The 60,948-nt window shown below is 44.4% G+C and overlaps 2 protein-coding genes and 1 long non-coding RNA gene across 8 annotated transcripts; 2 read left to right on the forward strand and 1 right to left on the reverse strand.

Annotated features, from left to right (window-relative positions):
* Positions 1-32,244: 32,244 nt before the first annotated feature.
* On the forward strand, positions 32,245-36,521 carry GTF3A (general transcription factor IIIA). 2 transcript variants are annotated; one of them, XR_010080016.1, is made up of 9 exons: positions 32,245-32,415; positions 32,638-32,738; positions 33,107-33,203; positions 33,385-33,473; positions 33,837-33,910; positions 35,139-35,222; positions 35,608-35,837; positions 35,924-35,988; positions 36,243-36,331. XR_010080016.1 is itself a non-coding variant. In XM_063394716.1 (9 exons), the coding sequence occupies exons 1-9, from the start codon at positions 32,269-32,271 to the stop codon at positions 36,399-36,401; spliced, it is 1,041 nt and encodes a 346-aa protein (XP_063250786.1). In that variant the 5' UTR covers positions 32,245-32,268; the 3' UTR covers positions 36,402-36,521. The 2 variants fall into 2 exon arrangements, 1 of the variants encoding a protein (XP_063250786.1); XM_063394716.1 differs by having other exon boundaries at positions 35,929-35,988; positions 36,243-36,521.
* MTIF3 (mitochondrial translational initiation factor 3) lies at positions 36,461-41,926 on the reverse strand. 3 transcript variants are annotated; one of them, XM_063394717.1, is made up of 4 exons: positions 41,795-41,926; positions 39,391-39,854; positions 37,984-38,144; positions 36,461-36,744 (listed from the first exon to the last, which is right to left on the reverse strand). In XM_063394717.1, exons 2-4 carry the CDS (start codon positions 39,851-39,853, stop codon positions 36,532-36,534), a joined length of 837 nt encoding a protein of 278 aa, XP_063250787.1. In that variant the 5' UTR covers position 39,854; positions 41,795-41,926; the 3' UTR covers positions 36,461-36,531. The 3 variants fall into 3 exon arrangements, with proteins under 3 accessions (XP_063250787.1, XP_063250788.1, XP_063250789.1); XM_063394718.1 differs by lacking the exon at positions 41,795-41,926 and adding an exon at positions 40,236-40,387; XM_063394719.1 differs by lacking the exon at positions 41,795-41,926 and adding an exon at positions 40,236-40,384 and having other exon boundaries at positions 37,984-38,129.
* Positions 41,927-41,948: 22 nt separating this feature from the next.
* Positions 41,949-47,340, forward strand: LOC134549184 (uncharacterized). 3 transcript variants are annotated; one of them, XR_010080017.1, is made up of 4 exons: positions 41,949-42,011; positions 42,903-42,976; positions 43,150-43,298; positions 43,633-47,340. It is a non-coding gene; the product is annotated as an uncharacterized LOC134549184 (long non-coding RNA). The 3 variants fall into 3 exon arrangements; XR_010080019.1 differs by having other exon boundaries at positions 41,962-42,040; positions 42,903-43,298; XR_010080018.1 differs by lacking the exon at positions 41,949-42,011 and having other exon boundaries at positions 42,289-43,298.
* Positions 47,341-60,948: the final 13,608 nt, after the last annotated feature.

Here is a 60,948-nt window from a genome sequence, read left to right on the forward strand (position 1 = left end):
ATATGTCTCGATGACCTCTGCGGAATTCTCCCCATCATCCCCATCATCCCCATCATACGGAATACAAAACTGGATGCAGTATGTAGATGTGGAATAATGAAGGGTGATTAGAGGAGATAATCCCTTCTCTTGATGCACTACAATGTTCTTTTTACTTCCACCTGCATTAGCAAAGGCTGAGAAACCGTCCACGCACCCCATCCCTTTGCCCATCTTGTGTGAAATGATGGGGCTATAGGGTATTTCCCTGGCCCTATCACCACCCTATGGCAAGAGCCACCCTATAGCTCCACTCTCTATGGACCTCTGGGCTTCCTCACAAAACTGCTCATGAGATCTGGTGTTTAAATTCAAGCAGGACCTAATTTTACATCCAGATTCAAAGATGGGAAATATTCTGACAACAGATTAACAGGATGTGAGCAACATCAGCTCAGAAGAAAGAGTCTGGTATGCAAGTTAGGATGACTGATTTCTTAAAAGAAACACTGGGATTTGCTTTGATTTTTGCAGTGACTAAGTAACAAAAATAGTAATAGTCAAATATTAATCCAGAAGAAATGAGGCATGAAGGATTAAGACATAGAAATCACTAGATTTTCCATGCCATTTGATTTTCAACTGTTGTTAGGAACCAGGAAAAACAACAGAAGTGCTTGTCTTTTTATAAAAAGGACATTTTTGAGGCCATGCCAACTGCCCTGCAGCACCCTGAGCTGAATCTTAAAATAGGCTTCTGAAGTGTGGCGCAAAACCATGAAAAGTATTTTAAGAGCAGCGGGAAGGGATTGGGACTGAAGTCCCTGGCTAGAAACAGAAAGAAGAGGTTCTGGGAGCCGTCCCGTCCTCAATCCAGGCTGATTTCCCTAAATTCGTCCTGCTCGTGTTTCCCCGACTTGCTGGCACCACCTGGTGGCATCCTAAACACTGTGGTTTATCGAGAAGCTGCCAGAGCAATTTCTCTCTCTGCAAGAATGGATAAACCTAAACCACAGCAAGCTCTATTCCAACACTCAGAGCATGATTATTAGGAACTATCAATCAAAAAAAAATTGCCCTAGTCTCCTTTGAATCCAAACCAGTCATGTTGCACTTATATCCAAATTCCTGGCAGTATCATAGCTGGGCAGGTTTCCAAGATTTTCACATAACTGATATTTTTACAGAACAGCACTGACATTTATACAGCTGTAAATTCCAAAGGACTTCAAAAGCAGTAATTGTGAGGTACCATTAAAGGGTTGGAAGATGGGGTAGGTGAGCAGAACATCTAATAGGAAAAGAGAGAATTTTGCCAAAGGACATCTGTGCTAAATCATGTTCTTAAAAAACAAAAGTGCATAATGTTAACATGCAGAAGGTTTCCTTATAGGAACTTTCTTTACAGATTTATCCAGAAGAGCACCACAAGATGAACTGCATTAAATTTCATCCAGTCTACTATTGGAGATCAGACATTAAAGCTGCTAAACACTCTTCTTTCACATGATTGACAATCTGAACAAATACTTTTCTGCATGATTTCTATTCTTGTATATCCAGAAGGAGTTTATTTTATAATTCACAAAATGAAACATAATATTAGTCGTTTGCATCACATGTGAAATATACTGTGCTTGCTTACAGTGTTCTAATCTTTAGGGCTGACTGCTATGGAAGCAGTGATTGACGGATGAACTAACACCCTGCATTGGAGCATGGGAAAGTTTTTTTAGTGATCAAATGGAGCTAATCAGGAGAGATTTAGATTAGAAAATATATACATGAAGTAATAAAGGTAATTAACTAACAACAGGAGGTGATATCTATTGATCTGCAGAAGATATATCATCAAGAAGGACTGAGATGAGGTTACTCAGGAGTATGGAAGACAGGAAAAACACACTATGGGCCCACTAGTTTGACAGGCTGAATAACGAAATTCAAATAAGTGGACATAAAACAGGAATAAAAAAAAAATAGGAAGAATATTGATCTAGAAAAGGTAGGTAATACCAAATATACCTGACACCTTTCTTCACAGGGCAAAAAAAGTATTTAGTTTCTGTGGGTATCTGAAAAGCACCTCATTGGCTGCTCTCAGAGAAGTTATCAAGCAGCTTTAAGAAGATGGGATTCAACACAGCACACTTGTAAGGCTGAGCTTTCAGGTCACAGCAGATTCTTCAGGAACTGGTCATGGACAGAATTTCCTTGGTGGTCAAAGCAGAGAGCAGAACCCCCAAATGGTACATGGAGATGTTCAGTCAGTGCATAGGAGGATTGGGACACTGCAGGGGAAGAACTGGTGGCCTTGGGGACTGGACCAGGTTCCCAGCTGTATTGAATGGAAACTCACAGTCCCTGGAAGGGATGCTAAGAAACTCACAGTAATTCAGCACTTGTCCTTTGAGAATGGCTAATAGGGGAAAAGAGAATTTTATGTTAAGGGCTGATCTTGAAGCTGCCTCCTCCCAGTCTGAACCAGTTTCCCATCACAGAAAGAGAATTAGAATAGTTTGGTTTGGATTGGAAGGCACCTTAAAGATCATCTAGCTCCAACACCCCATGGATGTCATGGGCAGGGATGCCATTCGACTAGAACAGGTTGCTCAGAACTCCACCCAACCTAGCCTTGAACAGTGCCAGGGGTGGGGCATCCACAACTTCTCTGAGCAACCCGTTCCAGTGCCTCACCACCCTTACAGTAAAGAATTTCTCCCTAATATCTAATTTAAACCTGCCCTCTTTCTGTTTTAAACCATTGTCTCTTGTCCTGTCATCTGCCCATATAAAAAGATCCTCTCCTTCCTTTTCAGAGGCCCCCTTCAGGTACTGGAAAGTGCTGTAAGGTCTGCCTGGATCCTTCTTTTCTCCAAGCTGAACAACCCTAGCTCTCTCAACTTGTCTTCAGGGGAGAGGTGCTCCAGCTCTCTGATCATCCTTGGGGCCCTCCTCTGGACTAACTCCAACAGCTCCATGTCTTTCCTGTGCTGAGGACCCCAGAGCTGGACACAACACCTCAAGTTAGGTCTCACAAAGGCAGAGTGGAGGTGCAGAATCCTCCCCTGCTGGCCACGCTGCTTTGGATGCATTCCAGGAGTTGTTTGCCTTCTGGGCTACAAGCCCTGTTGGCTGGTGTCCAGCCTTTCATTCTCAAGAACACCCAAGGCCTCTGCAGGGCTGCTCTCAACAGGGCTCATTGCTTTTGCTGGTGCCCCTGTCCTGATCTTGTGCTTTGGGAGCTGGCTAAAGGTGTGAAGAGATAACATGAGGAAAGGGGACAAGCTGGATTAACGTTTATGGCGCTGCAGATACTGCAGTGGCTGCGGGTGCTATTATACTGTGGGAATGCCAAGGTACTGCTTGTACAGTCTCTACCACTGCCTCACCTTACCTAAACACTCACAAATTACATGCCAGATGCCAAAGTAATAAAAAAGCTTAAAAATCACTGCATTTGAAAGTACGAGTGCTGCTTATTCACCTTTGAATTTGACCCTTTGAATAGTATATTTACAACTTTTTTCTTTATGGCTTCATTGATAAGAATTTGCAAGGTTCAGCCTCATGCAAGAACCAGGATGTGGAGCAATACTGCTCCAGCTTCAGCTTTCTGGCTGGTCTGTGCCCACAGCCAGGCACTTGGTGAGTTGTATCCAGCCAGGACACTTTGCTGAGCATGGATCCAAGTGTTACAACCTGGAGTTTAACTATAATGTCATCCAATACCAATATTTCTTTGAAAAATGAAACAAGTATCTAATTTTTGAAAATATGTGTTGGATTGGTTATTGTTCTGGTTTTTGGTCACAGCTAGGCAGGTTCTTTTTCCTAATTTTACCTTCTACTCTTTAAAAGGTAAAAATATTACAGAAATGATCATTATTCTGCCATTCTCAAATAAATCCTCGAATAAGTGGCAGCAATTTTCTGTAAAGAAAACTTCACTAATATTACTTCATTTTTAGTTGTGCTCTGGACTGGTTATGAATTCTCAATGAAAGAAACAGATCCAAAATCTAATCTTAATTGCAGGGGAATAAACTACAGGGGAATAACTTCCATTCATGTTTCAAGATTTCCTACAGCTTTGCACTGCTTCATTTGAAGTCTCAGCTTTTTGTCCAACCCCAGAGAAGATCCATGGCATGGGACACACAGCCTTCACCGAGTTATAAAAATAATGCATTGGCTTTGACCCTGGCACTGTTACAGGAGCAGCTGAAACAGCTCACAGCCTTCAGTATACTTTTCTTGGCACGGTTTTTTTAGAGTAGTAAAAGCATAGACGGAAGCTGAAGGCACTGCCGGTAGATGTCACCCATGCACCAGGCACCAAGTGTGCGAGCCTCTCCCCGAAGCCACCCAAAGAGCCACCCTCCCACTGCCGCCGGCAGCCGAGGCATGCAAGGAGGCATGAGAGGAAGGTTTATCCTAAATGCAGCCCACGGACGGTGCAGGGATGTTCAGAGGGCATCACGGACATCCTGAGTGGGGAAACTCCTGTGACCCATGCTGGACATGGGGAGAGCACCCAAGCTTCCGCCTCCACGGCTGGCATCTGTGCAAGGGGTGAGCCCCAAAGGGAGGAGGTGTTACTGTCAGCTCTGCTGGGCACAGGGACACCTGCCCCAAGCAGAGTGCCGGCAGCCTGGAGACTTGATCTCCACCTCGTCTTCATCACCATCTTCATCCTCTTCTGCTGTCACCATTTCTGGACTGGGGATGCCCCTGACAGTGTCCCCCTCTGCAGTCCTCTCTGCTGAGGGTCTTGTGCTCCCCAGCGTGGTAGGTCGAGACTGCCAGCCCCTGTCATTCCTCTTTACACCTGTGTGTCATGGAAATGAAGATTCCAGCTTGCTTTTTCCCCTCTAAAAATCAACTGGAAGCAGCTTTGTGCGATCCAGCTTAATCATTAATGAGCACTGAGCTGACTAGTGGTGATTGTTCAGGCTTTCTATAAAACATTTAAAACCAAAACCCTGCAATCCTCCCCAAACCCTGTACCCAAGAGTCTCATTAATCCCTGACATACTGAAGCTGCACAGTCCCTGCATTTTTACTGCAAAAGGTTAAGAAATAGTCAAACTTACACCCTGATCTGCTTATCAGTAGGGCATTTGGGCACAGCCCAGGGTTTTGTTGCTGCTTCTCTGCTCTGGCAGAAGGCAACTGCTTTGGCTGAGCACCTCCTGCCTCACACCAGTGTCTGGTGCTGGTGGGCAACTTGGCTGTCTATCCAACTCTCACACCTTACCAATTAATGATTCCTGAGCAAAACATTGGGAACTCCCAGCCTGGAGAACTGGGAACAACATCAGATATACTAGTAGCTCTGACATTTTGTGTGCTGAGGAGCTCTGTGCTCTGGTGAGCCAAGTCATGGGCTTTTTAAAGTCACTTCTGTGGTTTACAGGAATTATTGAAACATCGGATAGAAAAATAGGAATTTAGCCAAGAAGTGAAAGACGTGATCATCTCTCATTATAGCAAATGGATCAAAGAACATCACTGATGTTTCTAGGAGTTTTTGTGTGCCAACGAAATGAAAAGAAGACTTTTTTAACCTTGCTGATTCTGGACAAATAATCCCTCCAGGATCTCTAATCACATATACTGAGGGCAGCAGCCAGTTACATGTTGGCTGCAACAGATAGCTAAATATATTTTTTCTAGAGAGAATAACAGGTCTTGGGCAAAAAAGGAGAAATATCACTCTTCTGACCTGTCTGGCATAGCTAGACTTCATTTCCCAAATCAGAATCTTTGGAAGGGAGCAAGTTCACTTAGTTTTCTTGACAGGAACAAAAAACTGTCAACAGAAATCAAATTATTCTGATGGAGCAGCTTCAATCCTGCACCTCTTCGCATGGGTGCAGGAGTTCCTGACTGGTTTTGTTTCCTGTGGGTGGCACTGGATAATTCATTCAAAGCATGGTACCCTTTGGTTCAGTGCCACAGGACTTTCCTGAGGGGCTTCCAGGAGGTGAAAGGAAATGAACTGTTGTTACTATCCCACTTTATGTATGAAAAACATCAGTAGAGACCCATCTGAGTACAGGTGGGAAAATAAGGAGAGGGCCATTTCTGTATCCTAAACCCCAGCAAACACAGGGTTCAAGGAGCTGCTGACTTGCAGCCTTTCCTGGGCTATACCATCCTTGCTTGCTGAGCAGCTCCCCCAGCCAGTGCTCTCCTGGCAGCTGACTTGGCTGTAGGCAACGCCTTGGTCCTCGGGCTCTTCTGCCTGGTGCTTTCCCATGGCTGCCTGGTTGGACCACTTAAAAGGCCATTTAATTTCTTTGCTTCAATGGAAGATGATGGGCCTGGCCTTCAACCAGGTCTCTCACTGTCTGTAAATCAGAAACCTGCTATAATGAATAAAACCTTTTTTCTTTCAGTAGTAACACTAATATCATCACCATCACCACGTGGTCTGCACAGAATATCTTGATCTATGGGAGAGGAAGACCCAAGCACCACCCCATGCCTGTGCTGTGTGTGGTGTGACTGTGACTGTGACTGACACTGAGATAAAACCTCTTATTAGACTAATTAATGTAGCAGCAGGCAGGATGTGAGGCATGAGGTCATGCTGGGGCTCACAAGCCAACCCAAAAAAGCCTCTGGTAAGCAGGGCCTGAGGTCGTTTCCACAAGGTGGGGCTCTGTCCCCAAATTTTGCAGCTTTCCCTGCTTTCCTGAAAGCATGTGCAGCTTTTCCCACTGAGGTGCTGAGGGTGGTGGCTGTGGTCCTGGAGATGGGAAGGGATGAAATTTTGATGGAAGAGTGATTGGAGGTGCTCAGCATGTGGATGCTCAGTGCCAGCCCCCTGACAGAAGCTGATTCCTGGGAAGTGTTCAGCTTCCCTTGCCTCTGGAGAGCAGCACTGGGAGTAGCTCAAACCTGCACCCAAAACGTGAAGCAATAATATTTTTGCAAATAACCACTGAGCTGGTGCTTGGAGGGGGTTGTGAAGGCTGAATCCTGCAACATGCAGGTGAGAAACACCTTTTCTCCCCAGGTATTGAGAATGGTTAGTCAAGGCAAGATGCTTTTGTGAAAGGGTTTTCCTAGCAGGAATTATTTGCTTGAGGTGGCAGTTTCACAGACACAGGCATTTTCCCCATTTCCCTGCACTTGATTTGAGTCATGTTAACATCCCAGTAAACGTGTTTTCCTTTCAGCTACATAGCTAGTAACAGTATTTGCCTGAATTAGAGCAAGTTTGCTCTGCAAACGGCATTCACCTTTCCCAGATACAGCACAGCTGTTCCCTGGACGTTCTCGCAAGGTCCTTGTTTGCACAGACTTTTGTCAGCAAATACACCCCCCTGAATAGGCCACTCACTCTGACTGCCCAGCGCTGATAGGGGAGTTGTAGGTCCTGCAAGACACCTTCATCCTTGTCTTCTCCTTTCATTGATAGGCACCCGCCTTCGAGACGGCGCCAACGAGGCTTTGCTCACACCATCAATCACGGCGCTGGGGTTGACCGAGTCCTGCAGAAGTGTGAAGGAAAGAAGCAGACATTATTAATTCTTCCTGCAGTGAAAGCTCTTCGATAACACAGTGCTGACACTCACTATGTATCCCCACCAGCTCAAACACAAAGGTCACCACCTCCCGTCAATACTCAACAGAAAACATGTCCCACATGCCTCCCTCATGCACAACAGTATTGATGGCCACTCAGGTGGAATCATGGTCTGTGGAAAACACAGGGAGCTATGAAGGGGCTGTCCTGATGCCAGAAAGCAGAATTGAGGGCTGAGTCAGGGCAGCCTGCAAGCTCCGCAGTGACCAGGGTTTTCAGGCTTGAACACCAACCTGCAGGAGCCAGAACATTCAAGAAATGCACCCATTTCAGTGATCTGTGGGCACATGTTCATCAGATCTGACTGCAAGATGCTGCCAACTTGTCTAGCAGGCTGTGAAGCAGCCTGGACTCCTGGGCTCTGGTGAGCCAAAGCTGTCTGTGACACACTGGGGAACTGGTGACTTCCAGGGCTTGTGGACCTCTGTTGCGGAGCTGTAAGATGGAGCCAAGGCTCTGGGTGAGACAGAGCTCTGGTGTCCAGGAGAAGTCAGCTTGAGCATGGATCTTTCATGTGGAAGGGTCAGTGTAACCATGGGAGGTATGGGAATGTTAACATGTTGGTGTGTGCTGGGCTCCTCACTGCTCCCATGGCTCTTGCTGCACATACAGGAGCCTGTGCTCCTGGTTCTCAAACTGGCTTTTCAGTCCCATAGTCTCATCCATGTCTGCTTGGGCTTCAGCCTGAGATACAATCTTTGATACAATGTATTGATCACTTGGATCTAATGGAAGGAGATGAGTCACCAGAGAGTGTTGCTGTTTCCAGATGAGTGTTGTCGTCATACAGCTCCTGAAGGGAAAAAAAATTCATGGATATACATGAGTGTAGGAAGGAATATAAAAAAAAGTGAAGAGGGCAGACAACTACCAGGGGCTTTTCACCATCTGACATGTCTGGGATACACACTGGGGCTCCCAGAGAAGCCCTTCTCCTCCCTTCCACCAAGGTCAAGGACTGCTGCTCTGGACACCTCTGGGAAGAATCACTCTATCGTTGATGTCAAGTAAATTATGCAGCCACTGATTTCAAACTGCCACTCAATTCTTACACAGAATATTTCTGATCTGAGGTGGACAAAAGCTGGAATACAAAGCAGGGCTTCATATCATGTACTGTGAGCATCCCAAACTGAAACTCAAAGTATCTATTTCTTACACAGTCTGAGATATAGGTAGCCAGCTGAGGATCTGGCTCTCATCTTCCTAGTCCTAAAGAGGTCCCACGGACTGTTTCTGCTTTCAGGGTCAGGTACACCTACAAACTTACACACCTGTGCTACTCTGACCCCAACCTGATCTTCCAGATGCTCAGGCCAGGTCACAGTGTTTCTTTAAACTGTATTTAAAAACTTAGTCTTCATCAGAGTCAAGGTATTGCCTAAAATAAGAATGCAGTTTATTAAAGAATCCACATTTTCACGCCTATTGCAACTAATTTAGTTGGTTTCTCAGAATGAAAGCAGGTGTCCTGGGAGATGAGTGCTTGGGGGAGATCTTCAAGCACAGATCCAGCTTTTAGGCAGATGCAGGAGATCTGCATCAAGCCTGATGAAACTCAGGAAGCATTTGGACAATGCTCTCAGACATATGGTGTGATTCTTGGGGTGTCCTGTGCAGGGCCAGGAGTTGGGCTTAATGGTTCTGATGGGTCCATTCCAACTCAGCATATCCTGTGATTCTACAATTGTAGGTCTGCCATTCCACAAAGTCAGTACCCAAGCAACCTTCCCTGAATGCATTGTTTTCCTTGCTCTGAGTTTCGTGTCACAAGAGATCTCCACTGCCTTTTAGCTGCCTCCAAACTTCAGAGGGGATGAAGGCAAGACATGGCTCTCTTCCCGTAAAGTGCCTGCAGCAACTCCACCCTCCGAGCAGGCTTGATACTATCTGCAGTCATTTAAGCAGATATTGAATGAGTAAAGGCTCTTACACATCAACCATGCACTAAGAGAGTCTGAGAAACAGTATTTTACTTCACTGCAAATATCTTGAACTGCTGTTCTTAGCTTATCCTGGTCTGTGTACCCATCCCTCTCTCCTTGAAAGCAATCAGGCACAAAGCTGTTACATTAGTGATTCATGCCCTCAGCTAGCTCCACAGTCATGTCCAGGTCCAAAGGGATTAATCTGGACATAAATGGCCATCAAAAACATATAAATATGTTTTTATTTGGCTAAGGCTATCTGAGACACCTCCTCTGACCAGGATTCATTGAGAGATGAGGATATGGTTCTCATTACAGGTCTGGATGCAGACAGTTTGCAGGTAAGGGCTGTGGTCTGTGATGCTGTGCTAAGAGTTGGGCTGTTGTGTTAAGAGTTGGACTGAGCTCAAAAGTGCAACTGCTGAGGGCAGAATGACAAAGGCTTTCTGTCTGCACTGATCATCCAATGTTGGGAGGAAACCAGTGGCAACTTTGCCCCTGTTCAATGAGCTTGAGGTGGTATCCAGAGCCATTTCTCACTGGGCACTCATGGCTCAAAACACTTGGGGTCAATAAAGAAATACAGTTTTTGCTATCTGATGAAAGCTGAGTAACTTCAGTCCAGTTCCCTGTGGGCAAGTGTATACTACCACCACTAACATCTGCAGGTGATCCAGCTGGCTTTCCACACAGGTCAATTACTTGTGGAGGCTTGCAGCTTGCAGCTGAAACTTACCTGGGACCCCCTCAGGGCTGGAGTGTTTTAGCAAGGACTCACTCTGGTTCACGTACCTAAATCTGTTAAAGGATGTTTTTGAAGCAGCACAGTGAGATTGCATAAAAGTTGTGTGACATCTCTTGCTGTACTGAAAGGTTATCTCAGCTGGAAAACTCTGACTTGGTGCATTTCCAATTAATATATTTCTGTGCAAGAGATCTAACAGTCCACTAGATGAAGTCTAATTTACTACACATCTTGGTACTTTTTCAAGGAAGTTTTAGTTCAACATCAAGAGAGATTCTGTCTGTTGCTATGATCACTGCATTCTGACTATGCAGACTGAGCACCAGAGAGACATTAAAACCAAATGACCATGACAGGGAAATGGAGCCAATTGTCGTTTAAGGCTGTATCAGTTGAATCAAGCAATCTGTGAAAGAAGCATGAAACCTGTTTTACATGCTATCACTTCTTATCAGACTGGGATTTGCTTTGATGCAGTAACTCAGTTCATCATGATAGTCAATGGTGGAGAAAGCTGGGAGAATGTGAGGACAGTAACATTAGCCTAGAAAGATATTAAGATAAACCAATGAAACTAGAAAAGGAGAATGTGCAAAGGGAAGTGCAACGTGGAAACATGAACTGTTTGCATGGTCTTTAGGAGAATCATATTTACCAAGTAATCTTGGTTATCTAATGCACACAGGCAGGGCACGTCTCTTATTATGTGACTGTACAGCAACTGGCTAAATGACACATAAATATCATTGATGGTAATGTTATATTAATAATGGCAAGAATAAAACAATGGAAGATGAGGTCTTCATGCAAGAAATCCTTCACAAGAGCAACAGGCAAAATTCAAAGCCTGTTGTTCACAAAGATTGTAGGCAGCATTCAAAAGAATATATGGAAGCCGTGCACTGGTGTTCGCTTCCAGCATAGCTACAAAAAACTTAAAATATGTACCACAAGGTTTCAATTTAAAAAGAAATGGGATACCCATCTAGAATGGAAAGAAAATTAATCTTTTTTCACTCATTTTTGGGAAAAAAAATACATTTTTCCCAGTAAAGGGAAATTGCAGTTCTGAATTGTGAATGTTAACACAGAATCATTTTAATCTAGTAAAGGACTTCAATGACCAGATGAATGCATTTTTTTTTCATGTAAGTGTAAAGACAGAAAGTATCAGAATATGAATAATTTTTATTATTTTCTTGGGTTTTTATGACATCATTTGTAGAGAGTGACTAGCTATCAAAGGATGTTTCAGAAACATCACAAGGGCAATATTCAAGCTCATCTGTGGATAGCAGTAAACAATTTACCATGTAGCTTTCTGAAACTGGGAAAAGCTTTCCTGGGTTTTCAGTAGGTAAAGAATTGCCTATGCATAAATTTTTCCAATCTAACTTGACAGAGTTTTTAAACTTCTAAAGTAATTCCTCCCTAAAAACTTATAGTTGGTGCCACAAAGAAACAAAGACATGACTGAGGGGTTTGAGTCTTTAGGACTGAGGTTAAAAATTGAGAACCTTAACATTTATCACCCCCCTCCTTCCAAAATCTGACATATCCACACAACAACTTACATAATTCTCAGATCTGCTGGTTTAAAGAGGAAAAACACCAATCTTTTCTAAATACAGCACTGTGTCTATTTGCTTTCTTGTGCAACAGGAAAAATAAAGTAGTGCTTGGATGATCCTCTGAAGAAGTCTAGGAAGATGCCTTGTAAGAAAGGGAGCCAGATAATGGAATATCAGACTGCTACCAAGCAGACAGAGATATGATGTTTATGGCCAGAAATAGCCTGATTTCTTTTATAGAAGAGCTTGAAATATGTAGATCCTGGATATGGTCATGTGAAAGGTGAATGAAATGGTGGCAGCCTTCAGTGACTGTCACATAATCACTTAGATTGGAAAAGATTTCTAAGAACATTGAGTCCAACCCAGCACAGCTAACTCCATCACTAAACCATGTCCCCAAGTGCCACATCTACATGGCTTTTAAATACCTCCAGGGATGGTGACTCCACGACTTCCCTGGGCAGCCTGTTCCAGTGCTTGACAACTCTTTAAGGGAAGAATTTTTTCCTAATATCCAATCTAGATCTCCCCTGGCGCAACTTGAGGCCATTTCCTCCTATCCTATCTCTTCTTATGTGGAAAAGGGACCAACACCCACCTTGCTAGAATCTCCTTTCAGGAAACTGTAGAGAGTTTTTTTACTAGTTAATAAGTATTAGCCCATAGATTTACACTTTGGTTTGAAATTAGGCTCCCAACTTTTAGATACTGCGGAGACGGGACCTCCTGACATGGTCTGAGTGTCCTTCACAGGCCACCAAACCACTTCTCTGGAAGCGAAGGCATGTGGCAGTTCAAGGAGCCAGGTCCATGGCAAGCTTTGCCTCTGAGATGCAATGGCTTCATTCCCTGTGTGCTGTCAGATGCTTGATGCATGCAGGGATCATAAAAGAGATAAGTGACTTGCCCAAGCACATTAGACTGAAAGGCAACATGACTTTTATACAATTAATTTGCCTCCAAACAACTAATAAACACTGGTAAATATTGGCCCAAAGACAACAACAAAATAAACACTATGGGTCTGGGTCCCCTCCTAAAGCCCTGGAAGTTTGTTCCCAGAAGTTTCTTTAGTTCTATCAGCACAGAATGAAGCCTTTATGTTGCAGGGCAATTGTGCTCATGGGCCTGGAGGTTTGACCTTTACCATAAGCTGTTTTCTCCCACTAACTTTCTGACCTGGAATACATCATGGCATCTATGATGTCTTACAGTGTCTAGCCCATCTTTGGCCCTTTGGTCCATCCAAACTGCCCTAGCTCTCACTGGCCTTCGTTATAAGGGCTCTAAACTTAAACCTTCTTTTCCAGCAATTCAGCCATTGAAGCAGTTTAGCAGTAAATTCAGCAGACACCTGTAAGGTCAGACTTCTGGTCTAGAGAGCTGAGCCCAGCACACTGCCCACCACCCTCTCTGGCCATGGAGCAGAGCATGCAGACCCACACTGTCATCCCAGAACAGCTGCTCTCAGCAGAACAGGGGTAAATACAGTAGCCTCAAAGAAGCACCCAGTCCTTCTCAATTTGTTTTCCTATGAGCCCCAAACATTTCAGAGCCATTCAAGTCCAAATGCCAGCAGTGTTTCAGACTGGAACAGGACGCTTAGAGTACATTGTGAGACACTTGGAGTACATTGATCTGCTCAGGAAGGCAAGATAAAATGGAGACTTGTTGAAGCTGGTCAATGTGGCAGCTGCCTTCTCTCAGCACATGGCTAATATGTTAAAGCTTCTGTTTGAGCATGAGAGAGATGAGAAATAGGAACAAAGTCTGAAAACATGTAAATTGAGACGCTGTTGGGGAACCAAACTATGCAAACAGAGGATTTTTATTAGCTCTGATTGCAAATGCAAAGTAGAAATTGTTTTTTTAATAGAGGTGGATGTACAAATACAACCAGAAAGACCAAATAAGCAGAGAGAAATTTTGGAAGTGTTAGAAAAGCATGAACTAGGAAGAAAAGTATAGCCTGTATGTTGCAGAACAGCGTAGGAAACACCAACAGAGGTCACATTCCCTCAGGCACTCCAGTCCCTGTGTTGATCATTGGGTTTTGTTTGGTGTTTGGACTTTTTTTTTTTTTTTTTTTTTTTTTTAACTTCAATTAGTCAAGAGAATTGTATTGCAGAATTACATGACTATTTCTTGTCCAAGTGACTGGATGAATATGCCCTGCTGGGGCCAGAAATAGCAGCTTGTTTTGGGTTGCATTTGACATGTTCACCTGAGAAGTTGTGGAAAGCAAATTCTGTTAAGTTAGGTAAGATCAGGGACATCGTTTTATTAGGGACCATAAAGTTTTGGAGTTGGGGTACTTACATATTAGGGTCCCCATGTCAATCAGGACAGCACCCTTACCAGTCCCCACTGCCCCCCAGGAATGGTGCTCCTGCAGTTTTCATTACCAGGGCTCCAAAAGTACTCAAAAGCTGGAGATGGTTGTGTGTTGCATCAAGTCAGCTTGGGCTCACCAAGACATTTTTTAAGTTGCTTTGGACTTTCCCTGTGATTTCCCTGGGAGAAATCGCAACCACCTTTCACAGACTTTTCCACCAAGGGCAACACCTTAGAAAACAGGTTTCCTCTGATACAAATGACAGTAGGAAAGAACTGTACATATAAGCAGACATATAAAAACTCACATAGAACTAGGCTGAAGGGAAAACTCCTACACATCCAGCTTCATTAGATGAATTTTAGTTTTTGCAGAACTGAAGGTCAATTGGATGAGCTTGCCTAGAACAACCAGCAAACAAACAGCCCTTGAGCTGCTCCAGCAGATCTCAACCCAGTCAGCAGCTTTCCTGCCAGCCTACCTGTGGCAGCAGCATGCTGCTCAAGTGCCCCTGAGGATTGACACCTGGAGAGTAAATAGCTGTCCACAACTGCTGAGAATGGAGCCCTCACCTAAATGTACTTGAAGCTACCCTCACCTACAGTGGCCAAAACATGATTTTTGGACATGTGGAATTGTTCATGCATATTTTTTTTCTAGTGTTTGTCAATTTGCAGGTTTATACTGTTCTGGCAGGTTCATATGTTTGCACAGGGATTGAGACCACTGCCTGTGATTTGTGGGGTGCACTGTGGGTCCTTCCCCCACCAACACTTCCCACTACTTCCTCTAAGCACAGCCAGCTGCAATTATGATCCCACACACCTCAGCAAGCAAAGGCAAGCAAAGGGGTCATGCAAGGAATTGGGTACTGCCACGCTGCTATGCCTGAAGATTAAGCATTCCCCTTCCTTTGAGAGGGATGTCATGTGCCACCACCTCACCCCTGTGGCAGAGTTTAGGCCACTCTGCAGGAGAAACCATAAGATTTCAGGAGGACAAAAAGGGCACCTACATAGGAGCTTGACAATGTAGCCCAAGGTGAAGTCATTTCCATGAGGGAGGTGATGGGTTTCCAGCATGACTTGTATCGACCTGCAACCATCTGAACATGGTCTACAGGACCAGGGAACAATGAGAGTGACTAGACCTGAAAGCAGTTACTTTAATATATCCTTTTTGTACCCTATCTATGGTTACAAGATAGAAAAGATATAGCATGTCCCCAGGAAGAGTTCTATTCCACTTCTGAAAGTAGAACTTGTGCACTTGCACAAAACTAGGGGGCTGAAGCTGAAACGAAGGGTAAGAGGCTCTGAGCTGTGCAATGCAGGTCAGGCTGGGTGGTCTGAATCATTTGTCTAGCCTTCAAAACCTGTGAACATGTGTCAGGAGAAAGGTGGGATTAGGGTTTGTCCAGTTCATTGCACAAAAGCAATCATGCTAATTGTACTGACACCCCAGTTTGCACTGGGAGAGTCGCCCAGTACTGCTTTTTATGAGAACCCACCTCAGGAGCCAGTTAATGCTGAACTGACCCACAGCAGGCTTATGTGATGACAGAGAGGCCACAAATGGCCTCCTGCCCCAGTTTCCTTCATGATATGTTTCCTTGCATCCACTGGATCAATTTTATCTGAAATGTTTGCTGCCCCTGAGCAGTGAGGAAGAGGCAGGAATGCTAAAGATAACTCTGTAAACAGAGAAGGCATAGAGGGGTCAGAGGTGGATCAATATGTTGCCTTAGCCAAGGGGATGAATGAATTGTAACTGAGGACAGACCACCAAAACAAAATTTCGTTCTTAAAGACAAATCACAGATGATTTTCTTGCCTGCATGAGACAAAAGTCCAGATTCCTGGGAAAATCAGGAAACAAGAATAATAGTAATATTATTAATAGAAATACTACTATTACAACCAGTAATAATTATTATAATAGTAATAGTAATCCAGACATGCCTCTACAGAAGAGCTGAGTAGGTGTGGGTTCAGCTGCCCCTTGCCTTTGCAGGTGAAATGCAGTGAGCATCTGGGTACTTGCACACCCGGGATGCCCCCTGCAGCCTGCAAGAGACTTGCACAGGAATAAATGCTGACTTTCTGCAGTACCCAAACAAGCGTCCCAGCAGCTCTTTCTGGGTGTGATTTCTCCTTCTTTCAGGCACCTCTTTGTTCTGTTTCCTGACATCTGTAGCCCCATCTCCATTATTCCTTTTGCTGCCTTTTCTTCCCCACACTGCTCCTGGTTCCCTGTCCTGTGTGGGTCCCAGGCTCTCTGCCAGCCATGTCAATGTCAAGATCATGTGCGGTAGGAGAGGCTGCAGGGGCTAGGGAAGATACCCCTGATGCCACCCAGTTTGGAGAGCAGGATTGTTCCTGCAGGGAGAGAAGGATGCAGCAAAAAGAGTGGAGAATCAGGGTGGGAAGGTCCTGGTTTCACTGATCCACTCTTAGGACTGAGAAACAAACAAAACTTCCATCTCTTGGGAGAGCAAGGATTTCAGGTTCCCCTTAGTTAACTAGGTACCAAGAGGTGCTGCTGTCTGATGCTCAGAAATGTTGTGTCTGCCTGGGCTCCTCTTCATTGCAGGGGTCTCTGCATTGCACAAATCCTGCTCCCCAGAACTGTGTCCCCAGTCCAACCACTTTTCCCAAACCTTGTTGAAAGCATTCTGAAAGCTTTTCTTTCATAGCTTCTCCTCTTCCAGCAGCCCACCCATCATTTCTCCAGGGACTCCATTCCCACCCAGTGCTTCTGCCCCTCCTGAAAGGCTCAGCTCTGATGGCAAGGGGAGCTCAAATACCCCAGGACACTTAGAACAGCCCCTTCCCAGCTCATTTAGCCACCATGAATCCATAGTGAAATCCTTGCTTTAAATGCCAAAAGGGTCCCTGTTTTGCATTTGGTATTTAAGGACTTGATGAAATATCAAGGCAATAAGCGGCTGATCTCCACCTGACTGGGCATGAACCCTCAGCTATGAAGCCATCATCACGGTCCTTGCATCTTAATTTCCACTTGTTTCTTCATTTTTTGCTCCCTCCTGCCACTGCCACCCCATGCAACAACAAGTCACATTTTCCATCAAGGATTTCCCCTGCTCATCTGTCATGTCTCCTTCCCCTGCTCCATTTGATTAATTGGCAAGGCACCAGCACTTGTAGCAGCAGACATCACAACCACTGACGCAAGAACTTTGTTTATCCACCCTCGGCTCTGTAGTATGATACTGAATAAACAGACTGGGAAAAAAAACGGGTTAAGTCTCCATTCAGATATCAAAGTGCTGTTTTCCCTTCTAACATTAAACTCTGTGGGAGGGGGTCCACTAACACAATTCTGCTAGGTACTCAGTCATGGGTAGTGGGAGGAGAGTCTTGCTGGAAAAGTACTCAGAAATGCTGTACCCATCAGCTCTCCAGCACTGGCTTGGAGACTTATCCTGACGTGCTTCTGACAGGTGCTGCTTCTCCAGGTTCTGGTTCCCCAAAAGACAAAAATCTTTCCCCAAAGCCTTATCTTGCTTAGTTGAATTGGAAGCTCACTGGCTTCGGTGCTGTGGGCTCTGGGCTCCCAGCTGGCAGAAGAGCCTCAACACATTGTCCCTGCATCCTGCTCACTGAGCTGTGTGGAGGTTAATGCACATTCTGGTGCCTATGCTTCTGTCTGTGTCTGGTCAGGAGCACCTCTCCTCCTGCACCCCTTTCCCTCACCCCTTCTCCACCACATATGGGAGGATGGAGTGGGCAGAGAGCATCTCAGCCCTGAGACAACGTATCTGCATTATGGCTCACAGCATGAAAAGGCTGTGTGCCAGAACACAGGCATGAAAGGATGAAACCCTGCTGGGGGGTTTGCCAGAGGCCATTTAGTGACTGCTTGCCTAACCCTTTGCTCCCAGTTTGGGGGGTTGTTTTGTGCTTCTTCAAGTAAGAAAAGTGCACATTTGGGATCTGTCCATCACCCTCACGCTACCAGAGAGCAGAAGACTTCAGGAAGAAGGCACCTTCAAACATCTGACATTGCCTCTCCAGAGGAGAATGAGAAAACACATGAATATTTTAGATCAGGCATTTGTTTTATCTGTTGAAAACTGTGGGTGTTCCTCTAGTGGAAAAGGACCTCATGCAGGGGATTCAAACCAGTAGTACTGCTTTTAAAATCATCTGGAGGCAAGTAAACCTCTACTTCAAGAAGGATTCAAGGTTGCCATGCAGAAACCAAGGATGGCAAAGATCTGTAAGAAAAACCAGCCCTTGGTAACACAAGAGATGTGGAGCAGTTTGTTTCCACAGCAGCAGCAGCAGCCGCGCTGCTCAGAGAGCATCCAGGTGATTCCAGCCCTGGGAAAATGGGGACGTTATAAGCTTCTGTGTAAAAGTAGCGTCTATCTTTGCTTCCCTTTTAACAAGATTAGTCTTGCTTTTCTCTCCCTCTTTCTTTTGCTGTCTGCTGGCCACCTCCGTGCTCTCCCGCTAATGTGATTAGCGGTGCATGGGGACCATACTGGCAGCAACTGTCACAAAGATCTCTGCTTACTTGAGTGCACCTCTTTCCTCAATGAAACATCTTGTGTTTATGGTCACAGGGGGTATTGTTAACTCCTGGATTCGAATAGAAAGGGATATTTACGACCCTCCCATAAAAGTTGATTCAGGGAGACATTTAGGAAAGAAAGGGACAGAAGACAGATGTGTTTCCTACCACAGATGCTGAGGAGGTTCAATTGTTCTGCATATGTAATGACTTTTTATGGTTCCTTACAAACACTTTCCACACTGCTAGAAAGGTGCCTAAGTCAAATACGCATAGTTGTTTACAGAGGACAATTTAGTGACCATACAGGACACTACAACTTTATACCTTGTTAAATATGTCAGAGATGGGCATCACTACATGAACAACATGAAGAGGAATATCTGCCTGCACTGAGGAACGGCTACCCTTCTGCCTTCCCCACTGCAGCTCTGCTTTCATTTAACATTTCCTGGGGCTTTCAGAGCATGTTTACTGTCATGCCCATATGATTAACACTTACAGCACCTATTGATTTTTTTCTAACTGAGGCACCTTATCGGTGTTACGTTGACAGCTGCAGTTTGTGTCTTCCCAAAAGAGCAGAAAAAGAAGCCTAAGTCTTCCTAACTGTGCAAACAAATAAGTACTTGTAGGTGACAGGACCGGAAAGGTTGACAGATTATAGGTCTGAAGAGAAGAGTTGACCAGTGACAGAAGCATAATTACAGGCAAGAGAGGAAAAGGAAGATGGCAAATTGCTATGTTATCCTAACAGCAGCCAGCAGATTCTTGGTTACATGATGCTTCCGCCTCAGGCTGGCTGGTTTTACTCTCTGATGTGAGCTCCCACAGGGTGACAAGAGTTAAGGTGAGTGTACAGGAGGAAATTTGTATCTGAGGTGGTGAGATGAGCTTGTGACTATTTACAGCAGTACAAGATCTGGCTAAAGCCACTGACTGGTTCCTCTGTGCTCCTGTGACAGAAACAAAGACATTTCCAAAGAAGTCTTATGCCAAAAACAGTGTGCATAAAGTGGCTGTGCACTGGGATGCCTGCAGAGAAATGCAGCTCATCCCAGCTGCACCCATCATCCTCCCACTGTCATCCAAGGGATCAAGGCTGACATAGACTGATGACAATGTCCTCCTGTCTTGATGCAACAGAAGAAATGGGAAAGATTGGCAACATGAGATCATTGTGCATCTCCTTTTTTGTTCAAACACAAATATTTCCAGCTGGCCTGTGTGTTTGCAGAATAACAGTGCTAAGGAGGGTTTCATTAGACTGACTCAGACTCTTACAAAGTTAGCTATGAATTTAAATCCCAAGCAGGACAGGTTGGAGTTGTGAGTGGGTGCTTAATTATCAAATGTCCAGATAAAGTCCAGCTTTTTATAATTCAGAGCCACTATGTGGGCAGTGTTATCAGGGCTACTGTACCTGCCAGACTGATTTCCTGCAGTGTGCAATTCTGCATGGGAACATTTCAAAAAGGATTATGACCAGGTTCCCTGCATAGACAAGTGATTTCTAATGATTTTATAGCAATGGATACCAATGAATACCAATGTCACTACTGCATTCTCATGTCATGAGTATCCGTTCATTACTCTGGGAAAATATAACATTCCCAGATGGGGAAGCTTTCTTTGTCTGGTAAATAATTAATAATGAAACTACAAGCTGCTGCTTGTCTCATATGCTCATACAACAAATGGTACTTTCTTTGCCTATGAACGAGCAAGGTAAAAACCTCATGGGATAAGACAGCATGTCTGCAAAAGCCAAACCTCACTAGCTAGAAAAATATGGGTGCAAATGATTGGGGAACAGCCAAGTTCAGTAAAGGCTGGAGTAAAAAAAAATGTTATGACTCACAGAAATCCCTGCTCAGGGAAAGGCAAGCTCAGCCACAGAAATCTCATCTCTCAGGAGATTTCAGGTATGCTCCATCCAGATTTCCTTTGACGTGGATAAGTGGGCATCCATGACAGTAGCGAAGGCAAGAGTCCCCCTACCCCATGCAGCTGAAGGGAGACAACAATGGAGGCTGGATAGAAGGGGAAGAATGCACATTGCAGAGAGCATCAGACTCTTCCTGCCAGCAACACAGTGCTTCTTAATGTGAGCTTTGTTCATGTTCAACTGCCTTGGGAGAAAATAAGCTCCAGCGTGTGTTTCTGGTTTCCAAGGATCTTGCATTATTTCCAGAAGTACAGGGTCTTAGCTCATCCTCCAAGATGCTCTATTTTCATGACCAACTGTTCTCATCACACGCTTTGCAGGCCAGACCCTCTCATTAGGTCCTCTACCAGCTTTCTTGAGTTTTCAGGAACAAATCCCTTTATTTGAGAACATCTTAATTTCCTTTCTTTTGATGTGAGCAGAAGTGCTACATTATAAAGTACCTACTGATAAGAAAATCCGCTAGCGACCAGTCCAGGAAACCTGACTCTAGGGATATCAGTGACAGCAGCTTTTCATTCATCTCCTGGTTGTGCCTTGGCAATGGCTCCAAGGAGGGTACCACACATGGCAGCACTGGACAGGGGCAGCCAAGCTGGTCTGGAGCACATCAGCTCAAGCACTGAAAGCCATTGAGACCATGTTGTCTCTCTGTGTTTGACCATGGTCCCAGCCCCACACTGATGAAGCCCTTCCCACCAGCCACTCAAAGTCAGTGCTGCCCTTCCTAGGCAGTGGGTTTGTGTCTTGACGATGCTGGCTGCAAGAGCAAGCTCTCAGTTGTTACCTTGCCCAGATTAGCCTTGTTTTAACTCATGTAGGCTTTTGAATCCCAGCTCTCTGCCGCCCTAGTGATTTGACTGAGCCCAGGATGTGGCCTTGCATGTTAGGGTGGAGCACAGCCCTGCCATAAAGGGGGAATGTTGTGAGCACTGAGGAAATGAAGCCAGGAATGCTGAGATTTCTTGGCCATAAAAAACATGCTGCAGGCTGTGTCTTGCTGAGTAATGTTAGTTCCCAAGGTTTTTTCCCTTGCTGTTGTCATAAAACCTCAGTGAAATCACCTACAATCTTCAGAAGTTGTGTGCAGGAGGGGGTATAAATGTAGAGCCCATTGTTGGAGCCTGTAGAGACTCTTCTGCTTAAACTGGCTTGCACTGGTATGGCTTTGCTGGGCTCAATGGCATGGTCATCAACTCAGATCTCAGGAATTAATTAATCATCATTTTCTTCCATGAAAACACACAACTCTGCTAAGAAAATTTTTGAAAAAGGGAGTCTGTGCTGGGCTCCAAAACCTTGCTGTTTCATCCGTCTCATTAGGGACAGGGCATCTACCTAGCAGGACTGTTTCATGTGGGAGGTAGATCTGCAAGCTGGTGGCAAACCAATGGACCAAAGCACAGAAAACAAGCAAACTCAACCAATAGGCACTTTTACAAGGGCAACTGCAAACACCGCAACACATCACTGTGCTAGTTCTCTTAATGAGGTAAGAAGACTTCTCCCAAGAGCATGAGCCAAATCACTCAGCCCTCTACTCCCCAAAATCTGCTACAGCAGGGAAAGGCAGTTTCCTCTGAGGCAGATGATGTTTTTAAGACACCCATCAGAGGCACGGCAGCTGCTTGCTATGGAGCACAGCAACATCTTTCAGGTGGGCAGAGAAAATGGAGACTAAAGTAGAGAGCCAGAGAGTAAATCTGGTTGGTGACTTATCATCCACATTGGTTATAGTCCCACACTTGCATATAGATATAAAGTAGAATAGTGAAAAGTATTTGGTTTTGCCAGCTTGATGAGGAGTGAAGAAGAGCTTTATATTTTTCTGTTTACTGTGATGGAGATATGGAGACTTTTCAACAGAAGACTGTTTTGTTTGCAGTCCTTTCCAGAAAGCACAGTGCATATTTGCCCAGCTTCCAGCAGCTGGGGGGTCTGGTGGACTACATCTTCACAGAGAGCTTTCTGTTTAAACACATTCAGAATTAGGCCTTTGAATTTAATGTTGACCCTGACTAAGTGTCACAGCCAGCACTGTGGGACAGCTACAGTCTTTGGACCTGGCTCTAAAGTGATTAAAGTGACTTGACTGAACTGACTTGTCACTCCCCAGCTCACAACTGATTAACCATGACCAGAGTAACACCTTCAGATGAGCGGGTAAGGGAGAACCATGCACTGCTGAGGCACTTGTTCTGTGTTTGTAACAGCCCAGTGAAAGGCTGGAACCCCTACTGGGAGATGCCAAGGGCTGGATGAACATGTAGCACAGCCTCTTGCCCCAGACTTCAGCATGCAGATTTATGAATAAGCACAAAATGTGGGTGAATTTTTCACCCACAAATGGCCAAAGGGAGCTGAGAGGATCTGGGAAGACAAACACATAACAAAACAATCAAAGCAAAGTGTGATAGAGATCGACCACAATCAGGTAATAATTGTAGGGAATTCTTGGTTTAAACCGTAAGCCTACACAAAAGCATTTTTCTTTCTTTGATGACTGCACTGTCCTTGTTCTCCTTCCATGTCCTTAACTCCGGGATCTTATTACATCCACTCACGTCACCTTAGCTTAATTAGGGATGTGTGAAATAGCCAGAATGTTAATGCTGAATTTCTGGCTCAAGTATGCACAAAGTATGAATAAATCACTAGGCAGAAAATATCCAAACCTGTTATCTGATAGAAAGAAACCTTTCTGTGGGAACAACAAAAGCAAAATTTTGGCCTTTATTTTCAAAAGAAAGGCAAAAATCAGAGGACAATTCAAACAAGCAGATTGATCTCAAACAGATTGCTTTGAGGTGTTTTGTGGTTCAGACAATGTTGGGTTTCTTTCCATTCTGAGTCAAACCAAACTTTGCAGTTGGAAGTTCCCCACAAAAACTGAGTTCAAGTCCTTTCCCCTCCCAGCAGAGCTTGGCATAGCTTCGTCTGTCCCTACTTGCCCCAAGCTGGCTCAATGCAGACCTGGTGTTATGGTCCCAGCCTCACATCTTCAGACAGCATCACGCCACACTCCCACAGGTATCTCCATCCTCATCCTATGAAAGTACCACTCCAATGGGTACTGTGCTCCCCTCATCCATTTCAGGTGCTTGGAAGTGGTTTCTGCTCCTAGCACAAGGTGCCAACCCTGTATTTTGTTCGTGGGGAAATCTCAAGGCATAAGCAGAAGACCTGGGCCTAAGGGCTTTGTGGTTGGAACACAACCACCGTGTTCAGGGGTCCATCCCTGAGCAGCACGGATTCAGTCTAAGGCACACAAATGATCCCTGTTTTGGCTCTGTTTTCAGCACACGTATGGTCTCTGTCTGTACCCTGGGGAAAATGGCCTCGCCTCTGAGTCTCCAGCAGGAGAATCCCTTCCTTCTCAGAAGTGCTGGGAGACAAGGACTACACATGGGAAGGGTAAACGTAAAAGCTATGGCAGCTGCCTTATCTCTCACTTTGTAAACTAAGTGTATGGAAATTACCTAAGGAACAAAACCTGCAAAGTATCCTCATTATCCCTTTCTTTGTGGAGTTTACTGTAAACTGGCAGGCTTTGGATCTTAATTTGCTGGGAAGTGCAGTAATGTAATTAGCTAAACTGATAACAACATGAGTTGTGTGAATTCTTCAGAGGAAAGGAAGAATGTGCTAGACAAAGAGAGAAGTAAAAGGAAGAAGAAAAAAATGCTTTCTTTGGCAAGAAATATTTTTTTCAGTATGTCAATGATATCATGGAAGATTTGTTTTGGTCAGAGGGAATGTCATGCTCAAGTATTTTCTTCATTAAAAAGGACACAATTTCTACAATTTCTAGAAACCCTTAATTATTTTAAAGAAATAAAATTCATGCATATTCTGAAACAAAGTACTTTTTTTTTTCCGCCTAAGAAACACGTTCCCTGTCCTGAATTTTTCCTTGCTTGCCTACAGCAGTTAAAAAAAAAATCTTGGGGAAAGCATCTCCCAACAAACACAAAAGCCCCATTTCCCACTGTCTATCACAGGTCAAGCTCTGCCTGAGTCTGGCCCCCTGCACTGCTTGTGAGGCACCACGGGCTCTTTCCAAATCCAAACCTTGTCAGAGATCCGAGCAGTCTTTCTGCTTCGTGCTGCCATCTCTGCTTGCAAAAGCTTTGCTGAGGGCCATGCAAAGCTCCAGCAGTGTGAACCTCATGAGGTTCAGCCATCCACATCCCTGGGCGAGGGGTTGCCCGTGCCAGTCCTGGTGACCAGAAGAAATTTTCATGGGCTTGTGAACGGAAGAACGGGATGAAGAAAGCAAGTTTCTCTTGTCACTAGATGGCTCTATCTCCTTTCACTAAACCCACACGGTTTTCTTTCTACAGCCTCAGATCTGCAGCCTGACAGCTGTGTGCTTGCAGGGTCATCAGCCACATCTGGGAAGGGAAATCTCTGAGAGGTGGAAAAATTCACCTGGGCCTTGATGATGGTTTTCATTATGTCCTTGGCAATTTCCCTGAGTAAAACAAATACTGTTGCAAGAAAACTCATGCTTTGAGATTTGTATGAAATGGTACCCTTGTGGAAAAGTTCTACGAAGATTTCCTCATCTCAGACTTCTTCAGCAGCTATGCTGTGCAGATTGAAACCAAAAAGGGAGGAATTCCAGAAGCTACTGGGCATTTAACTCAGGAGCAGGCTGATGGAGGGACAGGAACTTCTCTTCTTCAATCCTTTATTAGGTGGGAGACAAAGAGCTGTCTCCCAGCACAGTCCTGAGATGACGCAGACTGGTGGGATGAGGCTTTCCAGGTTCCTTGTGCACCCCACCAGCCACCCCTGGGGTCACCTGGCACCCACCCAAGGGTTGCTGCCCCCATATCAGCAAGTGCCATCCTGTCCCACACTCAGTTCCTGGGACCTGCGTCTTCTTGGAGGCTGCAGTTTGAAGACACAAATTTACCTTCTGAAGATGTTCAGAGACAAGGAGCTCACTGCCACAGCCCATGCACAGCAGCCTGAAGGAAGGTCTGGGGCAATGGAGGCAGTGGGGAACAGAGTGCTGCACGGAAGCCATCCCATTTTTTGACCCATGATGGTGGTACGACACTTCTGGGATTTCGGCTTCTGTGAAGTGGAGCAGCAGGCAGCTCTGCCTGTTGGAACACAGTGTTGGCATTTAAATGAGGGGACGCTGAACTCTGACTGTGCAGTAGGCAGAGGACATGCACCAAAGCCCTGTGGACATTTGCTGCCACAAACCCTTACACTGACAGCCACATTTTCATGTGTTGGATGTCTCTAAGTAACTGAGAAGCTACTGCAGGTCTGACTCTGGACAAGCAAGCAGATCAGATTGTTGTTTTTCCCCAGGAAAAATACTATTATGTTGAAAAAAAACCCTCAATATATTCAGGGCTTTCTCTGGCTGTGTTGGCTCAAGGCTGAGTATTTTATCAGCTGCCAGATCTCTCAAGTGTATTCAAGTAATGTTTGAAGCAAAATTCCTGCCTGGAAAAAGTTACTGTGAAAGACCAGGAGCATTTTTCTACCAATTTCGAAAGGATTTGGATCAGGCCCTGAGGAACTAGTCCAGCATCTCCCCCTCATATCAGCAGCCTCTGTGCTTTGAGGACACAACCCTTGTAATAAAAACTGTTTGCAGGGGTATTTGAAGGATCACAGCTTCAGCTGTACAAACGACACAAGACACGAGTGACCACAGTGGGAAAGGAAGCAAATTCGCTTATTTAGATAATTCACAGGCATTTGAGACAAATGTTGCTGTCTAACACATTACTGACAGACTAATAATTCTGTCTGGTGAAGCAGCAATTATAACAATAGTTATGGTCCACTAAAACAACCAACCCTCCTAGCCACTGCTGCTGGGAAAGGAGGCGTAAGACTGTGTTTCTCCTTCATCTGAGTGAACAGACCATGTGTCACAGAAGCATCCCATGGGGCTTGGCTGGGAGAGGAAGGGCTCACTGAGCTAGTGACTGGCAGCTTCAGAGGATGCCTTGCTTTTATGGCCCCAGATAGCTGCAGGCATAATTTTGCACCTGCAGTTTTGATCAGACAGATAACTGTAGCCCTTATTGACCCACGTTCATGTGATGCCTTGAGAGGCCAGTGCTGTGAGCACAAACAGTTGTGGCTTATTAGGAAGGGCGCTGTTTGCAGAGCAGACATAGTGCTGGGTGTCATGTCCCTTCTGAAAACTGCCTGTGCTGTGAGTCAGTATAACCCCATCAATCACAGAATCACAGAATGGGTCAGGCTGGAAGGGACCACAAGGGGTCATCTGGACCAAACTCTCTGCTCATGCAGGGCCATCCCAGAGCCCATGGCACAGGAAGGCATCCAGACTTTTCTTGAATATCTTCAATGAAGGAGACTCCACAACCTCTCTGGGCATTCTGTTCCAGGGTGCAATCACTGCAAAGTTCTTACCCATGTTCATCTGAACTTCCTGTGCATCAGTTTCTGCCCTTCTGTCCCACTGCTTGGCACAATATCCTTCCAGCAGGCAGCTCCTTCCCAGAGTTGAGCTGGGGAACTGAGGAGTATCTCTACCCACCTCAGGGGACTACCATAGTGAAAAGGAAAACTGGGGCCATTTTGTTTTAACCTGGTCTTGTCCGATCCTGTCTAATGGCTGGGTGAGCTGAATGTATGGGTAACAAAATCCTCAAGGCTGAATGCAGGAATGGGGTGAAAAGACGTGTTTCCCAGAAGAGGGACCGTCCATTATCTCACAGTCCATGGAGGGGTTGTGCCCAAGTCTCCTTTCCCCCATCCCACTCAGAAGGAGCTCATGGAGAACCGGATTACAGAGTCAGGTTTTTCCCTTCTTTTCATGCAAGTCATGGGAGATTGGCAGAGATCCAAGACCCAGGGAGCAATATGAACTGACTGGCCCCAAACTGTGTAAGGAACACCTGGAACTTGGTTCCAATTTGCTTTGTATGACATACAGAAAATTTTATTCCAACTAAGTGGGTCAGGATAGTCGGCGGGAGGATTGATGGGCAGCAGAGGGCTCTGCGTGTTGCTCCCCACAGCTCTGCTGTGCAACTTCACCATTGCTTACATCCCATGCTTCCCACAGACAGGAGGAAAAATCAACTAATGCAGATTTCCTCTGTTTCTTCTCTTCAGGGAATCAGTCTATTGAGAAATTCATTAAAATCCACTGTGCCTGAGATAGAAAAACATCACCTGACAAGAAAATGCTCTTACGGAAAACAAGTCTTTGATAGCTTTACATGCTTCTTGAACACAGGGAACGCCAGTCAATAACGTTCCTTGTGGCCTAAAAGCAGAAACATCTGTCAGAGGCGGCTTGCTGGGCTGAATATAGCAGCAGGAAAGCCCAACTGATTAACTCCATCCTCTTCCTAACATGTTTTTGTGGTTCCCAGAAATCCCTAGAAAGGGCTCCTGAGGACACTGGCACCATTACAAGCCAGCTATAATTCAGTAAACAGAGAGATGAAGAAAACATTATCCTGACTGCAGTTCACCTCTGGCATCCAGGTTGCATAATTCACATGTACTTCATCCTACGCTCCTTTAGCTGTCCAGCAGCCTTGTGGTTTAGGAAAAAAGGAAAAGCGAGCCCACACTCGATGAAGGAAAGAATAAAGTGATTGTTGTGAGGAGGAAAAGAGAGTTGGGGTCCATACAGTTTTGCAAGTAGACTGGAGCAGGGGAAACTGGTAGAAAAGATTAGAGCAGTAATACAGTAGACACAGGAAGTACTTCCAGTGTGTCTGGGCTGATCCTTCTTAGTGCAACCACCCAGCAGGACCCCTTCTCCCAACCCCTGCTCTTTTCATCCACATTTGTAAATTCATCTCTATAAAAAAAGCTAAAATTACTTCTTTGGTACATTTTACTTCTGTCCTACCTTACATGTGACAGTTCACCATGCACAGCTGAGGGACTTCTCCAAAAACTGCAGGAAGTCTCCTGACAACTCTTGCCAACTCCATCACAATTCTTCCCCTTACTCTCTGGAATGTAGAAAGGCCCTTTTTTTCAGACGTGTGTCTGGTCTTGTTGCAGGATTGTTGAACCACTAAAGCAGTCAGGGTCTCAAAACTTGTTGGGACCAGCACAGAACACATAAACAGTAGTTAGTGTAATTCTTAAGTCACAGTCTCTGCGTCCCACTGCCACTGGACCATGGCCAAGAGACCTCTAGATATATGGTGCCCCAAGCAAACAAAGTTTTTCATGCAGGGGAATAATTTCTGCAATTACAGAGCTACTCTGGAAGCACTTTTAAACATATTTATCTCCATTTTAATAGACATTCAAATAACTTCTGTGTAATGTTCATAAACATAAAATCATTTTAATTCAACTTTGCTGAACAAAGAGAAGCAACTTACCTTGGAGATGAGGTAAATACCACTACTTATAGAAGAATGGTGGGATGGGAAAATGAAACAGCCTTTGGTAGAAAATGATATGTGGCCCATTCACTCAGCAGTTCTTCTGAGGGAGATGAGTATGCACAGAACCATGTGAAGTCTTTCTCTGATTGATACTTAATTCTGAGTAGATCCTGGTATCTTAAAGAAATAGCTTCAATCAGAGTCTGAGGGATTTACTCTGTGGGGGTTTTACATGTGTGTGAAGGAGTTCAGTGCTGTTTTTTCCTTGATTATTAGAATTTATCAGCTGAAATGTGGACCTCGCTCTGGAAATGTGTATCCTCAGACTTAATTTTTCTCCATTGCAAATGTCTACCTCTTAGCAGGTTTACCTTTCACCTTCTACAGTGGAAAATTATAACATCACATCTGAAAGGCAAACCACTCTCTTTCTAGCTCTCCTAGAGGACTCTTCAAAATCCTCCCTCTCATAGTCAAGTCAGAAGACATCAAAAATACAACACAATGAGAATCCCTCTCACCTTGAGCCACCCACTACTTATATATTTCCAAAACTGGATTAAAATTCCCAGAGGACTCTGCTAAAATCTCAAACTGGCATTGCATAGCACAAAATCCAATGTGAAGAATATTTGTTCTCTGTATAGCCAGTAGCAACATTTCCAAAGTTTTCTGCCTTGCATGCTATTTCCTCACCTGTTTTATGAGCAGCCTGAGGCAATATCATGTTTTCACAGGAAAGGAAAAAAGAGTTCTCAAAAAAGGAACATTTATAACCTCTTTTTTAACTTTCTGGTTTGTTTTTTATTGCAATTCCCAGACCAAAAAATGCCCAAACAACCTAAACCACAGTAAAACTTTCTTTTATGTATTTGGTTAGTATTTGTTAGAAGCTGAGATTTTTCTCAGACTGACTACCCTGCTGAAAAGAAGCTGATTTCTTGCCATTGCTTTGTGATGGTTTGACTGACTCAGCCTTCGCCTTAATCCTGCTACAGATGAATAAGAAACATCTCCCGGGGCCATGGGGATCTGCTCCTGGCCGGCATGAACTCCTCATTCTACCCATCTTCCCTCCCTGCAATTAGGTTCCCCGTCCTTGGGCACTCCTGCCACCTCACTTCATGTGTCCCTTCCCTCCTCCAGTCCCCACACATTGGATTCCAAACCCTTATTCCCCCTATCTTTCTTCCCCCAGTTCCCCAGCCTGCTCCAAGCATCGCCATCTGCTCAGGCTTTACAGTCCTGAGGACACAAACAAGAAAGAAGGATTGGGAATTTTTTCTCCACAGGATGGTTCCCTTGTCACAATCATATCCCAGCTTTTTTGCCCTGTTCCTCACACCCACACTGTGCAGAGAATTGCAGCAGATGGAGGATGTCACCTAAAATAAAGATCGTGTGACAACTCAAATAGAGCAAAACAGAGTAGATGATGTGCTCATAGAATCATTTAGGTTGGAAAGACCTTTAAGACGATCAAGTTCAACCAGTAATCCAGCACTGCCAAGTCCACCTCTAAACCATGTCCCCAAGTACAAGATCTGCACATCTTTTAAATACTTTGAGGGATGGTGACTCAACCACTTCCCCAGGCAACCTGTTCCAATGCCTTAAAATCCTTCCCTGAACATTTTTTCCCTAATATACATCTAACCTCCCATGGCACAACGTGACACCATTTCCTCTGGTCTGGTCACCTGACACCCGGGAGAAGAGAAAGACCTCCCTCTACCTGCCTGCCACCTTCTTTCAGGCAGTTGTAGAGAGCTATACGGTCCCCCCTGAGCCTTATTTTCCCCAGACTAAACATCCCCAGCTCCCTCAGCTCTAAGTCAGTATCAGGAAGGTGCTGGGCAAGGTATCACAGATCCTCAGCTCAGCTTAGCCTCATGTCCTCTTCCTCTGACTGTACTCTTAGGTGGCCTGGGGACACAGCAGGACCACTGGCTGAGGTGACAGGCTATCTGCCATAGGATCCCAAACAACCCTGAAAACACCTGAATTTTGGGGCAGATGCTTAAGCAGCATGCAGCAGAGGCTGATATCAGAGCCCATGAGATTCCCCTGGTCTGGACCAGAGGCAAACCAGTATTATGCAGACTCATCCTCGGGCAAGGCAAGAAGCCAAAGCAAACCTGCTCGGAGAGCCTTTGCCCCAGGACATGACCTGGCACCTGCAAAAGCCATGAAATCGTTCTCAGGGAGACAGCAGAGCCCTTATGTCCTTAAAACCTCAGGAGTGTTGTTATGTGTGGCAAGGGACACAGAATTAGACGTGTGGATCTCCGCATGACCGGATCTCCCCTGCTACTGCTGGATTCTGCATCTGGGACAGGGCAACCCTGGATATTCACACAGTCGGGGGAATGAGATGCTGGAAAGCAGTGCCATGGAACAGGACCAGGAGCTCCTGGTCGATGGCAAATTGAACACGGCCCAGCAGTGCCCTGGCAGCCAGGAGGGCCAGCCCTGTCCTGGGGACATCAGGCCCAGCATGGCCAGCCGGGCAAGGGAGGGGATTGTCCCCTCTGCTCTGAGCTGGGGCAGCCTCACCTCCAGTGTTGGGGGCAGCTCTGGGTGCCACAGTATATGAAAGACATTAAGTTGCTAGAGAGCATCCAAAGGAGGGCAACAAGGATGGTAAAGGGTGGGAAGCTGTATGAGGAGCTGCTGTTCAGCCACTGCTCTGTTCAGCCTGCAGGAGAAAGCAGGGAGAGCTCATTGCAGCTACAGCGTCCTCACAGAGGGAAGAAGAGCTGCAGGCATTGATCTCTGTGGTGCCAGGGACAGGGCATGGCAGAGGGAATGCCCTGGAGTTGTGTCAGGGGAGGCTTAGGTTGGATATTAGGAAAAGGTTCTTCACCCAGTGGTTGGGCACTGGAACAGGGTCCCCAGGGAAGCTGTCACAGCACCAGCCTGACAGGGTTCAAGAAGCGTTTGGACACTGCTCTCAGGCCCATGGTGTGACTCGTGGGGATGGTGCTGTGCAGGGCCAGGAGCTGGAATCGGTGATGCCTGCGGGTCCCTTCTGTGATTCCGTGCGGGGAATCACAGAAGGGACCCGTGACAGGAGCACAGGAGCAGCGGCAGGAAGGGCTCTGCGGGTGTCGCTCGGGACGGGCCCCGCTCGCCGCAGCTCCCTCAGAGCCCCCATCAGGGCCCGAGCCCGACACGCGGCCCCGCGCGCGCCCGGCGCACCGGGCACGCGCCGCCACCGCCCCGCCCGCGCGCTTGGTCACGTGCCCTCAAGCATGGCGGGCGCAGAGGGGGACCGCGGCGGCAGCGGCGGGAGCGGCGTTCTCCCCGTCCGCCCGTACATCTGCTCCTTCCCCGGCTGCGACGCCACCTTCAACAAGGCCTGGCGGCTGTCCGCCCACCTCTGCCGGCACACGGGCGAGGTGAGCCGCGCCGGCTGGGAGGGGGCTCTGTGTGACCCCGGCGTGGGCGCCGCGGGGACCGGGCAGGCCGCTTCCCCTCCTCGGGCGTGCCAGAGCACGGCGGGGGCTGCGGGTGGTGGCCTGGGCCGGGTGCGGCCGGGGCATCCCGCTGACTGCGGCCTGCCCGGGGCTGCCGAGCCCCGAGGGGGTGGGTTTGTCTCTGGAACAGCTCCTCTCTTTCAGAGGCCGTATGTTTGCGATTATGAAGGCTGCGGCAAAGGGTTCACGAGGGACTTCCACCGCGCCCGACACCTCCTCACGCACACCGGGGAAAAGCCGTTCGAGTAAGGCCCAAGTTTTTACTTCTTGAGCTGAAGCGCGGTTGTTCTTAAGGAAAGGAAGTTAAGACAGGGCGGTGGTACAGGGTGTGCATGCCTTTGGTGTCATGGGCACTGCCATAAGTGTGCACACAGGGTGGGATCAATCCCCCTGTAACTTTAATATGCTTAAAGAAATGGGCAGATCTCCCCCAAGAATACGTTATTAAAAGGCTAACTTAGCATCTGGCTTTTAGTGTCTTCAAAGCAAACTTCTGTATTTGAGTTGTGAGTTTCAGTAATTCTTCTGTGTGTTGTTCTTGTGCAGTGATTTCTGTATCTGCCTAGGGAACAAGTCACTGACAGCAGTAATAAAAAATGCAGTTCATTTGCAGGTGCACAGCTGATGGGTGCAATGAGAAATTCGGAACAAAATCAAACATGAAGAAGCACGTTGAACGCAAGCATCAAAACCAGCAAAAGCAATATGTGGTGAGTAATTACCTTTGTACTGTACAGTGGAGGCTAAACAAGCTCCTTCTTGTGTATCTGTGAAATACTTCAACTTGCTATTATGTGGTACTTGTTCAAATACCATGACTGGGATTTCAGCAAACATGTGAACTGAACTGTCATTATTTGGACTCTAATGATAACTTAATTTCCCCAATAGTGTGACTTTGAAGGCTGTAACAAGTCTTTTAAGAAGCATCAACAACTTAAAGTTCATCAATGTCAGCACACCAATGAACCTCCCTTCAAGTACGTGGATAATTTCAATACTGAACTTTCAGACCCAAACACTGTAAATAAAAACAGTTGCATTTTCTCAGCCTTTTCATTGATGTGGTAGTAAAACAAAAAACAACAACCAGTTTGTAGTCAGGGCTACAAGTATATTCCTTTGCTCAGTGATCTGTTTTGAGCAGCAGTCTTGGTGCTCTGTAACTTCAGCATTCCAGCAGTTTTTATAAAAAAATAACACAACCCACGATGGTGGGGGGGACACACATCTGTAGGCAAAGGGAAACTTGGATTATTTTGTTCATTTTAATTGTTCTTGACTGAACAAAAAATAGGTAGATATGGTGAAAGAAATTAAACCACTGGTTTTTTTGTACGTAGATGTGATAAAGAAGGATGTGGAAAGTGTTTCTCTACTCCAAGTCGACTAAAGCGGCATGAGAAGATACATGAAGGTAAAACTGTTTTTTCTTTTTAAGTTATGTTTCAGCAAAGGAAAAAGGACTGCTTACAGTGCAGAGGATGCACGGGTGCATGACAGATCTGAAAGTGTTCTGGGCCTGGTGATCCAGACAAGACAAGAACACCTGTTTGGAACAGGAAAGTGGGATATAACTGCGGGGCATCGCAGTGTTCAGTTATGGTGTATTTGTGGCAGTCTGGGCAGAGCTCAGGATTCCTTCAGTGATTTCTTCTCCTGAGGTTCTTCCTTGCAAATAATCCATCTTTTGAAGATGGGCTGATGATTAAGGCATTAGCCTAGATGTCCAGAGCTTAGGATCAGTTGCCAGTTCTGCCACAAATTTCCTTGGGAGCCTTGGCAGAACCATGTGTATTTTTAGTTGTTAATGAACCTGTGTGAGAGGCTTTTAAGTGAAATCATCGTGATGAGCTCGTGTACATTTGAGCTAATCCTGCTGCTCTCCTATCCTTTCTTCCACTGACAGATAACCAGCTTTCCAATGATAGGAAAAAACCAAAACTAAACCAAACAGTCTAGGAAGAGTACCCAGAAGGCTGTGATTGGTACTGTGATTCTCTTTTTTTAAGACAAGGATTTGCTCATAGCTTTGGAGCATTCTGGTCTCAGGATTTGAATAGTGTTGATTTTCTGTGGCTTCTGCCTGCTTGATAGAATGGTAGAATCTCTTTAGACTCTGAAATATTGTGTTACTGTATGGTCAGTAGTTCCTTTTAATATGCAGGACAGATATTTATATGTAACTAATACATATTACTAGTTATTTTCATCTGTTTGAGAGAAAGTGTATGGCTGGGAGGAAGTAGCTTTACTGCAGCAAGGAGAGAGAGTTTCACAAAATCATTTAGGTCAGAAAGGATCTCTGGAGGTTATCTGGTCCAGCTCCCTACTCAAGGCTGGGCCAGCTAGAGCAGGTTGTTGAGAACTGCATCCAATGGTGTTGAGTGTTTCCAAGGCTAGGGCTTCCACAGCATCTCTGGACAACTGGTGTCAGTGATACAAGGTTTCTTACTTCAAACTGTTAGGATTTTCTCTTGTTCTAATTTGTGTTGATTGTCTCTTATCCTATTCCTGTGCAGTATGGGAGGAGACAAGGAATAACTTGCTTTTAATTTTCAAATGTTAGAAGTGGAGTTCCCCCTTGTAAAACTGGACTGTTTGCCAGACCCTCTGTGATTGTGAACATCTGTCCTGTCTAACAGGCTATGCATGCAAGAAGGAAAACTGCTCATATATTGGAAAAACTTGGACAGAACTTCTGAAACATAATAAAGTCAGTCATACAGGTAAATTCCAAATGCTTTCATAAACTTGTGATACAAATAGGAAACCAACTGCTGATCTGAAGAGGAGTCCTTGCTGTACTCATTTCGTTAACTTGTCATTGTCACCAAACTTGTCTACTAACTTCACTGGTAAAGTGGCTGTCACTCCAGCTAGACCTTTGATGAAAATGCTGCTCAATATACTAACTTAACTTTGTGATTCAGTTAAGAAAAAATTGTTCTAGGTAGGATTTCAGATCTGGATAATTCATACTGCATTATCTTTCTGAAGTCTCTAAGTTCTTTGCATTTCATGTTGATTTTAGCATTGTTCTGATAGACCACCAGGCTTTGATTCTGAGCTGTAAGAAATTGTTAATTTGTACTCTGCTTTTCTCCCACTTAGAGCCAATAGTCTGCAGTGAATGTAACAAAACTTTTAAACGGAAGGATTACCTCAAGCAGCATCAAAAGACACATGCTGTGGAGAGGGAAGTCTGCCGCTGCCCCAGAGAAGGATGTGGAAGAACTTACACAACTTTATTTAACCTTCAAAGCCATATCTTCTCTTTTCATGAGGAGAAAAAACCATTCTCTTGTGATTATCCAGGCTGTGGAAAAGTGTTTGCAATGAAAGTATGTGTTTTTCTAACTGTTCTTATCTGAATCCCATTATCTGAAATTAGATAATTAACTCCTTTTTTTCTCCTGCTCTTTGTAAGTGTAGCAGAGCCTAGCAAGGCATGCAGTTGTACATGATCCCGAAAAGAGAAAGCTGAACTTGAAAGTAAGTTACACTCCTGGAAAAGTCTTCTCACCCCTACCATGTCACTGCAGAGAAGGGTAAATGTTACTTGTTTCAGAATGTGACTTCAAGCAGGAAAACAGATTAAATATCTAAGTAATTTGTGAAATTCTTAATTTGTGAAGCTCCTCTAGCTAATGCAGTCCTGGCCTGTACAATGCTTTTTTCCCCCACCACAACAGTAGTCTGCTCCACAGACATGTTAAGTTGACTAATTCTGGCTCTATTTCTGCCAGGCAAAGCGTTCTCGTCCCAAGAGGAGCTTAGCTTCTCGTCTCAGTGGCTACGTTCCTCCCAAAAAGCAGCAAGGAAAGGAGGAGGTTGTGATGGAAAGCAAGACGGTGGATAAGCTCATGGAAAATGGAATACCAGCCACTGACATTCGGACTCTGTAGCAAAGGTTAACCAAGACAGTATTCTTCACAGAATGACCAATGCAAAGCTCAACAATAACTTTATCTGAAGTTAATTTTTTTTATTATTATTTTTTAAATAAATATATATTGTTTACAGTGCTTCCGAAAGTCACTGATGCAACTCATTTGACTTCAGATCTTCGTTTTCATCTTTCTTTACTGTATTGTTTTTCTTGATTTCCATCTTCTGGTGTTCTTTCAACTCTTTGTCAGACATGTGCCTCAAAACACAGGTACTCACTCCTTCTCTAGCAACTTTTGGCTTGGAAAGATAAGTGGCTTTCTCAGATACAGTCTCCAAAATCTGATCAAAAAGCATGAACTAAAAAGGAGGAGAATAATGCAACTAAATGAACACACAAATACAGACAGAAAAATATTTCAAGCTGGTCTGCTTAGTTTAGCTATTAGCTGAAACAAGCTAGTTGCTAGTCCCAGTTTGAGCACTTCAGCTTGTCCTTTCCTAATTGTTCTTTACTCAGAAGCAGGTTTAGGCAAGTCACTAGAAGGGTATTCAGCCATTTCCTAACATTTAGGCTGGACTGCTGACTCACAGTGTCTTCAAGGGTGTCCATGAGAGTGGGCTAATCTGATTCTTCCCCACCCTCCTCTTCCTCCAGATTCAGATATATTATATGAGGCTTTTGTCTTAAGGGGTAGTATTGTTCTAACGTTGGCAGGACCTGGTAGTATTGAACTGAGTGGCAACAGTGCCTTCAGGTAACACACTGAATTCCTAACCTCATTATTAAGCCTTGAAATTTAAGGACAGTGTAAATCAGGACTATGTAATGAAGTGTTCTGTTCCCTTCCATTGTCAGTTCTTCCTGTTACCCCTTCCCTGTGAATTTAACTTCCTATAAAAAGTTTTGTTCTTTTTGGATGAAGTGCTATCACACTTTTCCCCAGCAATTTAGTTAGGACAATTGTCAAGAATACCTAATTCACTACAGCCATTATGGGGAGAAAAAAAATACACTGAATGTTTATTTAAAAATCCCTTTTTGTGAATGACAGTGAAGTCTCAAGGCCCTGCAATTATACTGGGAAGTTGCCATCAGCTTCTTAAGATTTTTAGAGATGTTCACTTTGCTAGTCTTGGAACACCTTTCATGTAGGAGTGGACAACTAACCTTAGACAAAGTTGCATAAATGCAGCTTCAGAACTGCTGGTGAAATAATCCAGCTAAAATACAAATTTTTTGAAACCCCACTGTTAAAGTTTTCAGTGGGTGAGCTGGCTAAAGCCATAGATAAGAAAATTTCACTGGCCCCATTAATAAGGTGGTGCTGCAGAGGAATAGGAACTGCTTACACTTTGCTGCCCAAGCCAGTGCTGCAGCTGGATTCTTAAGGAAGCATGGTATTTGAACTCTCTCTGGGACTACTTTTCTACACCCGTGTTTGAAGTGGAGCAGCTTAAAGCAGGCAACCATTACTTGCACAGGACCTAGATCTTCACTGAGATACTAAAAATCTTGGCAGTACCCAACAGGGAAGGTCAATACAGCTGCAGCTGTTTAATGAAATTGACAGGTGCATCTTTCAGGAGTGCACTTACCATGTCTGTACTGCCACCTTTTGCTTGCCGGATGGTAATTTTAACGTGGTGTTTCTTTTCAATCCACACTGCTATCTGTTTAGTCTTGGTCTCTAAGTCGTTCTTGGCAATAGATGAAGAAAACGATAACTCCTTCTGAACCACCCCTGTTTGAAAGAGAACTGAAACTGTGCTGACTTAACATTTGACAAACCTGTACTAGTTGCTCTCTTTTATCAGCTTATGGTGCTTTGTCTGCTTGACTCCCTCCTCCCCTGCTGCTTTCTCAGAGCACCCCAATCTCAGTGTCTCAGCATGCACCACTCTCACCTGAGAGGGTGGCTACTCGATACTCACACTCACTGCCGTAACTGGGGGACTAAGCGCATATTTGAGGCACACAGGGAAACCTCTTCAGGTCAGAAGGCTTAAGGTATTTTTCATTACAGTCTCGTTCATACAATCCACAATGTAGGTCTGACAAACAGGTAAGCATTGGATCTGGAATTAAAGACTTAGTGTGCAAATTCCTGTGTTCTGCACATAGGACAGCTGAAGGTAAAAGCTTTGACGTTAGACAGCTCTTCATCTCAAGCCCATTTTATTGAATGGTCAAGTGCAATATTCAACTGGAAGTACCAGTTATTATGCCTTGTAATATATTTGAACGATCTACAGTCTCTTCCTCCTTGAAGATTCTCTAAACCAGTTACCATCTGAATAATATTTTTGTGGTTTCTTGAACACAGCAACTCATTACCACAATAATGTTCTCTAAAATCAGAACTCTACCCAAAGCACAGCTATCTTCGTTAGCCTGAGGATAAGAGAGGATACAAAGTCACATGCCTTTTCCCTTTTCTAAAACCTCTTTGCCAAACTCAGTTTGTTAAACTGCTGGAGCAAGTGGTCTTAAGAAAAAAAGAAACTGAAAAGTGTTCAGCATAAAATTTTGAAAAAATTTCTCTTGCTCTATGCCAGAAAGGGCTCCAGACTTTGTCTTCCTATGAGCAAATGAGGAAGAGAGTGTTTCATGACTACTGGTGACAACTATAGAATTATATTGGTGTTTCTGGTCCTTAGTTTGTAAAAACTGTCTGTCACTCTATGCCTTAGTAAAAGAACAGAAATTCAGCGAGTCTCACTGAACCAGAGCCTAGTTATATTCACTCAAATACAGGTATTTTTAAAAAAGGTCAGCAGATGCCAAAATAGCAAATCCTGAGAGGGCAATAGAAAGCTTCTCGGTGGAAGACTGAACTAATCCAAAATTTTATTTTCACCACTGCAAATCCTTAATAGCGCGGACTGCAGCGACAATGCTTTGGATTTACACAAATACAAGTAAGAGGATTTCATCTGTTGAAACCACTTTTAATGCAGCATTTTTCCAAGTCCTCAGTGCTGTAGTGTTTACAGTGCACATACCTTGCTTTGGGCTTGCTTTCTTCTTCTCTGCACGTTTAAGCTGTTCTTCATGAATCTGCTGCCCAGTCATTAGTCTGTAAACTGGAGGTTCTACATTCTCACGAAGCAGAACCAGCTTCAGGCCATTTTCATCCATAAGTCTGAGTGCCTCTGCTCGGTGCATGTTTCCTAAACTCTCCCCATCCTGGTTGATTACGTGCAAAATACGATAGGGAATTCTTCGCCCAACACTTCCAAATGCTGCTTTCCTTTTTGGTTGTGCGTGAGATTTTTCATTTGTACAAAATGCTTGAGTAAGCCCAAACAGAGCTGACTTCCTAGGGTCAGGTACCACTGTCCAGAATGGAGAAAAGAGCCACTTTTGTGCTGTCTGTGTCAGAAGAGTACCAAAGAACCTTTTTGCGTATCTGTTCTCATTTCTGGTTGCTTGACATAAATGTTTAATTGTGCACAAGGCAGTCATTCTGAGGAAGAAAAAATAAGTTACCTCATCAGTCAGATTCTTATTATATTATAAAGACTTGACTAAAGGGTTCAGTAAACCCTAGTGTTTGCAACTACTCTTTTAAAATGATACATGGTGCTACTATACAGAATGAGCAATCAACAGTCATTTTACAGTAACAAAGGGATTTAACCCAGAGAGAAAACCTGACAAATTAGGAAAATGTATGAGTTGATGTTACCTTCAGTATCTTAAAATCTGAGCCTGAACTCCTTTAAAGAATCCAATACTTCTAGTTCCTTTCTCCTCCCTTTAAAACTGAAATCTAAACAGTTACAGGCATCTATCCTGACATGGTACTCACGAAGCTATAAATTTTCAAACATGTTTCAAAATATACCCGTGCTTGAAGACTACTGAAACTCATCTTTGAGATATTTCTTCCATTGGATTTTTTTTCCCGTTCTTTCCCGGTTCATGACATCCCCCTGGCGATTTTGGTACAGCTGACCATTATTTGTATTTTGTTCAGACCTTCAGAAATCGTCCATTTTCTAACAGCTGCAAAACACTTTGGAAATAATGCGCAAACTGTGAGTATTCTCTGCAGTTTTCCTATTTTATATTTAAAAGGGTGCAATTACAGGAAAAGCCGAGGATGATACCAGAAACCAAACGTGTCATACCAGAGGAGTTGGCAATAGTGGGACCTCTTTTGCCCAGGAGGCAATGTGTCTCTGCTCTATAAATACATGCATGCATACATATATATAGACACATATATGACAGTGTGTAATCATGCATCCATGTGCATACATACACATGGAAAAGGTGTAAACTATCAGCAAGGATAGAAAGCTATTTATAATTTCAAGCAGTGTTGGCACAGGAACAAGTAAAATGACTTGCCTGTGAATAAACTTAGTCTGAAAAGGGAGCCTGGGATGGACTTCACACCTCAGCAGCAGGGACAATGTCCATGCAAACTGCCTCAAGAAGGAGCCAGATGAGTTCATGAACAGGGCAGTCTGATAACAGCTGTGTGCTACAGCTGGATCCAGAACTTAAGCTAGCCATAGGGTGCAGAATTAACAGGATTTCCACAGCAACCTAAAACCGGCTGGTCAAGCTACTGTCCCTTCCTGCCCTGGTCTCTGCCTCTGCCCAGTCCTGTGAAAACAGCTTTTTGTCTGGCTGTGACGACAGCCCTATGACTGAACATCCTCTGCCAACACCCAGCTATCTTCCTGCATCATCACTGCAGCCACACAAAGGCCACAATGTCCTTATTTTTTTAAATGGTTTCCTAAACCAGCTTTGGCTCATGCACTGCAGACTTGAGTGTAGGCAATCACTGCTCCATTACTGAGTTACCTAATTAATCTTCCATTCAGAGGAGCCTGGCTTGCCTTTCAGAGCTACTGATTTAGAAAACCAAGTAACAGTGTCTCAGCAATGGAACAGCAGCGTGTTTTAAGGAAATGTTGTTCTTGCTCTGCTAAATACATGGTGTTGGTGGTATTCTCCTTCATTCTCTGATGCTATTTAAATCTAGTAAGTATAGCCTTAGCTGTCTGAATGCAAATAACCCTTTTCTACGGAAGGGTTTTTCTTCACGTGACACAGCAGATAGGTGTGTTCCGCGTTGTGCACTTCGGTGCTCCTTGTGCAGGCAAGGCCGGCTGACCTGGCTGGGTGGGAGCTCTGCGGAGCGGGCAGCTCCGGCCACGCTGGGAACCGCAGGAGCAGCCGCGCTTCCCGTGCTGGCGCCCGTCCCGGGAGGGGCGCCGCTTCCCGAGGGTGTCCCTCCGGTAAACAGGGCGGAAGGGCTGTACGGGGGTGTGTGACCGTGCCCTGTCCTGTCCGCGTTCCCGGCTGTGCGTGTCGCCGGGGTCACTGCGTGTGCCTGTGGTGTGCCCGTGTGCGTGACGCCCGCGGCTCCCTGTGACCCTCTCTTACCTGCCTGCGGGCCGGGCCGGGCCGAACCGAGCCAAACCGCCGGCCCCGGCCCGCCAAAGCAGCCGAGGGACCGGCCCGAGCCGCCGGGAAGTCGCGGGACGCCCCGCCTCTCCCCCTTCCTTTTCCTCCTGCTCCTCCTCTTCCTCTTCCTCCTCGCGCGCCTCCGCCTCTCGCCCCCGCCCCGCGCGTGCCCGTGGGGACGAGCGCGCCTCCACCGGTGCGCGCCCGCGTGAGCGCGCGTGGAGGGTGCGAGCGGGGCCCGCGTGTGCCTGTGTCCCTGTGTCCCTGTGTGCCTGTGCCCGGTGCCTGTGTGCCCGGTGCCTGTGTCCCTGTGTGCCCGGTGCCTGTGTGCCTGTGCCCGGTGCCTGGGTGCCTGTGCCCGGTGCCTGTGTGCCCGGTGCCTGTGTGCCCGGTGCCTGTGTGCCCGGTGCCTGTGTCCCTGTGTGCCTGTGTGCCTGTGTGCCTGTGTGCCCGGTGCCTGTGTGCCTGTGTGCCTGTGTCCCTGTGTGCCTGTGTCCCTGTGTGCCTGTGTCCCTGTGTGCCTGTGTGCCTGTGTGCCTGTGTCCCCGTGTCCCTGTGTGCCTGTGTGCCCGGTGCCTGTGTGCCTGTGCCCGGTGCCTGTGTCCCTGTGTGCCTGTGTCCCTGTGTGCCCGGTGCCTGTGTGCCCGGTGCCTGTGTCCCTGTGTGCCTGTGTCCCTGTGTGCCTGTGTCCGGTGCCTGTGTGCCTGTGTCCCTGTGTGCCTGTGCCCGGTGCCTGTGTCCCTGTGTCCCTGTGTGCCTGTGTCCCTGTGTGCCTGTGTGCTCCCGCATCTCCGGGCCGACACCGTGGCGTGCCGGTGCGGTGTGCGCGGCTGCTGGGAGCTGCTGTTCCCCGCATGGCTCCGTGGGTTCCCGCTGTGGTTGTGCCGCGGGGTTGAGGGCCGCGGCTGGGACAGGGCCCGCACTGTGCTCGGGGGCCATCCCAGCAGGGATGCGAGCGGGTGCTGCGAGCGGGAATTATGTGGGTGCTGAGTGCTTTCAGTATGCGTTGAGGCACACAGTCATAGAACTTGGGTTTGTATTGGAAAGGATTTTTAAAGCTCATTTACTCTAATCCCTGTGCAATAAGGATGAGAGCAGGAACGTCTTCAACTCGATCAGGCTGCTCGGAGCTCTGTGTGTCCTGACTTTGAATGTTTCCTGGTACGGAGCATCTGCTACCCTTCTGGGCAACGCGTGACAGTGTTTCACCACCTTCACCGTAAAAACGTCTTCCTTACCCTTAGTGCAGATCCACGCTCTTTTAGTTTAAAACCATAACCCCTTGTCCTGTCACTACATGCCCTGCCAGAAAGTCCGTTCCCATGTTTTTACAGGCTCTTTTAGGTACTGGATTGCTGCTGTGAGGTCTCCCTGCAGCCTTCTCCAGATGGAACAGCCCCAGTTCTCTCAGCCTGTCTCCATAGGAGAGGTGCTCCAGCCCTCAGAACATCTTTGTGTCCCTCCTCTGGACTCACTCCAGCAGGTGCGTGTCCTTCCTGTGCTGGTGAGCCCAGAGCCCTGCACCGGGCTGTGTAACACAGCAGTGTCTCAGTCCCTGTCCCCACAGCAGTGCCCCAATCCCTGTCCCCACAGCAGTGCCCCAGTCCCTGACCCCACAGCAGCCCCTCTGTCCCTGTCCCCACAGCAGTGTCTCAGTCCCTGTCCCCACAGCAGCCCCTCAGTCCCTGTCCCCCCGGGCTGCGGGCAGCGCACAGCAGGGCTGAGGCTGCAGGGGTCAGCAGCGTGTGAGGCTCTGCAGCGGCGTGAGTCAGTCCGAAAGCGTCTCGGATGCTCGGATTTGTTGCCTTCTTTGGTAGGAGACGCTCTGTCTCGGCTTTGTGAACTCCTCCGTCCAATTTGGAGACAGAAACCTTTGAAAGAGAAGCTGAGGTTCATGTGCAAGCGTCGTGTCCCCAGCTGTAAGGAACACGCTCAGCCACCGAACAGCACGGGAGTTTGCTGAGGACCTCTTTCCGGAGCCCAGGGGTTCTGTCTATCGAGGGATGCTGTTCAGCCATCCGGGCAGGAGCTGGAACAACACTCAGACTGAAAGTGTGCCTGTGTTCAGAAGTTAATACAAAATGAAGCTATGGAAAGCAGCTGTCTGTCCTGCCTGAAAACAGTCAGAACTTTTTAGCTTATATGCTTCAGGCCACAGCTAAGTGACCTTTCTTTCCTCTCCCCCTCTTCTGTCCAGGAAGAAGAAATGCGATGAAAGCCTGACCTTTATGTGTTTTGGTTGAAAGCTTTCTGTTCTTAGCTGTGATCTTAGAATGATTAGGTTTCACGTGCTTGCTATTTTTTGTTTTGTCATTATGGTACATACATGTAAAAAAGGTCTGTCATTGCTTCATGCTCTCCATCTTCACAGAAGACATATGTGGTATTCGTGTGCAAACCCAGAAAACTTTACTAAATCAGTTCACAATCTGAAGTTCATTCATATCACCTTATCCTCATTAAAAGTCCTCACTGGCAGTAATGAATTTGGAAAAATGCCAGTAACAGAATTAGCCAAGTGGATGGTGAGCTATGTTAAGACCCTGAATGACAACTGTAGCTTCTACTGTTATATGCAAATAGAGCCACATTTTTCCATCCTGCTCTTCTGTGTTTTTTTAAAATTTCACTCAGGCTTTATGCCTTCAGAGTTGTAAGCACTGGGAGCAGGGATTACCATCACTTACATTAGCAGAATGCCTAAGAAAACTGGATCTCAGTTTGGTCCTATTGAAACAGAAATTAGTGAAATTCTACAGTATCTGGTTGTGGAGGGTGAAATATTCCACAATAAGAAAAGGCAAGACAAAAAAGATTTTTACTGCTCTTTTCATGGTCTGGAAATCAGGTGTGGAATTTGAATAAGCATGAAGGGAAATTTTGGCAGAGCCTAGGCCTGGAGAGATATTTTTTCACCATCAGCTCTGCAATATGCGTTAGGAGAGAGTGTGTTGGCAGCCCCCTTGCAGTTAGTGACTATTGCCACTCTGAGAACCATCCCCACAAGACACATAATTTTCAGCAGTGTTAGTAGCAGCAATAAAGCTAATAATCCTCTTCACTTTGATAAAAACTACCTGCATGAAAGCAAGGTACTTCAGAGCATACAACTCGCATTCCTCCTCTCTTCCCATTGTTTAATTCTGTTGAGTTTAAACCCGATGCTTGTTTTACTTTGTGCCTTTCTAATTAAATATAGTATGCCAAGAAATAGTGCAGCCTTCTAATGCTGTTTGTCCTCAATTAACTTGATCTTTCTGGGGGTTCATTGTACTCTTTCTCCTTGTTCTTTGTCTCATGTCTGTTTACACTGTAATTGTCCTGGGGCCATGTTTTTATATGTGCCTTCCACAGCAAGGCTGCAGTCTTAATTATTTGAAAGACACTATCATAATAAGTGCAGTTAATAATAACTTTCTTCCTTCTACTTTGTCTGCTGCACACCACCTTCTGCCCACCCCTGACAATACACAGTCATTTATTTGCTTTTTAATTCCACAATCTTCATCTGCCTTTTTTTTCCCTCTTTTTTTTTTTTAATTTGACATTTACTTACAAAGTTGTTGTTTTCACTTTGTTATTTTTTTGTGCCATATTAAGGCCTGTTCTGCTAGACCTTGTGCCAAACCATACACATTTCATTCCCCAGATAATTTTAAATGCAAATATATGAGCAGGGGGAAGGATGAGTGGACAGAGAGATTTCTGGTCCTCATACATGAGCAGTGCAGTGATCTGCTAGTGTGGATATTATTAATGTTAGTAATTATTGTGAGGCTCAAGATGCTACTGAGAAACTTCTTCCACATCAACAACTGATCTCAAGGAGATGGTTTCAATATTCCCTGAGGATGCTGGAAACTGGTTCCAGTCATTCTGTGTTTTGGGGTTAGTTTCAAAATCAGAGAATCACGGAATCATCTGAGTTGGAAGAGACCTACAAGATCATCTAGTGCAGCCATCAGCCCAGCACCAGCATAGTCCCCACTTAAAATCTCCCCCCAGAACTATTCATTGTGGGTACAGTAAGCAGTTTGTAATGCCCAGCAGAGAGTGAAGATGCCCTTAGCTGGGTGACAGTGTGCTCACCTGGAGACCTGAGGTTTACTGTTGTTCAGACTTCATCACTTGTTTTGTGGGAGCAGGAAGCAAGCTGCTGAAGTGCCTTACACCTCCAAGGAGCTCTTCCCTGCTGGCTCTGGGTGGAGGACTGGTCTTTCCTTGGTCCACAGTGACTATCTTGCTGCTTCCTCAATTGGAGCTATGCTTACTAATATCTGGTCAAAAAGATTTCAAGTGCAAAACAAGATCATCAGGAATTTATTAGTGATATTTTTGGGTTTATGCAATGCCTGGGGCCCTCGGGCATGGAGCAGCAGCAGTGGGTGGGACAGCAGAGTTTTTGACCCTTATCACTAACTCTGTGATTAATCTCCTGCACACTTGTGCTTACAAAGGTACTGGGTATCTGGAGGGCTGCTTGCCCTGTGCACCTCTGTTTTCCTGGTTTTTCTGTATAATTCCCTCCTTCACTGGGCGTTTCAGCAGGGAAGCTTTGGGGAAGCCTTGGAGAGAGTCTCTTACTCCTCCCCACTCCCCAGTCCTGCTGGCAGCTGGCATGGCCCCCCTCCACCTTCCTGCTGGTTATAATCGTGGCTGTGTGTTTCTGCAGACCCCTGGTTCAGAGAGGGGCCGTAGCCTCCCCTTTACACTCCTTAGTGTTCCTTTTCCCGTCAGTGTTTATGAAAGACTTTCGCACATAACCCAGATGAAAAACTCCCTTGTGCCGAGCTGAGCATTGCCATATGGCAGAGAACACGTCAGAGTAAACATGTATTTAAAGGACACAGAAATTCTGCATGTGTAGTAGGTCCAGATTTCTGGATCTGCAGTAGCTCATTTACTCCTTTTCCATCCACAGCTTTTGAAAGTTGCTTCCTACACAAACTTCTCTATTTTTATTCTAGCAAGAGACAGCAAAAAATTAAAGTAAACCCCCGAATTTTGTTGTAGTGAGTGGTAAATGGTCATTGCTAACTGATGCCCTGCACAGAATGTATAAATATAGTTGAAACAGATAAAGTTTTGTTTGATTTCTGAAATCTGCTCCTGTTGTGGGAATTAAAACAAATCTTTTGAAGATGCATGGTCTGCCATTAAATTGCTTGGGCTGAATTACTGAATCCAGGCAAAGAACCAATTTTGCTCCCTGAAAAGTAAGGCTGACTGAATTTGTTAAAATGTTAATCATAGAGCAAGCCTGTGTGTCCCTGGGGCGAGATGCAATTAGAGTTAAAAGTTCACAGCATAGAAAGTTTTTTAACTGTCTAGTTTTACATCTTGACTGTAGGGAGAGGAGTTGCCACTGTACATTGAAGACATTGTTCTACAGCCTTTGCAAGTTGTTGGTTTCAGCTGCGAAGATTTTAAAAGCTGCTTTTGTTGGCAGCCTAGGACACATCCGTGACCTTATTAAAGTGGAAGTGAAAGCTCTCTTTTTTTTTCTTCTTCTTTTTTTTTTTTTTTTTTTGCAACAGTAAATCTACTAATTTTACAGTCAGTTGAACAGCAATAGATTAATTTGTTTAAAGTCTGCATTCACAAAGAAAATGTGAACTTCGCTGCCTTGAATACCCGAAACTACAGTGCGATATTTAAAGGGTAGAAACTATTACAACTTGCCCTAGAATGGTCCAAGCAGTTCCCTGTCACCTGCTTCTCAGCACAGGTGCTGACCTCCCCGTCTATTCTATCCCTCCTGACAGACTAGCAGCCAGGCTGGGGCTTTGTCTGCAACAGAGAGCGCTTTTCCAATGACTGGGCCAGTTTTCTTCAGCAACCACAGGAAGCAGAATAAAGAAAAGGTTAAGGGGCAACGCAAGGGTCAGAATGGGTTAAATTTAGTTAACATCAGAGGTTATAGCTTTTAACAAGAGCATGAAGGAAACTTATTTGAAGATGCAATTTGTTTCTTCTTTGTCAACCATTATTGTTTTTTGCTCTATTGATAGTGACAGCTTAACAAAGTTTTTATATGCCAGGGTTTTCATCCTTTAGAGGATAAAGAACTGTGATGCAAAAAAGAGATGCAGGTGGAAGACTTTATAAAGCCTCCATGATTTTCAAATTGAGGGTTGAAAGTAGGCTCCCTGCGTGGCTAAGTCAAAAATAATTTGTAAATGTTAAAAAAAATACACATTATGGACAGAGGAATTGCCCTTTTTTTTCCCTCTCCAGTGTAGCTTGCCAAGAGTAGTGTTTCATCGGAAGCCTTACAATCTGCCTGATTTCATCTGTATTTTTTTCCAAGGTAATCTTATTTTCTTTTTTATCACTCTCCAAAGATGATGAAAGTCAAAGGCCTTTAACAACAGTCTTCATCATCTCCCTTCAAGATATTTTAGTTTATAATGTACGATGCTGGGATTTTTGTGGGTTTTTTCTTCCAATTGAGTGAAGAAGCAGAAACTAGAAAGTGCACTCAGTGTACTTGCAGTGTTAGGTTCTCAGTCAAATTCTTGGAATGCAAAATGAGGACAGTTTTAAGTCTTTCTGAAAATTATTAAAGAAAAATAATTTTTAATGGGTCAGTAGCATTTTTTACAAATTCATACACTTTGTACAGATCATCTTCTTCCAATTATTTTTAATCAAAGTTAATAAAATCACTATATTTGTTGTTGTTGTTTTATCCTGATACAAAGTAAAGAACTGAAATAAAACATTAATTAAGTCTGATAACAATTCATACATACAAACAATTCATTTTGGTAGGTTTCTTTTTTCTTTTTAACATGTTTTCCTCAAGGGGAGAAAAAAAGCTTATGTGATCATCCAGTCTCCCTGTCCATCTGTCTCTCTGCAAGTTCTCTCAGCAGTTTCAATTTCTTGGACAATTTAGCTCAGTTTGGCAAAGAAATAGGAGTCTCAAAGACACTGTACATTTATAATGACTATATGTATTTCGGACAAAGTTTGTGAAACCAGTGGAGAGACCTTCAAATTGGTGTCTTGTTCTGGCAGAAGGGTTCATCCAGCTGACCAGCCTGTATATGTGTGTGGGCTGCTCAGGTAGACACAGGTGTTATCAGACCTGATTGTGGCTTTTCAGTACTTAAAGGGGGCTTGTAAAAATGGGGAAATTAACTTTTTACACTGGCAGATAGATGTAGGGCATAGAGAATGGTTTTAATCTAAGAGGAGAGATTTAGACTAGACTTCCTTTAGTTAGGAAGAATTTCTTTTCTCAAGAGAGTAGTGGGACAGTGGCACAGGCTGCCCAGAGAAGTTGTGGATGCCCCATCCCTGGAAGTATTCAAGACCAGGTTGGATGAGGCTCTGAACAACACAATTCAGTGGGTACCATCCCTACCTTTGACAGAGGGGTTGGAACCAAATAATCTTTAAGGTCCTTTCTGAGTCAAGCCACTCTATAATTCTATGATGCCATGATCAGCTACAGTCCACAGTGTCTTTTGCCTTGCTATCTGTGCAGGGGATGCACGGGTGATGTGTAAGGCTGAGGGGGATGTTGAGATGGGAGAAAGAGCCAGAGCATTTTGACAGCAACTGAGAGGTGTAGGGAACGTGCTGGGGTGATTTGGATCTAAAATCTTGGGATTTGATACTGTAAGTCTGCTGTAGAAGGTAAGAAGACTGGGAACTGACAACACAAGCCTCAACAATTCAGGTATCAGTTATTTCAGTGCATTTCAGTCATTTCTCTACACAGGAGAAATTTTATCTGATTTGCAATGTTATTGCTATTAGTGTGACAAAGGCTTGAAATTTCCAATACACTTGCTTATGTTAGCTCAGGCTAGTGGTGGGTTCCCAGCTGTAGAGCCAAGAGCTGGTTTTGCTCTCCAGAGGGCTGGATTATGCCTTTTGGTGCACGTGATCACTTTGACTTTTCTGAGAGGGTTCTGTTTGGAATCAGTTAGTATGAACTCTTTTGTTGGTGTAGAATTTTTTTCCCTAGGGGACAGCTAGCACATTTAGAGAAAGTCTGTGCAGGTCACAGATAGAAACATTTGCACTGGTATGGTGTAGAGGCTGGTGTATAGACTCTTGACTGGCTAAGGACTAGAGAAGGGGAGGAGGGAGCTGGAGAAATACAGGGCATTCTCTGTCCCCAAGGATGGGGAAGGTGGCACAATCTGGCTCACCCAGCTGAGCACTGTGCATCCCCCTCTCTTTGGTCCACACAGGGGCAGCCTCTGCTGAGGAGGTGACTTTGAAAGGTGAAAAACAAATGAGAAAAAGTATGTATCTCCACAGCCCAGACAGACTGGCCTGGAAGAACACAACAAAAACTCCCACTTACTATTCTGCTCACAAGCTGCCACCAAAACTCAGCTGTGAGGAGAATAAGAGCATCTTTTTAAAAATGTAAAACTGTCTTTTTTTTGTTGTTGTTCTGAGCTGCTCTTACAGGCTTTAAAGCATTAATTTCAAAAGCTTCACAAAAGCAGCAGGCATCAAACAATCCAGGCTGAGTGGAAGCTCGGGGAGGAGAATTGCAAAGTAAGTTGTGAGGGTGATGGCTGCAGACACGGAAGCAGGGTTATTTGTTTGTTACAAGTCAGTGATCATAGCTTGCTTTTAAAGATGGAGCAGCAGAGAAGGAGAGTTAGAGCAGCCCAGAGAGCCCTGGATTCACACAGCCTAAAGTTCAGCTACATCTTTTGTCTCATGCTTCTGTTGTCTGGGTGATTCTTGGATTGGGAGTCAGGAGATGTGAGTTTTGTCTGCAGTGCTGACGTGCCCTGTGACCTTGGACAAGTCTGTTCATCCCTGTGCTTCTCCTCTCATCTTTTTGCTCACTTAAAATCTCTCTCCCTTTTTCCTTACAGTCTTTCCCTAATTATACATCTGGACCATGGCTATCAGAATGTAGCTGTGCTCCCAGGTTAGGCACTGCTATTGTCTGAGTGAACCATAAAGAAATCCTGCACTGAGCACTTCATAGAACTGTTCTGTTATCTCAGGGTTTCACTGACAACCTTAATAAAATAAAAGACTTCAAAAGACTGAGTGTTCCTGCCTACTGCCCAACTGCATGCTTTTTCTGTAGCATCTTGAACAAGAAAAAGCATAAATTGTGATCCCTGGATTGTCAGAAAATAATGATTTATAGTATTTCATACTTCCTGATTATTTGCAACATATTTTTTGTTCCTGAAATCTCAGCAGTAACTTCAGTACTTCACGGTGCCTAATTTTCTTCAAAGTGAATTATAAACCAGTATGCTGCTATATATCTTCCTCATTTTGATAGGTTTTCCTTAATTTTGCTCTTTTGTGGAGGTGCAGTTCACGTGTCTGAGACTAGGGACAAAGCCTCCTTCAGAATTAATTACACAGTACCTCTGAAGTCTACTCTATTTTATCCCCATAAGGATGGGGTCCAGTGCCAGGGTAACTGGCTCTGCAATGTGATCTCAGCAAAACTGAGTCTGTTCTTTAAGTCCAGCTTGCTTTGTGTGCACTGCTTTACGTGGTCCAAGATGCCAACATCATATAAAAAAATTCCTACTATGCTCCTGGGAAAAAAAATGACATCCTTCTGCAACAAAGTATGCATACCAATAACCCATATCTGCCCTTGCATCTCCTTCTGTTCTAACCAGAATTCAGACTGGATTTTTCCATGAGATTCGTAGGGAAACTCATCATCCAGACTTTTGTGTTTCACATTTTCCTACAGTGTTGTGTCTTTTGTCTTTATATCAGGTGTGCTCTCAGACAGCATCTACAGCAAACCTCTCATAGCTGTGTCAGCTTTCAGCATCCTGCACGCATTGCCTGATCCCAGAGTCTGCACAGTTGTGGTTCCAGATCCCACAGAGCAACACCTCGTGTTTAACTTCAATAGTCTCCCTCCCCTTTCCCTTCTGCCCTCCCTCCACATCATATAGGATTATAAGAACAAGTTTTCAGCTTCAGGAGAAAGAGCTATCAAAGACAATTTAGTATTTTGTGATAGAAGTGCAGAATTGGAGAATAATTTGGGTTGGAAGGGATCTCAGGGAGTCATCTGCTCCAGTGGTATACTAAGAATTTTGGACTCTGACCACAACTTGGGTGAAAAAAAACCCTCTTGCTTATCTGTGAATCAGTTCAGGAATCAGCAGGACTTGAGTGACTCCATGATGCTCCCCTTTTACATTCTAATGAAGGGTGGAGACCCTCAGGTATGCATTTTCTTAGAAGCAGTTACAGTCCTACAAGCTCAGTCCACTTCAATATAAGAAAATAATCTGTATTTGAATAGAACATTGAAGACTTGTTAATAATTTTAAAGCACTTTAGTTGTTGTGCTGAGACAACTCTGCATTCCAATCAGTTTATATATTACTTGAGTTCCTATGCCAGTGATGCTTACATAGTATCAGACCATAAGTTATCTACATAAATTAAACATGGTTGATGGAGCTACAGAAATGAGTAATAATTTTTCTTTAAAGAGCAGCAGGAGGTAATTGTTTTTATAAGGAATTCAGAAACTAGCTCTGCATCAGAACATATAATTGTACTCAGAAATTAAATAAATTATTCCCATATTCAGCTAAGACCAAGTAACCATCAAACATAGATGGTGTTAGAAAGATTGAGCGTTTATTCATGCTGTTGAGGTTCACATACATTTATTCTGTTTAAATTTGTAGAAGGAAAATCATTCTGAAAAATATGCAAGTATAAGTTCTATATTTTTGACCACAACACTATCTTTAAGAAAATCTGGATTTACTAATCTGCAGCTATGTAGTGTTTCCCTATCTTCAATGTAGTATAAATTTGGTGTCTAGTTAAGTGTTTAGTTAACAAGTAAGGGCATGAGCATACAAAGAGAAACTGAAATTTCTGGTTTGTCTGCTTATTTACAAACAAATAAAGCAACAGAGCTGGAATATTTTTTTTAAGATGCAAATCTCGTTAATCTGAACCAACATGTTTCAACATGTCTCTGAAAAAGATAAGAGTTCTTGTTAGCTATTTCATGTCTGGTTAAAAATAAAGTGGGAGAAATCACAGTATCTTTTCTGAAATGGCCAAAAAAGGGAAAAAGTTAAAAACAAGCCTAGAAACCGGGCCATTTGGTGCTTTATTTAGTGGTTCTTTTTCCATTAGCTCACCCTGCTTTTGTAAACTTTGGAAAGGAATGCTGTGTTATAACAGTAGCATTTGCTTTGCTTTTACAGTTCCATATGTGGATAATGAAAAACAACTGTAATTTGTGAGCTTGAAGTATAATTAACTGATGCCCTAAAAGGTAAACACTTTCTTCTAATTATGTCAAAAAACCCAGTCATTAGCCAAGCAAAGTGATTTATATAGAGGAAATGTAACAAATATCTGAATAAATATATAGAGGCTGTCCCACTGTATTTTATTTTGTTTTAATTGTAATTCCTTTGGTGTATTTCTGATAAAATTTAATGTAGTATATAATGTAGCATTTAGCTGGAGCCAAAGGCTTTGCTCAAGAGGAGCAAAAGACAGGTCCAAGTTTTCACTCTATCAGCTTCATATCAAAATTTGTGATCTCTCATTGCTCCAGGCTAGGCATGTGAACCTAGTTTTCTACATTCCCACGTTCACAAACTGACAGCAGGAGAAACAGGAAAAGCATACAGAATTTCCAAATTTGGATGTTGTCAGTGAAATTAAATAATTAGCTTTTGGTTGTCAATCAGTATGTTTTTGTAGGAAGCTACTGATCTTTTCCTCTTGAACAGATTTTGTCAAAGTGTAGAGCCAAATTATTTGGTATGGAAATGCCCTGAGACTCTTCATACGTTCTTTGCCCTCTGCAGGCTGGGTTTTCTAGCTGAACTAAATTTCATTAAGTAGACTAATTACTAATTTCAGTAAATTGTGCCTCAGTAATCAAGGGCTCAAGCTTAGGGCTCAAGCTGAGCCCTGAAAAGAATAAAATAGAAATAGAAATAGAAATAGAAATAGAAATAGAAATAGAAATAGAAATAGAAATAGAAATAGAAATAGAAATAGAAATAGAAATAGAAATAGAAATAGAAATAGAAATATAGGAATAGAAATAGAAATAGAAATAGATAGAAATATTTAAGTTGGAAAGGACCTACAGCAATTATTCAGCCCAACTGCCTGACTTCTTCATGGCTGACCAAAAGTTAAAGAATGTTATTAGGGGCATTGTCCAAATGCTTGTTGATCGCTGGTGGGCTTGGGCCATCAGCCACCTCCCTAGGAAACCTGTTCCAGTGTTTGACCACCCTGTGGTGAGTCAACCCACTCATCTCAAAGATCCCCAGTCTGAGTTTCTCTGAATATTCAGAATAGTACATCCCCATGGAAATGTACTTTGTTTGGGACACAATTCAGTGGGGTAGAAGAGGCACAATATTCCACAGACAGGACATATTCTTTCAGTAAAAAAAAAAAGAAAAGCTGTTCAGTTTTTTTCCATAGAAACAGTTTCAGTGGAAAATTTGGACAACTCATAGATAATAACTGCTCACAAAGTTTGCCAGGAAAAAGGGCAGAACAACATTGTTTATTGACCATATAAGCACTTGTCTTTGTTGAAAGACAAGTTGAAGACTATGTGGGTTGGAAATATCTGCTGTAGACTGAGCAAAAGTAGAGTCCTAGGGTGGTAGTTCAGTCACTGGAATTGCATAATGTCATTTGCATAATCACTCCTGTAGCAGTAACTACTCGATACCTGCAGTTATGGTGGTAGTTTTGTTGAATGCATAAAAGAGGAATTAAAAAACCTGCAACTCCTCCCTTCCCAGTTCCCTGTTGATAGGAGAAGGCCCCATTATCTGGGGCAGGCACATAGGGATGTGCACTTCAGCAAAGGGTTATGATCTGTGTTCATTACATGCAAATTTGCTGGAGCATTAATCTGCTAGGCATTAACATAATATCAGTTGGTGCCTCAGAGTAATTCTCATCTGATCTAAAGCATTCCTCATGTAAGCAAAACAGTTTGCCTACATAGAGAAATTATGAACTAACCATATCAAAATCAGCAAATGTGAACCAGAGTTGAATGTGACCTGATTATATGTGCAAAGCTCCACTGCCTTACAGGCAGTTTATTCAGTTAAATAATCAAATTAAACAAGATAGTCCTAAATACATCTTGCTTAACTTGATTACTTAAATAAGCAGCCATCTGGCATGAATGACACAGATTAAGTTCTTCCTTAATTTTTTCTTCTTTTCATTTTTCAACACCAGAATTGTTTTGCACCTTGTGCTTATTTCGTGTTACTTCGCTGCTGGAGTATCTTCATGTAGAGATTGGGGGCAGAAGTTAATAGATATTATTACACGAGTACAAGCTGAACTCAGTGTCTCTGCAACTTGATATTAATCAGCCGAAAGGAGTACATTAGCAACCCTATTTATACAATTATTTTAGCCACAGGAGAATTAATTTGTTGCTAGAAGAATACAGCTGAAATTTGTCAGTATTAGAAGGCAAGGAAATGCAAGTGAAAATCCTAGCAAGTTTAAGGAATCCAGTTCCCTATTTGAAGTCGAAGACCTGATTTCATTTAAAGCATTTTCGTCTCATTGAACAAGAAACACTTTTTGCTAGTCTTTATTAAATAGGAAATGCTTTCGGGTTAACAAAGTGTTACTTAAGGTCTGATTCTGTGTGTTAGAAGTGCTTTACACATTTCCTACTGACTTTGAAGGCATAAAAGGCTGGAGAAAAGTTTTGTATGCAGGAGAGTGCTGAAGAGCTGGGACTGCTGAGGGGCTCCCTGGCATGTACCTGCAAAAATCTTTGCTTGGAGGTTTAGATAGTTATAGTTACAAGAATTGTACTACAGTGAAATTAGAAAAAAGCAAATGATGTTTCATGGGAGTGGAATGTTTTTTACAGTGACCTTATATAGTCTCTTGCTTGCCAATGTGTGCTGTGCTCTGCAGTGTCTTGAGGAGAGAGCATCCTCAATTCTGACTTGTGTAATCTGTGGATAGTGTGACCAGCAGTTATTCCTCTCTCTTGAGGATGCAGGCCTGTGGAGCTTGACATAGCTCCCAGCACATACATCAGTTCTGACATTTGGGTCTCTAAACACTCACTTTTACCAAATGCTTTCAGATCCCACTCGCTTTTGTTACGTGACTCTGGAAAGCCCACGTGCGTGTGTATTGCTGTGGCATTCTCCCCACGCCTGTCCTGGGCCTGTCAGCTGGAGAATGTGCCCATCTGCCAGCTGTATTTGCTGTGACTGATCTATTGCCATTCCCCTCCCAACTGCTCCCATTTGGCAGTGGAGGGCTGTCCATAGGGAAACAGCAGAGCTGGCAGTTCCAGCTGTACTTGCACTTACCCCACAAGGGTGTGACGGAGATGAGGTGTTAAAAATCCTTTTTTATTTGTATCCACGTGCAGCATAAGGTGAACTTCTAAAAAAGGAGAAAAAAAATTGTGAGGTGCTTAGGGTGGGCAACTGTGTGTGCTGGCAAGGTGGCTGTTGTGATTTAACCCCAGCTGGCAGCTAAGCACTACGCACCTGCTCGCCCACTTCACACACACTCTCTCCCCCTCCCACACACACACACACTCCTCACCTGTGGGATGGGGAGAGGAGTGAGGAAGGAAAAGAAAATAGAAGCCGTGGGCCGAGATAAGAACAGTTTAATAACTGAAACAAAATAAAATATAATGTAATGATAATGGTAAATCTATTAATAATAGAGAGGGAGAGAGGGTGATAAAACCCCAGAAACACACGTGATGCACAGCACAACTTCCCACCACCCACTGGTTGATGCCCAGCCTGTTCCTGAGCTGGAGTCAACCCCACTCTCAGCCAACACTCCCCAGTTAATAAACTGAGTGTGATGCTCCATCCTTTCCATGCTCTCCCCAGGCTTCTTGTGCAGCTTCTCACTGGCACAGCATGTGACACTGAGAAGTCCTTGACTTAGGGTGAGCACTACTTAGCAACAACCAAAACATCACTGTGTTACCAACATTATTCTCACACTGAGTCTGAAACACAGCGTTGTACCAGCTATCAAGAAAATGAACTCTGTCCCAGACAAAACCATGACACTGACTCCATGGGAAGCTAAGGTTCCTGGACTTAGTGTTTGCCTCCTCTTACTCCAAGACCTTTAAAATTAATTTCTTTTCTCTATGATGCCATTTCCCCTCTCACCTGTTGCCTTGTTGGGTTAGCCAGCAGGTTCCCCAGGGAGTTTTCACTGTGTTTCACTTGATGTTCATACAGTGACCTTCACCGTAGGGATACACAGCTGCCAGGGCAGCAAGAAAGACTGTCCACCAACTGAGCCACAGTTCCCTGGCTGCACAGCTGCTCCTAACCTGTGGGACACACAAGGAAAACCTTTTAATGCACACCTCAATGAAAAAGTTTACTTTAGCTCTGCTGATTAGTTCTGTCACACTAAGAGCTCACCACATTCACCCCTGGCTCACCTCTCAGGAGGAACTGGGCAGATCAAGACAACTCTGTGGTATCTTCGAGTCCTATCCAGCCGGAGTCTTCACACAAGAAGAAAAATCCAGAGCAAGAATATCTGTAGAAAAGGACCTAAGTAGCATTGCTGTGGTATCAAACCAAGTAGTATTGCACAAATTCAGTCTCATTTTCTTAGGTCAAAATACACATAACAGCACAGAGTTATGTGGGAACGGATGACTAGAAGACTCTTGTTCCTTTGGGTTTATCAGTTTCATAATATTTCAAATATTTCATAATATTTGAATATTTTTTCCACCTACAGCAAAGATGCCAGTATGGCAGGTTTATCTCATTCCAATGTTATTCTGAATTTATATTTTAATGTAAATGTAAGAATGAGATGTCCTTTCCATTATTTAGTTAGAATAACCTTTCCTCCTCCCCACCCTGCACATACACACACCCAATAGGTCTGTTAGTTGTAGTAATTAGCTCAATGTGCTAATGACAGTTTCCAGGGAAAATGCTGACAGGACTAATTAATGGGTGAATTCCACTTTAGTAAATGTATGGGCAATTTTCTAAATGCAGATGGCATGGTCCACCCTAACAGGGGCCCAGTCTAGAGCTATTTAATACACCAAGTGTCTGGGGAAAGTGGCTAATTTGTAAAGTGCTTCATGATACTGTGTTGGGTTTGCATGGCCAGGTTGTGGTAGTGGAGGCCCACAGGAGTGGTCTAGGAGAAGCTGTCAGAACCTTCTCCAGTGCCCATCAGAGCCAATGTCAGCCAGCTCCTCGCACACATCAGTGGTGGCAGCAGTGCCTCTGGGATAACACAGTTAAGAAGAGAGAGAAAAGATGTTGAGCAGAAGTAAACAGGAAGCAGAGATGAGGAACAGCTCTGCAGACACCAAGGCCAGTGAAGAAGGAAAGGCAGAAGGTGCTCCAGGCACAGGAGAAAAGGTTCCCGTGCAGCCTGTGGTGAAGATTGTTGTGGAGCAGAGATCCACCTGGAGCCCATGGAGGGCCCCACGCCAGAGAAGGCTGTGACCCGTGGGAAGTCTGTACTGGAGCAGGTTTGTTGGCAGGAGCTGCGACCCCACAGGGGACCCATGCTGGAGGAGCCTGTTCCTGAAGGATGGCACCCTGTGGAAGGACCCTTGTGGGAGCAGCTTGTGGGAAGGACTCACACCTGAGGAGCTCATGGAGAGCTGTCTGCGGTGGGAGGGATCCCAGTCTGGAGCAGGGGAAGAACTGGAGCAGTGCTCCCCTTGAGAAGGAAGCAGCAGCAGAGACAACGTGAATTGACTGCAGCTCCCATTCCCCAGCTCCCTGAGCCACCTGCGGGGCGGAGGCAGAGAATATCAGGAGCCAGGCCCAGGAAGAAAGGAGGGGTCAGGGAAAGGTGTTTGAAGATTTGTGTTTATTTCTTATATTATCCTGCTCTGACTTGTTTGGTGATAAATTATTTTTCCCCCTGTAGCTGAGCCTTTCTTACCCGTGACAGTCACTAGTGAGTGATCTCTCCCTGCCCTTACCTCGACCCATAAATCTTTTGTTATATTTTCTCTCCCCTTCCCAGCTGAGAAGGGTGATGACAGAGCAGCTTTGGTGGACACCTGGCATCCAGCCAGGGTCAAGCCACCAGATACTGATTAGAAGAGAAATGATGCTTATACTTGCTTTCCAATGCATTATTCATTTCTCAATAGTATGGAAATGCGATGTCCTTTTTTATGTTCACCTTTTCCAGACCTGTCCATTGAATCATGAGGAAGGAATGAATGTGCAGTGTCATTAGAGCATTCACATGTTTTTTCCTGCCAGCCTGCACCTCCCAGTCACAAGGTTATTTTGTGTCATAAAAAGAAAAGAGCAACGGGACGCTCACTTTGGCTGTAACAGAAGCTAAAAGAGTGACATACACTAAAACATTTGCTTGCAAGCATTAATCCTGCCCCTGCAGGTCCAAGGAGACTTGGACCCTCCTCCTGGTGTTTGCTAGCTCTTTTGTTCTGAGCTCCACTGTAAACATGGTATTTATTGACTTAATTCTGTCATACAAGATTCCAAATCTCCACATGAGGACAGAAAAGCGATGTTCTTACCTGTCAGCTCCCAGCAGAATCCAGGATTTTGCAATTTAGTTTCCTTCTGGCAGGAATAATCAACAAATGAATAGATTGTGGATTATTTTTTCTTTTCTACCATGCCCCTGTTATTAATGCACAGATGCTGTTCTGTGAACAAAGATGGTCACAAACAAAAGCACCTTCTCTTGCTAAATGCTCAAGACAGCTGCCAATGTCCCAGGAAGCAGTTGCATGTGAAGAATCACTTCCAGTGAGAGACCCAAGGGCAGAGAACTGTGCTTAACATCTGTGACAGTGATCCTGAAAGGAAAGGGAGGGACATGGGAACGAGTCTTGGGAGGGAGAGGCCCCTGACAGTGGTCAGGGTGGATGTTTGCAGAGGATGTACTGACAGAGTAGGTGGTGTTTCTTCCTCGGTGTACCCTTTTTGCTTTAGAATAGCTGTGTTTGTGTGCATTCATATACATGTTTGTACTTACATATCCATTCCTGTTTGTGGAAATGTGTATTTCTATTTTCTCAAGCGAAAAATTGCATTGCCTTCTTATTTTTTTTATAGAGTTTGACTTTTTTCTTATGCTATTTGTATTTTATCAATTTTACAACTCATCTGTGCCTTTATGTATCTCATATCTTGTGGCAATTGCCGAATTTAAGTAGTTTTCTGTTCCTTTCAAAACTTGTTCTTTGAGAAGCAGCAAACAGCCATTCTATTTTGTTTTCTCAATGCTATTAATAATTTTGATTCATAATTAATAATTTATCAATATCAGTCTTCTTTTTTTTTTTTTTTTTTTTGTAAATATCCCCATATTTTTAGTCACTTCCCATGAAAGTAGTTCCATAGCTTTAATATCCTTATCTTGTCATTTGTCGGCTCTAGCACATGCTTTTAGGGTAGTGAGACAGAACTGATAGAATGTCCTGGGTCTGAGTACATCCATACCACAGCATGATGGTGTTTTCTGTTTCGCTGTCTCTTTGCTTCCTGATAACTCCTGATATCATGTTTACCTCCTTGACCACAACTGGGTAATGGGCTGTTATTTCAGAGAGCTGTTCAAAGATCTCTTCCCTGGTGATAATACCTAATTTAGAGCCCATCACTGAACATCCATAGTTAGGATTGTTTTCCCTCATGCACATTACTTGGCGTTTTTCAGTGTTAGATTTCATCTTCTGTTTTATCCTCAAAGTCACTGCACAGCATAAAATCCATCTGCAGCTCTTCATACCCAGTTGTCATTGTTCCTCCCAGGCAATTTTGCAGCATCAGCAGACTTTGTCACCTCACTATTCACCCCTTGTCCACATCACTTATGAAAATCTTGGCCAGCACAGCTCCCTAGTGGTTATCTCCTTCACTGTGAAAAACCATCTCATCTTTTTCACCTTTTGTTTCACATCTTTTAACTACTTTAGGTTAGTCATTAATCCTCATAGGAGGATCTTTTGTGACAGCCCCACTTCTGTAAGATTCTTCATGAGGGACCAGAGTGGGATCTTTTTGGAGAAAATAAGAAAAAAAAAAAAAAGTAATAGCACAGAGTTCCTTGTACTCAGAGGGAAAAGTATGTATAAAGGTGGGTGAAGC

The sequence above is a fragment of the Prinia subflava genome, chromosome 3, assembly GCF_021018805.1.
Source record: "Prinia subflava isolate CZ2003 ecotype Zambia chromosome 3, Cam_Psub_1.2, whole genome shotgun sequence".
NCBI lineage: Eukaryota > Metazoa > Chordata > Aves > Passeriformes > Cisticolidae > Prinia > Prinia subflava.

Bases quoted from the DNA above. Each gene is read 5' to 3' on its own strand.
- GTF3A (XM_063394716.1), top strand. From the start codon at position 32,269: ATGGCGGGCGCAGAGGGGGACCGCGGCGGCAGCGGCGGGAGCGGCGTT. The intron at 33,204-33,384 runs GTGAGTAATTAC...TTTCCCCAATAG, and splicing joins ACCAGCAAAAGCAATATGTG to TGTGACTTTGAAGGCTGTAA. The intron at 35,838-35,928 runs GTATGTGTTTTT...TTGTAAGTGTAG, and splicing joins GAAAAGTGTTTGCAATGAAA to CAGAGCCTAGCAAGGCATGC.
- MTIF3 (XM_063394717.1), bottom strand. From the start codon at position 39,853: ATGACTGCCTTGTGCACAATTAAACATTTATGTCAAGCAACCAGAAAT. The intron at 38,145-39,390 runs GTATGTGCACTG...GCACAGTTTCAG, and splicing joins GAAAGCAAGCCCAAAGCAAG to TTCTCTTTCAAACAGGGGTG. The intron at 36,745-37,983 runs GTAAGTGCACTC...CCTCCTTTTTAG, and splicing joins AAGGTGGCAGTACAGACATG to TTCATGCTTTTTGATCAGAT.